Source organism: Hevea brasiliensis, chromosome 1 (genome assembly GCF_030052815.1).
Source record: "Hevea brasiliensis isolate MT/VB/25A 57/8 chromosome 1, ASM3005281v1, whole genome shotgun sequence".
In the NCBI taxonomy this organism is placed as follows: domain Eukaryota; kingdom Viridiplantae; phylum Streptophyta; class Magnoliopsida; order Malpighiales; family Euphorbiaceae; genus Hevea; species Hevea brasiliensis.
The window spans coordinates 18,378,169-18,450,257 of NC_079493.1; the positions used below are offsets into that span (position 1 = coordinate 18,378,169).

Below are 72,089 nucleotides of genomic sequence, written 5' to 3' on the forward strand. Positions count from 1 at the left end.
ATAATTATATTTAATATCAAAAAGCTTTTGGATACCTTAGTATCCTCTTAACTATTTTCCAATATTGATATCTTGAATCGGATATCTACTAACCAACCCAATGGCATAGTAAATATTAGGTCATAGCATACATTGGACTACCAATTGTATTAGCATAAGGGGCTTTCCTATTTGTTCCCTTTTCGTAATTCTCTTCTTCTTCTATTGCCTTAATCCACCATCGATCTTTAGCTGGGCTTTTAAGGGAAGTACTTATATTATAATCACCTCTCTCTTTAACTTGTGAAGTAATTATAAATGTTTCCCCTTTGATCTCAAAACAATGATGGGGAACATGTGTGCAGCTTGATCGTCGTGATTGAGATTGATAAATTGAATTGTCGATGTTTATGTTACTCTCACTGGGACAAGCAATATATGATGAATTCATTACATGTTGTATTTTGATGGCAATTGAAGCTTATTTCATTGTTAGTTGAAATACTCCCTCTAAGAAAAGTGTCACACCTTACCCCTCCATAAGATGTGACATGATCCCGTAGTATACCTAATAAATTACCATACTTCGCCTACCAATAATCTATAAAATATACTACAAGGAATTTTGGCAGAACAATTCCATTTAACAATCTGGTGTGGTGATAAAAATTTAAACTAAGTGTTTTCAAATCAATTATATGTCATAAATTTTATTTAGGAATAATTAAGCATTTTTAAAATTTTGTGGAAAATCCACGTAGTTACGGTTAAAATTATGTAAAAACAGTTCTTTATAACCTGTTGAAAAAAAATAAATTACAAAAATAAATCATGTCCAATTGGAACTCAATCAACTCATTCTCAATAGATCTCATCATAAAGAAAATAATTCATTATTTACAATACTCATGAAGATATTTAAACATTTGCATTCATTGAAATAACAAAATTGATATTACAAAAATTTACATGTAAATAAAATCTCAGAATACTATTACAATAATTTCAATCCTAAATTTTTATTACAAACTTTTCTATACAACTGCTTAAATGTAATTACATACAAATAGCTACATGATTACATCAAAATCTAATGTACAATGGTAGACCTATGATATACCCAAAAATAGTCCCAATACGTCTTCAAGTGATCTCACTCAGCTGCTCTATATTTTCTTTCACCTGCGACAGCATACAAAGCTATCACTGAGCGGTGAACTCAATGGTGCACAAACTAATAATTTAAAACTTAATACAAGTTATGTTTTGACAAATCATAACAAAAAGGCTTGAAATCTCTAAATTCTTCAAAATTCATGACATCCAAAAATTAATATTTTCAATCATGTAAATCATTCGTTTGAATGACATTTTAATCAAATAATAATAATTTATTGACATTTCTCTTAGACCATGAAAACAATATAATATTTTTCAATTACTAACAAATATTTATTTTGATCACGTTTTATCAAAGTATGTATAATTTTAAGAGTGTTGCCAACAATTCGCACTGTTGGACCCATGACACAAAATTTTCGATTGATGCCGTGTTGTACACCACGACAAAGCAAACTCTCTCAATAACCAAGGCTAAAGGGAGGAACAAAGACTAGCTAGTATATATGAGTACTTATCCAAACTCTTCCTCAACTGGCAAGCTAAAGAGGAAAGAACTCAACCCCAAACAAGTGGAGGAGATATCTCACCAGACAAGCTAATGAGAAACACAAAGCATATTGCCATGTCAACTGTAGTTTTAAAACATATTTAAAGAAATTTCATTCACAAAATCATTTATAAAATAAATAAACACATTCAATTATAGTAAATTCATGCACAAGGTTGGCAATACATCAAGTTCACAAAACACTTCTAAAGACATTCAAATATCAGCCCACCCCCTTGCTACAATAAAATCAAGGGTCAACATCCGCCTTTCCATAATACAATTTCATTTCTTAATTCACAACTTCCAAAACATTGTAAATAATTCTTTAGATGCATAAGAAAAATCATATTCGATTCATACAATTTCATTCAACAATTTAAAATTCTAAATGCATTAAAAATCATAATTATTCATATAAACTTATTCAAATCAATTTCAAAGTGAAAAACAGATAAAAATGGTTAGTTGTGCACAAACCTCCTTTATTTGTCTTGACTTAATCCAATATACCTCCTTCCTTTGAAGGCTCCTTTCTACTGAAACACATAATTAAAGTGTCTCAATACTCATCCTAGATGTTTCCAATAACTAATCCAATAATTGCACTATACATACTTAAGTTATTTATGAAGTTTCCTAAGGTTTGAGTTTTTTATATTTGATAATATTGTAGTTACTATTTGCATTACTATTTACTCAACATGTTGACTTTTTCATAATTAATAGGTATACCATTTCTAAACACATGGCCATACCATATTTTGGATCACAAATTTATTGGCATTTGTTGCCAATTGCAATTTAAGGCCAAGTAGAATTAATCCCAAAATTTCAGATTTGGTCACTAATGTTTATTGTTCTATTAGACCAATCTACAGTTGGATTTTGGCTAAACTTTATCCATCAAAGTTGTTCCTTAATGTGTCTACTTTAATTCTTTTTTTGAATCACTCTATTTGGAGTTTTTTAGCTCAAGTTATGGCATTTTTACCATAACTGACCAGATTAGTCCATTTCCAAATTTTTTGGGCAAATTTGGTTCTAGTAGTTTTGATGACTTAACTTTGGTTAGCAATTTGAATAGGCTATGGTCAGAATTTGGGTTTACATTCTTCATGAAAGTTTTTCTACTATGTCTAAGCTTTCTAATGGTTTAAAAATCAGGTCATTTGGACCTCTCTACACAAAGTTATTACTATTTGAATATATACTATTCATTTAGTCAATTCTATCCAGAATCAGGGCGGTAATTCTGGATTCAACCAAATTTTAGACCAACTTATGGTCAGTTTTTGGGCAAGGTTTTTTCATAAAAAATGTAGCATTATGACCCTAATTTCATCTCTAATTGGCCTCACACCAATTGGAGTAACACAATTCAACTTATGGCATTTTAACCTAGCTGGACTCATTAGTCCAGAATTCAACACTTCCACCATTACCAATTCTTTCAATTTCATTCATCAAATCACAATTATACACACACTAATTGACCAAAATTAAGCATCAAAACATCAATTGGTTAAAATCCTCAAAACCCTAATTTCCACCCAAAATCCTAATCTTCCAAAACCCTAATTTCATACACACATGCCAATTCACTACACTAATCAAACCTATAACTTCACCAATGCTAGATTTCATGTTCAATTAAACCCAAAACACACAAAACCCCAACTCATCATGGCTGGCCGAAATTTCTCTTCCTCACTTCATGTATGTTTTCATGATTCCCATATCAAAATCCCATAATTGGACTCAAATTCAAAGATTAAATATTTAAAATAGTTTAAAGTGCACTTACCTCAATTGATGAATTTCTAATCTTCAATTTCTTCAAGTTTCTCCCAATTCTTTTGCTCCCAAACTTCTTATCAAGGGCTAAATCAAGTTTTTGTTCAAGTAACTATGGGATTTGGGAAGAAAATTTAAGGTTTCTAGTGGCTAGGATGAACAACAATGGAAGAGGAATAGGTGAGAGATTGGCTGGCCATGGTGAAGAAGAAGAGTGGATTTTTCTTTTAAATTCCTCTTTTGTCTCATATTTATCATAATTATCCCATTATTTAATAATTAGAAATTAAAATTTTTAATGGTATCATGCTTACTTATGCATGATGTCATAAAACACTTCAATTTTAAAATTTTTTTTCTTTTCCTTTTTCTTTTCTTTCATACACCTCTTATCTTTTAATTTATTTTTCAACATTTTAATTTCATACATTTTAATGGACATTTAGGCCAAGAGTCACCTCTGAGGGTGAATTGACCATATTGCCCTTTATCGGTCTGATCAATTTTTCTAATAGCACTAGCTTGCTTCTTGAACTCTGATTCGATTATTTGAACTTGTTCTCTATTCTTTTCTGTGGTTTTCACATTACCATTAGTTTCACAATTATCCCTTGGCCTGGGGAGTCATAGGGTCCCACACGAATTTATGGTAGCAACTGAACTCGCAGTCACTTTCCGAGTTGGTCACCCATCGCCGGGACCTTTGGCTTATTTAACCGATTATGATTTGTTTTTCTTATTTTCATTTCACATTCATATGATTTATTTTAATTTTTATTTATGACTTTTCTAGGTGGCGTAGGTATGGTTCTAAACATCCCGATTGTCTAGACAGACACTAGTCACCAGAATAGTAGAATGTATAGGCTATTTAGTATGAGGGTGTTACAAAAAGAATCCATTTTGATTTGTATAGCAGAAGCGGTTTGGTCCGCAATTTCATAAGAGATAAATCTCAACTTCTTTTGCCTTATCAACGAAAGTCATCCTCTAAGAATGTGACATCTTGTGATTCATTCAGTTACCATGCTACTATCTTGTTCACCTATAAATATTTGTCTTTTTTACTATTTTGAGTATCTTACAAAGATATGTTTCCTTCCCCTTGAGCCAAATTTTCCATATTTATGAGAACTATGAACAAAAAAACACTATACCCTCAAGATTTCCAAACATTCTTCAAATCAGGTCTTATAGTAGCTCATGCTCATTTGGAGTTATAGGAACTCATATTAGGGGTACTTGATTAAGAAAAATGTGGTAATAAGCAATAAGTCACCCCAATAGATAATAAACAAATTAAGAGTCTCTTACTTCTTCAGGACATGGGATTTTCATATTGATATATAAATATAAACTAATATTAGACAATATCCAAGAAATCCTAATTCATATACATAAATATCCTATACAATATTTGATTATGTTAACACTTATTTCACATTAGTCACTATGTTTTCAATGTGCAATAAGGTTAATGTAATTAACTATTTAAGGAACCATAATCTTAAATTATGCAAACTCAAGATTAAGCAATAATATATTTAATATCTAATATTAAAATATTTAATAAGACACACACACACACACACGTGTCTTCTATGCATAGTTATTTTCATATAAATAACTTCGGAAAGACATCTACAATATATATATTCACATCAAATAAAGAATTTAATTCAATCTATAACCCAATTAGAGATATAAATTCTAAAGCAGAAGCTAAAATTAATTTTCAATGAAGTCAATTAAAACTAATTTTAATTGAATTCATCAAAATATTAATTTTAGTTGCCCCATATAATTTTAGAAAACTCATTTTCTAAAATTTAAAATGAATTAAACACTTTTAATTATGTTTCCTAATCATATTAGAAACATTAATTCCAAAACAACTTTAGAATTAATTAAATTAATTTTAGTGAGATCAAAAAACTCATTTTAATTGAATTCATCAAATTAATTTGATTTGCCCTATTGTTTGCCATTTTTAATCTTAATTAGAAAACAATTTTTCTAAAATTAAATATTGAATTAAACAATTTAAAGCAAATAAATTTATTTATCTTTTAATTAATTTCAGAAAACTAATTTCTAAAATTATTTTGAATTAAACAATTTAATTTAATAAAAGTTCTTTGTCAAATTTCCCTTTAATTAATTCTAGAAACTTATTTCTAAAATTAATATTAAATTAAACAGTTTTAATTCATGTCCCAATTGAACCAAAATAAAATTGCAAATTTATTTATTCTAAACAAAATAATTAACGTTAACAAAACAAAAATATGCAATTTATATTTTAGTCAAAATGGGAAAGATTAAGGACAATTAGGGCAAAAGAAATTTTAGTGGCAAACTTGTAATTTCAAGTAAAAAGAAATGGGCAAAAAGAAAATATGATGGCATTTTTATGATTTTCATTAAAATTCAAGACAAAAGAGGAGGTAAAACTTTAGGACATTGATCAAAAGGCATTTTCTTTTTTATACTGATTTACGAAAGATGAGTACCAAAAAAAAAATTTCCATGATACCCATTAACCATGATTTTTTTTTCCAAACTTGCAAAGGCCATAACTTTCTCATTGTTAATCAAAATGGAATATGCAATATACCATCTGAAAGAACTTCATTTAAAAATTTTAGAACTTGAACCACACAATTCCAAAACCTATATAAATTTAATCTAACATATAGAAGCATGTTAAAAACACATGAAAGACTAGGAAACAAATATTGGGCTTTGATACCAATGAAGCAAAATTGTAGACCCAATACATGGGTTTTAACCCATATTCATACAATCCTAAGATTTCTACCATATTTATTTTACTAATCAACTATATAATTGCATAAATAGCCTGAACCATATAAATTAGTCCACAGTTTAGGTGTATACCTTATAATTGCAGAATATTGATGCTCCATAAATTCAATTGAGAGTTTTCCAAAAGATAAAGAGCCAAGCCAAACTTGTACATACACAAATATATACTTATTTGTCCTTTTGTTAATGTGTTTTTCTTCTATATCTAATAAAGAAAAAAAAAACTGGGCTATTTATAAATAATGACATCTTTTGGCCAGTAGCTACAACACTTCATGTATATAACTATTAAAAAGAGTTGCATATCTTTATATTGTTACATCTTTTGATCAATGTATATGACTTTTGGATTTTGGTTAGTTTTAAGTCTAATGCATCTGAATTGACCCACTTAGGTGATCCGAACTATATTTCCAACACTTGTTATTTATACCAAACAGTGTAATTATTAGCAAACAAAAGTAAAATTGCTTTTACTATTAAATCCTAAGATTAAAATTATTATAACTAAGTCTAATTCCTTTATAATTTCTTATCATTAGTCCGATTCATTAGTCAACATTTTTTTTTTAGCAAAAGGCCTATTTAGACCCTTAAAGTTATGCTAAATAGTCATATAAGTCTTTAAAGTGTTTCAGGTCTAATTAAACTTTTTTACTTTTAAAAAGGATCAAATAAGTCATTCAAATTTTAAAAATAGATCAAATGAGCTCTTTTACTATTTTGTGGATAAATAAGCCCTTTAACTTTTAAAAATAAATAAACAAGATTGAACTATAATTTGTTTCTAATATAAATCCAGCCAAAGCCATGCACAAAGATCTTTTAGTGCACAAGGTTTTCATCAGTAATCCTGCGTATCTAATTTGCAACATCTTGGTGAAATCTACTACATTTTAAAGCAGATTAATAAGTTGTTATTTATAAAATGGTTTAAGAAGCTTATCTACAAAAGTTTCTTAAACCCTAGTGCACAAAGTTCTTATTAGCAATCTTGTGTATCTAATTTACAAAATCTCGATTGATATCTACTGCATTCTGAAACAGATTAATAAGTTATTTTTTACTAGATGGTTTAAGAAGTTTTTTTACAGAAATTATGACAATGATAATAAACCCACAAAGCTTATTGAATCATTCGAAAAAAACAAAATTGTCAATATGCTTCAGGACGCAACAGATACTTATTGGGATGTTGCAAATTAGATACGCATATTTGTTTATGAGGATCCCCTTGGCTAGATTTATATTATAGGCAAATTATAATTCAATCTTTGTTATCTATTTTTAAAAGTTAAAAGGCTTATTTATCCTCAAAATAGTAAAAGGATTTATGTGATCTATTATTAAAATTTGTAGGACTTATTTAATCTCTTTTGAAAGTTGAAGAGCTTAATTAGATTCCAAAACACTTTAAGAACTTATGACTATTGAGTCATATTTTAAGGGCTAATATAGACCTTTTGCCAAATTTATATTTTTCTTTTACATTTTATTCTTTAATTTGAAAAAAGAAATTGAAAAAAAATCAAATCATCTAAAATTATATAAAAGATAATAAATTTAAAATCAATAAAAAAAAAAAAATTCCACTCAGATTTCTTTCCTCAAACCATTAATCAAAACATTTCAGCCACATTTGTCTTCAATTATTTTTGAAACATTAAATTTACGCTTAAATTTTAGTTAGGCAATTTAAATTATTTAACAATAAAAACATTAATGAATTTGAAAGTTAAAATTCATTATATTCCTAAAGATATTTAAAAAAATTATCAAAATATTTTCTATTTGTCGTTTGAGAAAAAAAAATCCTAAAAATATATTTATTTATTTATGTATTTATTTATTCAATTGGCACCCACAAAGGCCTCAAAGAATTTATAGTTTTGGAGAATATCACTGAACTAGTTCATTAATAGAATATTTTTACCATAGTTTGATTATTTGAATTTCTTATATTTTAAATGATTTTACAAGATTCTTACCCTTTTGTACATGTAATTTATATGATTTGGATTTTTTAAGTATTTCAAATGAAATAAAATGAGTGAAAAGGAAAATTAAACATTATAGAATAACAACAATAAAGAATATAATAATAGTAGTAGCAAAAGAAGAAGACAAACCTAGTGTATAAAGTAAGATGGGCTGATTTTACAAGATTCTTTATTTTTATAGATGGCCAATTAACAAATATATTATGCACACAACCAATGTCTCACCATCCATTCCAAGTCCAGCTTGTGCTTGAATAAGTATATGCAATTGTTGCCAATTTTCCATTGCAAGTACTTCTCCACATTGTCCAGCCCGCAGAGCTCCTTAACAACAGGCAAGGTGGCAGGGACATTCAACTGGAATGTTGAGTTAGAACTGTCTACACAGCCCCATGAATCGAGCTGTTTCCGTGCTTCTCTAATAGCATTTCTTGTAGCACATTGAACTGAGGCTGCTAGGAGTAGTGGCGGCTCACTGGAAGCTGCACAAAGCATTTGTAAATGATTCAACAAATAAGTTCTTTATGTAACCAAACAGAACCTCATACAAATCCAACACTTCTTGCTAGGAGTTTTACAAGCATCTCACTATCTAAATGCCTAATTGCAACAAAAACTAGAATATAGTCTAATCTAGTACTAGAAATTTGATCCTCTTTAGCAATGAGCTTTAGCTTGGTGATAGTGGAGTCCTTTTCTGAATTGTGAAGTCTCGAATTTGAGTCCTAGTTAGAGCCGATTATACCAAAAAAGCTAATTATACCAAAAAAAACATGACATGATAAAAAAAAAAAATGAGAAATATCTACCATAACACTAACTTCCAGAACATGCATTGTTATATTTTCTGCCTTTTCTTGGAATAAAAAATTAAAAATTAACTCTACTGCCTAAACTTGTGTTAATAATGATTACACATCAACTCATGTCAGTTTCATGTACAAACTTGTGTGTAATCTGATTCATCTTTTATCAAGCTCATGTTGTAGCATAAGTTAGATGATCAGTGAACTTTAACAACAGTTCAGAAAAGAATAAACAGTGCTAGTAATCCTTTTTTTAGCCTTACATTCAATAAAAATCATCCTCCCTGCTTCTGTTCTAAGTAATCAGATAACTAATTCACAAGTTGAAATTTAGTATTTACATTCATACAACAAGCTCCAATAAAACATTGAACACTTGACTATGAGGAAAATTTTTAGTATAGCTTGCATCCATAGAGAAATAAGATTAATGGAAATTTATAGAACGATGAATTTTCTATATAATATCCATTAATCTAATAGTCACCAGATTCGCTCACCCCTCATGGGTACCGCCATTTGGATTACACATTCAAATTTTCAGAACGTTTGCATCACAAATTGCTAAGGAACATGATCTGAGATGCTAAAATTGGAGTTCTAAAGAAAAGAGGAAGAAAGAAGGAGAAGAAGAAATAGAAAGGTAAACAGACGAAAAAGCAGTAGACATTGATGAAGAAAGGAGCAGCCATGTGCAGGAGAAGAAGCAGCAGCAGAAGTAATGCAAGAAGAAGAAGGAATAGAAACCACGAGCTGATGCAAGAAGAAGAAGAAGAAATGAAAACCACAGCAGGTGGTAGAGACAAAATGGGGCTATTTTGATTTTCTCTTTTTCGGACTTCTGGGTCTTGAGGAGGTATTAATATATAATAAATAATTTTTACTAATTTATTATTGAAAAGGGAAGAGTTTTTAGAAAATATAAGTATTATTAATTATTATTATTATTAAATATTTTAAATATTTAAAATATATTATTTTAATAATAATAATAATATGATTTTTAAATTTTGAATAATATGTATTATATTGAAAAAATGTTATATTAATTAATTATTTATATTAAATTAATAATTCTAATTTTTTTTATAAACATACTATGCTAAGTAAAATTAAAAAATAAGTTATGACAGAAATATAATTTATGTACTAAATAAATATAATTTGTATACCAAAAATCAAATTGGTGTACCACGAACCAAATTAACATACCAGTTGAGACTACTCTCTACGTACTATATATTTCATTAAGTGGCATACCACAGACCACATACCCATACCCTGATTCAAAAATACGGCATTCTAGCTAACTACGGTTAGAACAATACAAGGGGAAACATATTAGTTTTCCATAACAATGCATTTATATTAGGAAATGACTTTGAGTCCACACCTATTTACGTTAGATATTGATGAGCTAATAAATTATATTCAAGATAATATCACTTAGTGCCTGTTATTTGCAGATGACATTTTCTTAGTGCATGAAACTAGTGAATAAGTTAAAAAAAAAATTAAAAATAAATAAATAATTGGAGTTGTGGAAAAGGATTCTTGGAGAGTAAGGGTTGTTTGTAGGTTAAGTAGAAGTGTGACGGAATATATGCATTGCAAGTTTAGCTCTTGTAGAAAGAATGTAGATGAGATTTGATTGGATGAGTTTTAGTATCAAAATGCAATCATTTCATATATTTATACTTTATCATTAAGAAGAAAGGAATAATAGATAAAGATGTAACTCATAGAATCAAAAAAATATGGATAAAATAGAGAAGTGCAATGGGTGTGCTATACGACCGCAAGATCCCCAAAAAATGAAAGTTGAATCTTATGGAATTGTGGTCAAGCCAACTATGTTGCATAAAAGTGAATATTGGGCATTTAAGGTACGACATACCTATAAGATGAGTGTAGTAGAAAATAAATATCTTGTACCATGATAATAAATAAGATTAAGAATGATCAAATTCTCCAAAGAGTGCATGTATAACACAATGAAGATAAAATGAGAAATAATCGATTAAAATGGTTTGATTATGTCTAATGTAGAGAATAGAATATAAAGTATGAAAGTGTGATAAGTTAATGGTACGAGTAACAAGATAAAGGAAATATCTAAAATAACATGAAAGAAAGTAATATTAAAATATTTACAATTTTTTAATATTGATACATAATTAGTTCCAAACAAAACTGAATTTTGAAAATAATAATATAGCTGATGCTAACTAATTTGAAATTAAAGCTTAGTTATCGCAGCTGTTTGCACTATTTTCATGAGTGTGATAACAATTTACCTTTTGAAGAGAGAAACGATTTTGATGATGTCCGCTATTAAGTATTTCGACATTGAACTGCTTTGGTATGGTGTCTAATGTAGGTATTTTGTACGTCCATGTGCCTTCTGCATTCGATAATCCATCTGAGTTGGTTGTGTATTCTTCAAGCATCTAAAACCCAATCCCTTGGACAAAAGCCCCTTCAATCTGCAAACACCAAGTCCTAGTTCTCAATATAAAAGACCATGAAGCAACCAAAACAACTCTCCCTCATGTTAAGAAACTTTCAGTACGGTCATAGACAGAATTGTTCCCTCAAATTGATAAAGAGAAATTTGAGTGATAGAAAAAAAATGAAATCTGAGCACGTTTAGAAAGAATTAAGAACAAAAGGGAAGACTATAGGCTTGAGAATTTGACTTTGATCTATAAATATATTTCAATCCAGCTAACCTGTCCTAAATCCACAGCAGGGTTGATACTCTGTCCACAGTCATATAAAATATCAGATCTCAGAATTGTTGTTTGCCCCGTCAGAAGGTCTACCTCCACCTGTATCATGAAAATTTCATTATCAAGTGCAAATTGGTCAGTTCTCAAAATTGTTATAGTGCTGGAGTTCATCACATCATCTTCAATAGTATGTTCCGAAGAACATTTTTAACTTGCAAGGTCTCCCAGCTCCCCAGCTTATATTAAGAAACAGTTCTACAATTTCAACCCAGGCACCAAAGGAAGAAGCTGTAGCATAAAAACTTGCCTCACTCACTGCAGCACCATAGTTTAAGTATTGCTTGGAAGCAGAGTCAGGGACAAAGTAAGAATTAGCAGATAAGTGCACAGCTTCCAAATATGCCTGCATTTTCATCAACTGTAAGTAGAGATGGCGAAGATCTCCCATATCTAGATAATAATACTCAACTCAACTCAACTCAACTAAAACTAATGTAAAAAGGTAAGGGCTTATAGCTAATCCTTGGTGTCCAATTGAGATTGGAAAATCTCTTGTGTCCTCCCCCCCTGCATGCGCAGTAGTTAAGTAGTTGCTCTTCATATATATCTTTCAATACTTGTATGATACTAATACTTACTCTCTTTTCAACACAACACATCTCACCACTCTTATCATACATCATCTCCCTTCTAAAAAAAAAAAAAAAAAAACCATCTCATCTCTCTATCATCTCTCTCTATCTCTCTCCAAGATTCTCTTATTTTTAAAAATAGATAAAAATCATATCTAGATAATAATATGAAATGAAAATTCAACTTTAGTATCCTGTTTCCTTAACAATCAGTCTTGTCTACAAAAACCATTCTTCTCACAAAAGGCACCATGCAAATGTAACAAATTACTTGAAATAAAAAATACAATAAAGGGATAGAAAGACTAAGATAAGTGACAGTTTATTAATAAAAAAATAAAAATAACAGCAACAAGCTTTCGACAACTTTTTCAAGTGATCTGGACTTCAGTTCAAAAGTGATAAAGTAACAAAGATGATGAGTATAATGTTCAAGAAGCAGACATCTACCTGATGAATTAGCATCTCCCATCTTATAGAATCCAATTGCACCAGTAACCTTTCCTTTAAAGGTATCAGTCTCTCTACCAAGACTTCACAGCAAAGTCTAACTGCTTCACAGCTAGACTCAGATGTAGTGCTCCCAGCAGTGTACCCTCCTTGAATTAAACTCAAGGTGTCTGTTTGTATAACTCGTACTTTATCCAAGAGGTCTCCTGCTCCATTACATTTGATTGAACTAAGAACAAATGCAGCTGTCTGTTTTACCTTTGTCCAGAGCCCCTGGTCCATTTCTATTCCTCCAAATTTAACAACAATAGACCCTTCATTTAGAATGCTTACTTTTCCAGGAGTCGGTCTCATTGTCACATACATGATAGGTATTCGAGAAATACCTCTTTTCTTCCACACACTATACCTATTAAACTCTTTTATTATTTCAATCCTTTGGTTAAAGCTTGAAGATGTGGCTAGCCTTTCCCATATTGAAGTTAAAGTGTATTCTAGAGGTTCTCCTACACTCACATCATAGAATAACTTAAGGCTATCATATGTGTGGAGATTTCTGGCTCTCACAGAATCTGCATCCATGGAAAGAAAAGATGCTACATGTTCAATCACTGCTTCTGCAATATATGATCCTTGCGCATCTCCTGGGGCCCGCATTGCTGATTTACTTGAGAGGTTTGTTTTGCGCACCTTTATATCAAAAGATAAAGCACCCCAATCATACTTTTTAAGTGCACTCACAATTCTTCTTGGCATTAATGGACTTGCGTCTTTGTATATGCCAGCATTAATTAATACATCAAGCTGTAACGCTGTAATTTTCCCATTAGATTTGAATCCTACACTGTAAGTTATTTTCATAGGATGCCTTCCTCCGGTCATTATCACATCAGTCTTGCGAGTGAGTGTTACATATTATAGGAGAAGAAGAAAGAGAAAATAAGTAGTAGTGAGAGAGTTGGGTGAGATTTTTTTTTTGGAAAAAAAGGTATTTAGTAATTGACTTTCTGTTGTTTGTTTTAGTTACATACTACTGTGTTTGTTGTAAGTTACACTACTCTTGTACAAAGGAAGTTTTTTTCTTTTCATTCATCATTCATTCAATAATCAATAATATATTTTCTCTCTTTTCTCTCTTTTTTTTTTCTCTCTCTTCTCTCTTCTCTTCTCCTCTTCTCACCCAATCTTCTAAAATTCTGCTTTAATCTCTATTTCAGAGATTAATTCAGATATGATCTTTAACACTGAGATAGGTCCTAACAGGGCACTGTAACTTGTGTGCTGCAAGTGCACATGCTGTAGCAACCCAAAGCATCACATCCCATTGTAAGCACTTGCAAAATGAATCAACAGATAGTAGGTGGATGGGACTAATAAATCACTCATTAAATAATGCAGAGCGCACATATGAGAAAAATAATGAGGTGCATCACAAGGTCCCTTAAACTAAAAGACATTTCTCAATAGAATTGACTTAAGTATCTGTTCCGCTTACCATGCCTTCAATCTGTCAATGCATTCTTCCCTACTACGTTAGACATTACAACAAACAGAAAAAATCTGATTAAAGCTCATTCCAGGATACCATAATATTTGGGTTCACATTCTACTCTCTCTCTCTCTCTCTCTCTCTCTCTCTCTCTCTCTCTCTCTCTCTCTCTATATATATATATATATATATATATATATATATATATTTCTTTTAGGAAGAAGAGGGGGATAGGAGAGGGGGACAAAAGTTCGTTGCCCAGATAATATACAGGCACCAACAGAGGAATCTACCATTGATTGCCACTAAAGGATTCAATGAAGGACAATGCAAAACAGAAACCATATCGAATGAAAGATGCTAGACAGATAGCTAAAACAATCTATAAACGTAAATTTAATCACACATACATATTCCTTAGAATCATATTCAAATTACATCATGATTAAACAATTTCACATCACATGTTATATATAACCTAACTTCCAGCAAACTCAAATTAGATTTAGCATACTTTTCTTCCAGATTACATGACAATTTTACCTTGGCCAAAGATCTATAAGCATTCCAATCATGTACCAACCAATAGCATGTAAAGTGAATGTTCAATTTGAAGAGCTGTATGGCTGAAACAACTTTTTGCATTTAATGGAAGTATGGAACTAAAAACGATATGTACGATCTATATCAGCAAAATATTAATACAAGGGCCAGCTGGTAAAACTTTGATTGCTATAAAACTAGGAAGGCACCCACAAGCTTAGCCTGATGGTAGGTGAATCTCTTAACTTGGGCAAAGACCCAGTTCAAGTCCTCCTCCCACTTCTTTGTGAAAAATTAAAAATAAAGAATAATTGTGAAGCACTGTAATGTTCACTTGACGTAATTAATACATATATACATCTATACTTGCATGAATACATATCTAGGAAACGGAGAAGTTGCTTTGAAGTCTTCTCAAAGTTATTGTAGACCTCAAAACAGGATTCTGAAAGCTAGTGTACTAACTTTTACACTAACAAAAATATACTAAACTAAACTAAGCTTCAATCCCAATCTAGTTGGGGTCAGCAATATGGATCTATCACCCTCAATACAAAATCCTTTCTACCAAGAGCTAAAAGCCTATCTTTACAACAAGTCAACAAGTCAATAGATCTATCCAAAAAAATAAAAATCTACCTTATAGAATTTACAAATGTTCAACTTAATGCTCCTAACAAAAAGGTTAAGATTAATATACAGTCTTAGACCCACTTCTAATGATCTTGGGAAAGATGATATACACACAATTCCACTCTTGTGCGATTTACTCAAGTGATTGCATATCTCTTTCAAACAAAAAAAGTAATTAAAATGTTGAAATATGGAGATATGTACAGAAAGATACTTACAGGCATGGCTTTTAGGCCCTTTCCACCAAAACCTCCTCCAACCCTTCTTGCAAGAACACACACATTGTGTACAGGAACTCCAAGACATTTTGCAATCGCAACATGTGCATACTCAGAGCATTGAGTTGAACTGTAAACCACCATGCAGTTGTCTTCATCAGGAGCAGCAAGAGCAGTCTGGTTCTCCATATAGAAATGATATTGCAACCCAAGTTTTCTCTTGATGGCATAATTCAGTAGAAGTTAGGCAGTGAGCAGAATTCTTACCATTGAAATATGATACTCGAAAGAAATTGAGCATTTTTAGGCTTGCAGTTATGCCTTCAAAATGAGAGGAATTAGTTCTTTTTTTTTGGCCTTCTGAAGGGAAAGTGGGAAAAAAAAAGTTTGGGGGACTTTCAGGTTGGAGAGGGGAGTTGCAAAATACCTCAGCAGAGAGAATCTTGTGATCAGCTTGAGCCATTCCCTTAGATAAATCACCAACTTTTTCCAGATAGACCATAGGCAGTACCTCAAAAATGCTAGACCTCTCAATAGCCTATTCTACTGTTAAAATGGGAGGTTCTAGATTTTCCAGATCATAATCTACCACTGCAAGATTTGATGCTATATCTGCATGTTTCTGTGTATCTGCAAGCTATTCATGAAATAATTTGATAAACCAGATTAGGGGAAACAGATGCCACATCATATGTAAATTTGCATAATGGTCATGGAAATAACGTTACAACCAACAGAAATATGGAGGATGACACTAAACATGAATGATGGCTGAGAATGTTACCGCTTACCACAAATGCAAGAGGCTCTCCAGCATACTGAGTAAGCTTCTCAGCAAACAATGGTTCAGGACCAAAAGCAAACACTAAACCAATGTTCTGCCCACCTATGGGAATGTCTTTGTAAGAAATAAGTGCAGTGACTCCATCTGGGAGTGATTCAGAATTAAATTTTATACCCTTTACCCTTGCAAAAGGCTTTGTGCCATAAATGAATGCTCCATGGAGACGATTTCCAGGGGAGGGAATGTCATCTACATAAACAGCCTCACCTATACAGGTGGTTTAATTAGTTAGTCGTTTGCTTATTGGAATCTCTCAGCTAAGAATCAACCGAAGTATTTCAAATTTAGGTAGACTAAACCAACATAATATATTAAGATGGAACTGAGAAGAAATATTTTAAGCAGTGACCATGCCAAAGTGGACACCACAGGGGAAAAATCCAAATTACATCTGAAGGAAAGCTTTCAAGAATTTAAAGTCTTTTGTTGTATACAATTATGCATGCACACATAGACAGAGATATGATACTTAAAGACGAAAGATAAGTCAACTTCAAGAACTAAATCTCAGTAAGACAAGTTAACATCCCCATCACATCCATGCAACCGGGAAATAGCACAGCACACAGGTAAAAGTAATATAAATGTAAATTTCACAGAAAAACATCTTATAACATTGATTTGAATACACAGGCAATTTCTTGTACTATGGAAAAAAAAAATAAATAAGAGAGAGAGAAAGAAAGAAAGAAAAGAATTCTCACCAGAAGCTTGAAGGGAGGCTCCGGATTTTGGAATGGGCTCACCAACAGGATGACACCCTCTGTTTAACTGGACCACCTGCTTGGATGATGATAGCAAAGTAGGAAATTGAACATCATCTGGGTTATCACATTTCTCTTTTAGTTTGACATCCTCAAACATTGAAATACCACTATATCCATCCCGCCAACCATTAGAAATGCTACTTGTTAGTGGTCCAAAAAAGTCAAAAGAAAACCAACAGCCAAGCTTGACCTATATGCATGATTTTGAGTCCCATCTTCAGGTACCACAGTAACTTTAAACTAATATAATAGCTTCATACAGAGCCGCAGTTGTTAACAATTTTCCAGTTAAAAATACCTCAACTTTCCTTGCTCTAATTGCCCGTTACGTTCCAACAGCACCAGAAGACAACTGACAACATTTTAACTCAATTCCTTTAGATGATTTTGAACAGGAAACTTCAGTCAAGAACGCAGCATTCAGGTGAGGCAAAGCATTACCAAGGGGCCGCGGTGCAGCTCGATAGGTTTCAAATAACAACTTTAGTATTTTTTTCAGGATATGTGTCCTTCACTGATTCACAATATGGGATTCTAACACTTATGAGTACACTTTTAGAATCCAAGGGAGGCCTTTCCAAAAAATCCTCCAAGGTAAGCCTTTCATGCGTGGTACCAGTTATTATATGAACAAATGAACTGACTGCAAGAAGTATTGTGGCAAAATCTCAAGGAAAATTTTTCCTTTGTGCCATCATCAAATTTCCCCCAATACTGCCTGCATTTCTAACAAATTTGGTAGCAATTTTCTCCATTATGGTTTGCAAGTGTTTTGAACGCCATCCTACTTTCTGAGATAAATTCAACTTTACTTTCCTCCTTCAAACCTTCAATGACTTTTGAAATAGTCACAGTTGCCCCAATTTCAATCCCCCTGATCCCTTCCAATCATTGACAGCTCAGGAATATATCTGAGATCAATGTATTTGTCATAGTGTTCTAGCTCCTTATGATAACCCATACATGTGTTACCAACCACTAGTTTCACCCGGACTCCATTGTTGGCATCAGTGGTTTTTAATAAGTTCTGAAGTTCCTCCAAGCTAGAAGGTTGGTTCCAAGAGCAACTTTCAGAATTGAAAAGCAAGGAAGATTTGGCTCCCTTTTTAAAACTGAGGGAAAGTGCATATCTTGTTATTATGATCATACGAAGGTAACCTACTTATCTTTACTTCCTGCTTCTCCCCCTTTTTCCAGAAAGAATTGAATCCCAAATCCTTCATATCGACATCAGCTGCAAAACTTTTGCATGCATCAGCGATGGGCCGATATCCAGTACAGCAACAAAGATTTCCTGCAATAGCTTTTCAGCTTCAATGGCTGTCAGCTTGGAAAATCCTGGAGAAAACTTTGGGCGATCAATCCTTTCAGCATTAACAAGGACCACAAAGAAGGAAATGCATATTCCAGGAGTGCAAAAGCCACATTGAGAAGCATGGAATCCAGTGAACCTTTGGTGAATTGAGTGGAACCCATCTTTGCTATTACCCAGGCCTTCAGTTGTTGTAATTGAACATCCATTTATACTGCAAAGCAGTGTGAGACATGAGCTTACCGTAAAATCCTCAACTTTTCCCAGCACTGGAACGTACTTTTAAAGCAGCACGACACAAGCAGCACAACCACCGAAATTCATAAATTAGAAGGCTGAACACATTAAGAAACAGCTTAATAGTTCAACAGTTCAACAAGTTCAATTATTCTGACATGAAGCAATAAGGCCTCGTTGATCCTATGCTTGGCTACCAAGAAAACTCACGGAAGGCGTACCAAGGGAAAAGAAATGAAGGATTCAAAATATAAAGTTTGCAGAATATGAAGATTTCATCACCACAAAGCTTAATAGTTCTTTTCTTTCTTTATTTTTAATTTTTTTTTCTATCTTTCAAGGAGAGGAGCAAATGGGTTCATGTACAGAAAGAACATAGCAGTAAACACCTCAAGTTTGCAACAAAAATATGAACAACAAAAGAATCAAAACAGAAATTCTAAGGTTTGAAGGGCAATGAACGAAATCTAAGATATATGCAAATATACCTGTGTTACTGTAGTATCATGAACTCTCAAAAACCTTTGCTTTCATCTCAAAAGAAATGACCCTAAAGCTTTGTAGAATGCTCAAAACAAAGTTTCAAGCTTTAGATGCATTAGAAAAGAGGCAACCTGAAATGGGTGGAAATAGCTAATATCAACAACACTTCAGCCTTTAATCCCACAGGTAATATCCAAACACTTTATTCACAGATTGGTGAGAAATAACAACATACAGATATTTAATTTGCTCAAAGCTCAAATAAACAGGTAATCTGGACTAGCCATTTTAGCCATGTGATTTAGGCCCAATTTCTCAAAGTTATTTCTAGCAAATTGTGCTTGTTTATTGCCAGGATTGTATACGGGCTTGCCCTACTGCAAGCATTTTAGTTAATAGGCTTGGAATATTATAAGTGTTCTAGACTGTGGCAATGTTATTCTTAGGTTGCCTGTTTTAATCATATGGGGAGATTGTAACTCCCCCGACCTTGAATCCCACATCAAGTATGAATCTTATACGGCGATTATAAACGAAAATAATTAAGATGGCGAACCAACCAGCAATTTTGGGTCGTGCTTAATTTCCAAAAGCTTCTCCGATTTCAATTTTCTAGAGTGGTTAATTTTTCAAAGTTTCTCCAATTTGAATTTTATAGGGGGATTTTAAGCAAGCAGGCTTTGAATTACAATTGTAAGAATAGTTTAGGAGATAAATATATGTTTTCCACAACAATGAGTTGACATAAAGAATCAACTTTAAGTCCATACCTGTTTACCTTAGTTATAAATGAACTAACTAATCACATTCTTGATAATGCCTCGTGGTGAATATTATTTGCACATGATATTATCTTAGTGAATGAAACCAATAAAAAAGTTAACCAAAAGTTAGAGTGAGGATAAGGACTCTAGAGAATAAAATTTTAGACCAAGTAAAAGTAAGATGTAATATATGCACCGGGAGTATATCTCTCATAGAAGGAATAGAGGTGAAGTTTGATTGGATGAAATTTTGGTACCAAAATGTAACTAATTTAAGTATTTAAGTTCTATCCTTAATAACAGGATAATAGATGAGAATATACTCACCAGATGAAAACATATGGATGAAAAGGAGAAATGAGATGAGAATACTATGCAATTGTAGGATTCCTGACAAAATGAAAAATAACTTTTATAGAATTATGGCCAAACCAGCTCCGTTGTATAAGAGTGAATGTTGAGCATCTAAGGTACAACATACCCACAAGATGAATGAGTAGAAATACAAATATTAAGATAAATGTCTCGTAACACAATAATAATGAATAAAATTATAAAAGACCAAATCTACTAAATAGTACATCTAGCACACATTCAGGATAAAATAAAAAAAGATCTGATTAAGATGATTTAGTGATATCCAACGTAAAGTATTGAATATCTCAATATGAAAATAAGTTATTGGTTGAAACGAATAAAAAGGAAAAGGGAGAAATATTGAGGTAAATAGTATCAAAAGATTTATAATTTTGAAATATTAGTGCGGAATTAGTTTCAAACATATCTAAATGGCATAACGCATAAAATGATTCATATAAATGACCCCAACTAACCCAAAGGTTTATTAAAAAAATTTAATATTGTTAAAAAAATTAATATAATTTTACATATTTAAATTAAATTGGCCCATAACTTTATGAAAATAAAATTAATATGGCCCTATCTATTTAAAATAAATTTCCCCCATAAATTTAAAAATTTTTATATTTTATTAGACTATTTATCTATTTAAATTTGTAGTATTTTGATTCAAAATATTAATTTTATGTTAACTATAAATTAGAATTTAAGTGGGCTAAATAAAAAGTTCGGTTAGAAATATAATTTATAATGTTTTATTCAAAATATTAATTTTATTTTGACTATAGATTAGAATTTGAGTGGGCCAAATAAAAAGTTCTAATGGGAGTATAGTTTATAATGTTTTAAAAATAATTCATTTAAAAAATATTTTTATACTAATTTTTAATGTAAAAGCTTATAAAAGAAATAAAAAAAATCTCTTCTCTTTTATATTAAATATCAACTTTAATCTATACATTTTTAAATTTCAACTATTAAAATCTTATGTCATATAAAATAATAATTATTTTTTATTTTTTTTAACCTTTTAAGAATCTTAAAATTTTTAAGTTTACAATTCTATGTATTATAAAACTCTGCTCATTATATTATATATCACTAAAAATTATTTTTTTATTAAATTTTCTGTTAAATTAAAAAAATTATTTTAAAAAATATATTAATATATATATTTAAATAATTATTCACTAAAAACTTATTTATAAAATTTAAAAATTTATTTTCAGAGCATGTTTTATATTTAAAATATAAAAATTTTGATAGTGATATTTAAAAAATTGCTACATGGCATATGTCTTTTTTTTTTTTTTTCTGTTTTGTTATCCTCTTATCAGTATATGTTAAATAATTTCGAGAAATAATAAAAAAAAATCTATTAATCAACATATTTAAAATAAAATTATAATGAAAATATAAAATAAAAAGTACATATTAAATTATTAAAATAAAATAACAAATAATTTAAAATAAAATAATAAATAATTTGTAAACAAAATTTATCTATTTTCGTAAATAAGTTCTATAAATACCAAAAAAAAAGAGTGAAATAGGGGATTTTTTTTGTTATACTAAATAATATAAATATTCATTTTCTATAATTGTATTAAATAATAAAATATTAATTTTGATCAAATTAGATAAAAATTAGTTAACTTGCTATAAATAAAATAAATTTATAAAACTAGCTATAATCGATAAAAATAAAAAAGTTTTGAATTTTTTTAATTATTAAAATTATGTCACAGCAGTAACAACATATAAAATAGTAATATTTTATTATGTTAGTAAGAATATAAAAGTTCATGTCATCTCATCAATAATATATTAAAAAAATAATATTTTTGTCACATTAACAGCCACATCAGCGCCTCCAAATTTTTAATTTTAACAAGGAAATAATAAATATATAACTTTCAAATTATGCTAAAATTGATAAAAAAAAATTGACTATAATTATAAAAATGGTAAAGTTTTTTTTTTATATAACATTTGACCTATAATTTACTTCCATTTTAAAGAGTAGTATATTTATTAATTTTCTAATATATTTATTGTATATTCTTAATAATAAATATATTATTAATAAAATGTAGGTGGAATATATGTTAAAAAAAGACTAAGCAAAATTTATTACTTTTACAATATTAAAATCTCATTTGATGATGAGGATAGATATTTAAAAAATTGCTTTTTGAAAAAAAAAAGGTATATTTTAGATGCTACTGAAAATAATTATTTTAGATTTTTTATAATTAAAAATGGCAAATTTAAATTTATATTAATTTTTAATATTTCCCTAAGGTAATGGTGGCAATTCTTCATGGGTATGATTATCGATCAAGCTCTCCCTCTTGTTTTCCTGTCATCGACCATCATCGGTGTCTATCTTGCCCTGTTAGTGGTTGCCTTGAAAAGTTACCAGTGAGGGAAGGACTACTAAAGGAATGGAAGAATAAATGGGGAAGGGGAACGGATTAGAAGGCAATTGATTCGCTAGTTCCTCCAACTATTTTAATTTTATTTTTAAGTGGGAATCATTATAATAATTAAAAATATTTATAATTTTTATTTAATATCACATTATCAAATTAATTGGATTTTTGAATCCAGCGTATGACAGCATATAGGTGCATCTTACACCCCTTTTTTTATAATTAATTGTTACAGCATCTTCAAAAATCACCATTTTTAATGTATTGTTATCTATATATGGATTGAAAATAGAAAATTTTCGTCTAAATTTCTATATTTATTATAGCGTAGTTTTTTTATATATTTTTTAATGTTAATTTATTAAGTAAAATGTATTTTATTATAAATAAAGCCAATTCAAAACATAATGCAGAGTGATTGAGATATAATTTAATCAATTAAAAATAATTAAAATTAGATATTAAAAAAACTCCAAGTACAAATAGCAAAAAATAGTGCTCATTAAACAATAATAATAATAATATTTTATTTTTTTGGAAATCGTTGGCCGTCATATATTAATTTGAAAGATTATCATGTGCAGTTTTTTTCTTTTTTTTACTTTTTTTTAAGAAAATAAGAGAGAAATTGCATAAAAGGGAAAATTATTAATTTGAAAAACTTAAATAATGAGAAATTTATTATATTTGTTTCATTCTTTCATGTAAAGATATAAATAAGAGATAATATAGGGTATAGGTATTAATATAAAAAGCAATTATAAATTGAATTTAAATATATTTTTATTTATAAAAATTTAATTATGGGTGTTTTAGCCTTTTTATAAATCATTTATTAAATTAACTATGACCTTAATAAATTATAATATTATTAGTATCCTTTCTGTGTACTTGTTTTTAGTGAATCATATACTCATAAAAATTCAATTATCTAATGAATTATATAATGTCGGCTTCATATCATTGTGAGAGAAGGAACATGTGCACCTGGAGCGCCTAATAAAACCTATTGACTTTTAACAAAATTAATGTATTAATTTTTAATGTTAGTTTAATAACTTATAGTCTTCAAATTTTATTTCTTATAATTATTTAATTTTTATATTTTGTTTTATTAATAAATTAATTTTTAAAATTTACAGATTATAGATCAATTTATTAATAAAAATAAAATATAATGATTTATCAAATTATTAATGAAAATAAAATTTAAAAATCAAATTATTATCCAAATTATACGAGAAATTAATTCGTAAATTTTGTTAAATTTAAGAGATTTTGTTGTAATTTTTACCCTTTCTTTAACTAACATAGTCCAATTGGACACTGTCAAGATTGTTTTCATTGTTCTAATTCATGTAACAATTTGTTAAAATACTCAACTCAACTCAACTAAGCCTTTATCCCAAAAATTTGGGGTCGGCTATATGGATTCGCTTTTTCCACTCTGAACGATTTTGGGTTAAATCCTCAGAAATGTGTAATGCTTCTAAGTCATGTTGTACTACTCTCCTCCAAGTCAATTTAGGTCTACCCCTTTTTTTTCTTTCTATCTTCTAACCTAATGTGCTCTACTTGTCTAACTGGAGCCTCCGTATGTCTACGCTTCACATGATCAAACCATCTCAATCTCCCTTCTCTCAACTTATCTTCAATTGGCACTACTCCTACCTTTTCTCTAATACTTTCATTATGGACTTTATCTAGTCTAGTATGGCCACTCATCCACCTTAACATTCTCATCTCTGCAACTCTTATCTTAGATGCATACGACTTTTTCAGTGCCCAATACTCACTACCATATAACATAGCCGGTCGTATGGCTGTACGGTAAAATTTTCCTTTTAATTTGTTGGGAATCTTACGATCACATAAAACTCCCGTGGCACGTCTCCACTTCAACCATCCGGCTTTAATCCTATGACTAACATCCTCCTCACATCCCCCATCTACTTGAAGGACTGAGCCTAGATATTTAAAGTGATTACTTTGGAACAGTACCACTCCATTCAAACTAACTCCTTCCCTATCACCAGTTTGGCCTTCACTGAACTTGCAATGCATGTATTCTGTCTTCATTCTACTTAACTTAAAACCCTTTGACTCTAGAGTACTTCTCCAAAGTTCTAGCTTCCTATTGACTCCTTCTTGTGTCTCATCTATCAGAACAATATCATCCGCAAACATCATGCACCAAGGAATACTCTCTTGTATATGTTTCGTCAGTTCATCTAAAACTAATGTAAAAAGGTAAGGGCTTATGGCTGATCCTTGGTGTAATCCAATTGAGATCGGAAAATCTCTTGTGTCCCTCCCACTGTGCGCACAATAGTAGTTGCTCCTTCATACATATCTTTCAATACTTGTATGTACCTAATAGATACCCTCTTTTGTTCTAACACATTCCATAAGACCTCTCTTGGAATACTATCATAAGCCTTCTCCAAATCAATAAAAACCATGTGTAGATCTTTCTTCCCATCTCTATATTTCTCCATCAAGCTTCTAATGAGAAAGATCGCTTCCATAGTTGAACGACCGGGCATGAAAGCAAATTGATTGAGAGAGATAGAAGTATCATGACGTAGTTGATGCTCCACAACTCTCTCCCACAACTTCATAGTATGGCTCATGAGTTTAATCCCCCTATAGTTTGAGCAACTCTGTATGTCTCCCTTATTTTTAAAAATAGGTACTAAAATACTCTTCCTCCATTCATCAGGCATTTTCTTTGAGTTTAGAATCTTATTAAATAATTTAGTTAACCATGCCACTCCCATATCTCCCAAATACTTCCACACTTCAATTGGTATTTCATCGGGTCCACAAGCTTTACCCACTTTCATTCTCTTAAGTGCTTCCTTTACTTCTAAAGATCTAATCCTTCTAGTATAATTTACATTCTTTTCTATTGTTCTATAATCTATATTCACGCTATTTCCATTTTGACTATTATTAAAGAGATCATTAAAATAATTTCTCCATCTTTCTTTAATGTCCTCATCTTTCGCCAACACTTTTCCTTCTTTATCCTTAATGCACCTAACTTGATTGAGATCTTGACATTTCCTTTCTCTACTCCTAGCTAATCTATAAATATCCTTCTCCCCTTCTTTAGTTCCAAGTTTCTCATATAACTTTTCAAAGGCCTGTGCTCTTGCTTGATTAACTGCCTTTTTTGCCTCTTTATTTGCTATCTTGTACTGTTCATATGCCTCATTATTATCACATTTAGGTAATTTCTTATACCATTCCCTTTTTCTCTTCACTGCCTTTTGTACTTCCTCATTCCACCACCATCTCTCTTTTGACGGTGGTCCATGTCCTTTAGACTCTCCAAGTACTTTTCTAGCTACTTCTCTAATCTTTGATGCCATCTGTATCCACATATCATTGGCCTCCATATCTAGCTTCCATACTTCGGACTCGAGAAGCTCATTTTTGAACTTCACTTGCTTTACTCCTTTGAACTCCCACCACTTTGTTCGAGCTACACTATTTCTTCTGACCTTACTTGAATTGTTCCTAAACTTGACATCCAAGACCACCAACCTATGTTGACTTGTTAAAGCCTCTCCTGGAATGACCTTGCAATCCTTGCATAGAGCTCTATTTGTCTTCCTGGTTAAGAGAAAGTCGATTTGGCTTCTATGTTGCCCACTTTTGAAAGTCACTAAATGTGACTCTCTTTTTATAAAGTAGGTATTTGCTAGTATTAGGTCGTATGCCATAGCAAAATCCAGGATGCTTTTTCCCTCCTCATTTCGACTGCCAAAACCAAAACCTCCATGAACATTCTCATAACCTTGCCTCTCACTTCCTACATGTCCATTCAAATCTCCACCAATGAAAACATTCTCTTCATTCGGTATGCTTTGCATTAAATCATCCATATCTTCCCAAAACCTTTGTTTACTCTCACTGTCTAGTCCTATTTGTGGGGCATAAGCACTAACTATATTTATTGTTTCTCCTTCTAGTACTAGCTTTACTAGTATAATTCTATCTCCTACTCTTTTCACAGCTATTACTGCGTCTTTCAATGTTCTATCTATGATTATACCCACTCCGTTCTTATTTCTCTCCTTTCCGGTAAACCACATTTTGTACCCTGAATTACCCACTTCCTTACTTTTCTCTCCTACCCATTTAGTCTCCTGAATGCAAGCAATATTCACCCTTCTCCTTTCCAAGGTATCCACAAGCTCCATTAATTTTCCTGTAAGTGATCCAATATTCCAAGTACCAACCCTGATCCTCCTCCTATCCTGCTCCTTCCTAATTGGTCTCCTTCTATGATATCTTCTATTGTTTTCTATGTCTATCTTGTGTTTTGTTCCACTATTTGTTCTACTATCTGTCCTATGGACTAACTTCTTTACCCACACCCGTCCATAATGTGGGAACCCTTGCTCACTTAACACTACACCCGGGCGCCGGCATGGCGCGTCGCTTTCGGTGAACGCCCTACACCCTTGCATATTTATCACTACACCCGGGCTCCGATGTAGCGCGTCGTTAGTAGAGGACGCCCCAACGTTTATATCATTTGAATCCATATCATAGGGTGTGACGAAATTTTTACGCTGGTTGTCACCTACCGCAACCCTCCTCCTTTATCCGGGCTTGGGACCGGCTAAGCACAAACTACTTAGGCGGAGTTTAACAATTTGTTAAAATACAAAAACAAAATGCATTAATTTGTGGTTTGTTTGTTATTCCTTATGAATAATGCAAGGGTGAGCGATGCGTTTTTATTTTTATTTTTATAATTAACTTTGATTAATCGGTTGCTAATAGCTAAGAGTTGATAATTGATTGTACTTGATATATCTAAGTATTTAGTAAAATTATGTTTATTTGTTAATATAAATATATAAAATGACTAATAAGAATATATATCATATTATTTAGGTCTAATGGTCAAGTTTGGCTAAAACTTTACGTGAATTATCAATTTTAGCCAAATTTTTTTTTTGTCAATTTTGGCTTATTTTCGTAAATTAGACTTAATTGTGATAAGGGGAGAGAATTGCTTCAAGAGACGCACATATGACAGCAAGTCAACAAAAAATAATAATATTTAAATATGGGGTCACAGTAGTTAACTATAAGTGTACTTTGGTTAACTTCTTGAAAAAAAATGAAAGCATCTTGAGTAAAACCAAAATGCAACCGTTCAATTTTTAAAACCTCTAAATATTAGTACAACTAATTTATAGAACTTTCACTTCATTTCAATATTTTTTTTTCTAGAACTTTAGCTTGCTCAATTCTTCAAGCATAAACAGATTTTCAAGTTTAGTCTTTGCTAACTGTTTATTAGTTATTTTTGCCCTCTCTAATATTTTTTCAACTGCATATAAAATTCTCTCTTAATTTGCATCTTTTCCCCCAAATACAACCTTCTCATGAGACAACACGTCTGGGTCAATCAATTAGAAAAATCCACAACTAGACTCATCCTATGGTAACAAAAGAAGAAGATTCAATTAATTTTAGCTCAAACTAGACTAAAAATCACTATAATTGTACTACATTGTCATGCATTTACCTTCTAATTAAGATATCTCCAAAATCTTTTTCTAGGATTACCTTTTGTCGAAGAAATAGAGAATTGCATGTACAACATGTTGGCAAAGATTTTGGCTACTACTTCCACTTGAATTAATTGAAATCTCTCCCTTACATTGCTTGTAAATGTTGAGGGTCTTGAATTTTTATCATGCTTGATCGCAAAACTAAATTAACTATCCCTTGTGCAAGAATCCTAGGAGTAAGAAGATTACGATTAACAAAAGAAGAAGATTTAATTAATTTCAGCTCAAACTAGACTAAAATTCACGATAATTGTACTATATGCATTTATCTTTTAATTAGGACATCTCCAAAATCTTCTTTGTGGATTGCCTTTTATCAAAAAAACATAGAGAATTGTGGGTACATCATGTTGGCAAGGATTCAACTACTACTCCCATTTGAATTGACTAAAATTTCTCCCTTTATATTGCTGGCATATGTTAAGGGTCTTGAATTTCTACAATGCCTAATCACAGAAGCCATAGCATCTCTAAACTTAATTAGCTATCATCTGTGCAAGAACCCTAGGAACAAGAAGATTTTGATCTCTATTTAAAAAAAAGAAAATGAACAATTGCATTTTGGTTTTGCCCAAAACGTAGTCGTTTTTTTAAAAAATTAACCATGGTTAACTATTATGGATCCCACATTTAAATATTATTATTTTTTTGCTGATTTGGGTACCACATGTGCCTCTCCAAAAGCAATTCTCTCCCCTAACCACAATTGAGTCTAATTTGCAAAAATAGGTCAAATTTGATGAAAAAAAAGTTTTTGTCAAAATTGACAATTCACGTAAAGTTTCGACTAAAATTGTCCATTAACCCTGTTATTTATTTTATTGTTGAAATAAATATAATTATTAATTTTTTTATACTCTCTCTCTCTCTCTCTCTCTCTCTCTCTCTCTCTCTCTCTCTCTCTCTCTCTCTCTCTCTCTATATATATATATATATATATATATATATATATATATATAATTTTCTATCATATAACTTGTTTTATTATGATTAAAAATATTTTTATGTTTATTATTTTTTATAATTTTTAAAAATATATTAATATAAAAAATTAATTTAAAAACAACAATTTTGTAATTAATAAATTTTAAAAGTTTAATATATTCTAAATAAAAAAGTAAAATCAAATTAATTATTTCATAATTTGAAAAAACTTCAAAAATAGAGTCGATAGAATCGTACAACTGATAAATAATTTATTAGCCAATGTTTACTACACATGTAAGTCAATTGTTTAAATATCTTCTAGCTGTCGTCTAAATTCAACAATTGAACCAAATATCTCCTAAGAGGTTATGGTTCCATTAAGAAAAGCTGGTTTGAATGGAAAAGCAGGTAGTTTACATGTTCAGTTAAATTTTGAAGCCACGTCTCAGTCCCGTGAAACCAATGTTTTAAAAAAGTAGCATAAATCATGCTTTTTTGAGAACCAGGTTTGAGACAGGACTGTAATTCTTACATTAGTACAAAAATACCCTTAATTATTTAATATATTTACATTTACACTAATATATATAAAACTAAGTTATCTCTCCTCCACAATAATCAATTCATCATTTGCTACGTTGAAGGAAAGAGAGGAACAAGCAGAAGCAAGCAAAGGAAAGAAAAAGAAAAAATAAAATGATTGTTGTTGAGAAGATAGTAGCTAAGTAATTCCTTCAATTGAGAAATGATAACTGTTAACACTACAAGAGATCGGAGAAATGATAGAGAATCGCTTATCATTTTCAAATGAAGCATGTTTGGTGGATAGTATTTGGCTATTTGCAATTAAATTGCTTGTAATTTAATTTGGCATAAAAATTAATTATATTATACTTTTTAATTAAGTAAATTGAGAATTATTTTAATAAATATTTTATAAATATATTTATTAATTGTTATTGATATTTTTTTTAACTAGTTTTTTAAATATGCTGCGCACGTTATTTTTATCCATTAATCTTGATTTAATTTATTTTTATATAATTTTTTATTATTTTTTGTATATATTAGAATATCAAAATTATTATTTCAATATAATTACTAATAAAATCAAACAAATAAAATATAAATAAGTAATAATTAAATTTAAATAATAAAAATATTAGAATAATAATTACATTTTCATAAATGTCTTTTTTTACTTCTATCTTTAGTTTTATATATTGATTTGACATGAATTATTTTTAGTGAGCAGCGAAAATTAAAATAAATTTATAGTTAAAATTATGACAAGAAAAAAAATCAACAATTAAAATTACACTACGTTAACTGATTTAACTCAATTTTAACTATAAATTAAAAAAAAAAAACTTTTAAAACCATGCTAAAATTATTTAAAAAAAATTAGCTATAATTATGAAGATTTGAAAAAAAAAATTTAATATAAGATTTGAAAAAAATAATAATATTAAGCCTTTAAATTACATATTATCATTTATTATTAATAAAATTATTTATGAGTTAAAATTTTTATCTATATAAGTATTTTTTTTTAAATAAGAATTATAACAAAACTAAGATTTTAATATGTTAATATTATTTATTGTAAATTAAAAAATTATAAAATCATTTAAACATTTCATAAATTCTTCCATTCATATTTTTATATTTATTAATTAATTATTAAAAAAGAATAAAATACTATAAATAAAAAGTTAGGTTAATGATTGAATGAATTTTTATTATTTATTAATATATATATATATATATATAATTCTATATAAAGAAAATTAAAAATTAAAAAAATTAAAGTATTTAAAAATATATATATGTGGTAAATATATTGATGAAAAGTTATATTATATAATTTAAAAATACATTGTTATAATTATATATCATATATTCATTTTATTCTTTAATATAACTCTAAATACTTATATATTTACATAGTTAAATAAAGTTAAAAGAAAAAAAAAAACTTTTATGTCAATTAATCATAAACCTTTCCAAATGTTTTAAATTTTAATAATAAATTTAATTAAAAATAATTAAATTATCAATGGGTAAAAATAATTTAAAATTTTTCATTTATTATCAAGTTTCTCTACTCTTTTCAGTTTTATTAATATATTCAATAATTTTAATATTTTTATTAATTTTAACAAATTTTATATTGATAAAAATAATAAATAAATAATATATGTAATATTATTATCTAAAATTTTAATTTTCTTTCCCTCTTTCTTTCTACTTTTACTTTTAATTCATATCTTTTCTATCATTTTTTTTAAATTTAAGATAAAAAAAAGAAAAAAAAATATTTAAAAATAAAATATGAAAAAATAATGAAATAAAAGTAATTATAATTATAATTTTTAAAACGATACATAAATTATTTAAATAATATTTTATATAAATTTAAGAATAATAGCTAAAATTAATATAAAAAATTGGCTAATATTAATAATACATGTAAATATTTAAATTGCCTTTGTCAATTGAGTAATTCAATTTAAAAAAATATATATATATATATATATGATAAATACATTGATGAAAAGTTAAATTATATAATTTAAAAATATATTATTATAATTATATACCATATATTCATTTTATTATTTAATATAACTCTAAATACTTATATATTTACATAATTAAATAAGGTTAAAAGAAGAAAAAAAACTTTTATGCCAATTAATCATAAACCTTTCTAAATGTTTTTAATTTTAATAATAAATTTAATTAAAAATAATTAACTCATACTGGTAAAAATAATCATTTATTATTAAGTTTATCTACTCTTTTTAGTTTTATTAATATATTCAATAATTTTAGGATTTTTATTAATTTTAACAAATTTCTTGTTGATAAAAAATAATAAATAAATAATATATTTAATATTATTATTTGAATTTTTAATTTTTTTCCCTCTTTCTTTCTATTTTTACTTTTAATTCATATCTTTTTTTATCATTTTATTTAAATTTTAGGTAAAAAAAAGAAAAAAAAATATTTAAAAATAAAGTATGAAATAATAATATAATAAAAATAAATATAATTATAATTTTTAAAATGACAGATAAATTAATTAAAATAATATTTTATATAAATTTCAGAATAATAGCTAAAATTAAGATAAAAAATTGGCTAATATTAATAATACATGTAAATATTTAAATTACCTTTGTCAATTAAGTAATCCAATTAGATTAATTGTTAAAATTAAATCTAATATCAAAATTTGAAATTAAATTGATAAAATTAAAAAGTTTGACTAAAATTGAAGAAATATATAAAGGTTTTGATTTTTTTTAATCATTTTACCATTAAATAATAATATAAAATTTACATAAATGGATAAATATTTAAAATAAATAAGTATTTAAATTTGATATTATGATTTTTTATTATATTTTAATATAAAATTAAAATTTATTTTATTTTAAACATTTAATTATCCAAAATAAAGATTAAATAATTTTTATGAATTGAACTTTTTTAAAATTTTTAATATTTATAAATTATAATATTTTATTGATGAAATAATAAAATTAATTTAAAAATAGGACTAATTAATTAAAAAATTCAAAGCACTTTTTAATTTTATTTAAATTTTATTTGATTTTATTAAAATTATAAAATTAGTGTTAGTTTTATTCTATTTAACTAAATTAGTTTAATTTTATTATATTTACTTAAATTAGTCAAAATTGAAATGCAATTATAGGAATTTCATTAAAGTTTTTAATACAAATTATTTTTTAATTTATTATATTGAATAATAATTTTAGAATATAAATTATTTATTTTTATTCTTATTAAAAATGAAATAAATAAAATTTGTTAATATATAAAAATAAATTTTAAGTTTCATTAAATTTATATTTTATCAATAATAAATAATAATAAAATATAAATTTATTACCAATAATGTGGTTCATCAACTTGAATTTGATTAAAAATTTAAATTCTTAATTTTAATATGTAGTTAACGCTAATTTTTATTTAATTATGTTTATTTATTTTACTTATTAATGTTATTAAAATAAATTAAAAATTTTCTAATAAATTAATAATACTTATAGGTTTATAATTATGAAATTATTATATTTCGAATTATAATATATTTTTAGTATAATTAGAATTATTATTAAATTAATATTAAAATTTTAATTTATATTAATTATTATAATATTAAAAATAAAATTTTAAGTATTTAGTAATAAATATTTTATCGCTAAAAATTATTAGTAATAATATTAAATGTTGTAAATTTAGCGTTTTTAAGGATTCAGCGACAAATTATCTATCTCTAATCTTTTAGCGATAATAATGTTTAGAGGTACGAATAGTTAAAATTATTAATAATGCATACATTTGTCTCTAATTAGTATTAGCGACTAATTTACATGAATTAGCAAACGAATTATTTATTTGTTGTTATATTTATATTTTTTTAATTTTTATAAATAATAAATAGATAAATAATATTTTTTTATTTTTTATTTTTATTTTTAATTTATTAATTTCATAATTTAGTTAACTATTTTTATAAAATTTTATATTTAATTGAAGTTAAGTATAAGTAAATTAAAAATTTTAAATTTATATAAACTTTAAAATTAAACATTTTAAATTTATATAAATTTTAAAATTAATTTTAATAATAAAAATATAATTATAATTAATTAATAAATTAATATTATTTTTTTATACATTAATTTCTTATTTTAAGTAAATTAAGAATTTTAAATTTATATGAATTCTATGATTAGACATTTTAAATTTATATAAAAATTTAAATTAATTTCTATAATAAAAATATAATTACAATTAATTTTAAGAATGAAGAACAATTTAAATAAAATCAATATTCCACTCTTCATATAAATGACTATATATATATATTGTCATTTTCTCCATAATAGTATTTTAAACAGCAATTTTAACAAAAACACAAAATGAACCAAACAAGTCAATTGGTTTTCACATAAGCAATTTTATATTCAACAGTTTTAAAACAACAACAATAAAATATAAAAATAATATTAAATAGGTTCTAAAATTCAAATTTAAAACTTTATATTTATGAAATCTAATACAGAGATAAATTTAAAATAAGGTAGAAAATGAAAAAATAATTCCGCAATCTAGACCCAACTTATTCCCTAATCTCCAACACATCATAAAAAAATGGTATAAATATAAATATAATTAGATTAAATCTTTTTATGAAATCCCAAAAGAAAAGAAAAAAATAAATGACATGAAATAAATAATGACTGACAAGTTGAAATTTAACGGAGTAATTACATTTACGGTTCTAAGAATTTTTCATTTTTCCTTTTTTTTTTTTTATAAATGTAATAATACAATTTTTTAAATTACTCATTCCATAGTCAAACAATAAAAATACTTTATTTCTTTTTCATTTCAATCCTAAATCTTTAAAAATATTACAGCCAAGTCCTAAATCTATTTCAAAAATTAATAATACACCATAATCATATAAAAAGATAAAAGATTTCGAATCAACAATAAACCGTAAAAACTTTTCCATAAAATTTTCTTAATCCACAACTCAAATATTTAAGTAAACTAGAAGCTGGTCTGGCCAACTTACCAGTACGATTTTTGCATATACAAACATTGTCTCTTCATCCATTAATAAAGTATTTAATTGCTGCCCAATTTACACTGCAAGTACCTCTCCACAACGTCCAGCCCACAAAGCTCCTTCACAATAGGCATGGTGGCAGGAACCCCCACCTGGAATGTTGAATTAGAGCCATCTAAGCAGCCCCATGAATGAAGCTGTTTTCTTGCTTCTCTAATAGCAGCTTTTGTAGCACAGTGGACTGAGGCTGCTAGGAGCAGTGGTGGCTCACCAGATGCTGCACAAAAGCAGATATGATTCAACAACTAATATCTTTCAAAAATCGACACACCAACTCATACTTTGGAGTCATATAAGCATTGATTCGTTGAATTACTGTAAATACCCAAATGCAAATAGGACTAGAATTTATAGTCTAAGATGATTTTCTATCCAGATCTATTCCAAGCGTAATTCAGATTTTAGCAGTAACTCAAACACATATCATTTTTAAGCATCACTTGCCACTCATTAAAGCATTTTGTAGCCTGCTATTATAACAATAATTCACAATACCATTTTTCTGGAAGATCTCCAAAATGGGGCTTGACAATAAAATGTGATACTGTAATCTGTAAAATATTTTAGAGACCTTTCAGAAAATGTATTCTTATATTTTTATTTTCCCTTCTCTTGGAATGGGACAACTGAAAAAGAAAAAAAAATCTGCCGGCTAATTTTATGTTGCAAATGATTACACGAACTCACTTAAGCACAAAAATATCAGTTTCATGCAGATAGCATGCTGTGCCATATGCTCATTTTGTTATTCATCACAATAGTTCCTTTTAAAAATAATGTCATTTGGTTCATCTGTAATCAAGCTCACATCACAGCATAAGTTAGATAATGAGTGGAGGCGTACATTTATTTGCCTCTTAATTATATTCGATAATGATAAGCGAAGATAAAATCTAGCAATTCTACTCAATCTTTTATCCTTATTGTCAATAAACAATTATCCCTCTTGCTTCTTTTCTGAGTAATCAGATCAGGAATTCACAAATGAAAATTGATAGATGTGCATCCAACAGGCTTCAAAAAAATATTGAACACTTGATGATGAGGAAAAATTTCAGTTTTGCATGCATGGAGAAATTATCATAGACTAAAGATCTACCTTTGGAAGAAAGAACACGTTTTGGGTTAAGTCTACTGTTAAGTAATGCGACATTGAACTGCTTTGGTATGGTGTCAATTGTAGGGATCTTGTACGTCCACGTGCCTTCTGTGTCTACTAATCCATCTGAGTTTGTTGTATATTCTTCAAGCATGAAAAAACCAATTCCTTGGACAAAAGCTCCTTCAATCTGCAAACACAAAGTCCTGCTTCTCAATAAAAAATACCATGAAGCTACCACACATAGACTCCCTCCCATGTTAAGTCCATTAATGCCATAGAGAGCATTGTGCCCCTCAATTTGACAAAGAGAGATGAATTTTAAACACAACAAAATCTAACTACATTTGAAAAAGGCTGCAGTTTAGGAAATTACACTTAAGGGAAGAGCTAACCTGTCCTAAATCCACAGCAGGGTTGAGAGATTGTCCACAATCATATAAAATATCTGATCTCAAAATAGTTGTTTGCCCTGTCAGAAGGTCTACTTCCACCTGTCTCACCAGAGTTTCATATCAAGTGCAAAATGATTAGCTCTGAAAATTGTTAACAGTACTGGATTTAATCAAATCATCATCAATAACATATATCATGATGAAGGTTTGAACATGCAAGCTTGCTTTTTTTGCTTTTTGCCACATTTCAAAACCAAAAAGCAAAAGGTAATGTTTAGTTAGATAACAAAAAGCAAATTTAAAAAGAGAAAAATATATGCACCATAAAAGTAAAAAAGTTAATTTGTAAATGTAATTGCCTTTATCTTCTACCATTTAAAGTAAAATTCATATATTTATCTAAAAACAATAAAAAAAATTATAAAAAGTACCCAAACAGACACAAGTATTACAGTTGCCAGTGAGGCAGTCATTCACTGCAGTACCACAGAAAGAACAAGAAGAAAGCATTGAATAAAAACTTGCCTCACTCACTGCAGCACCATAGTTTAAGTAGTGTTTTGAAGCAAAGTTAGGAATGAAGAAAGAATTCACTGATAAGTTCACAGCTTCCAAATATGCCTGCATTATGTTGAGTGCAAAAGTGAGATGGCAAAAATCTTCCATATCTAACAACAAAATATAATGAAAATCAAATCCAGTACCCTCTCTCCATAACAATCAGTCTACAAAAAACCATTCTTCTTTCAAAAGCCACTATTCAAACTTAAAAATTAACAAATCCAAAAAATCAATAAAGGGATGGAATGATAAGGTACATTAATGGTTGAAAGCAATATGCAGTGGATGACATTTTCAAGTGACTGAGATTTCAGAAAAATGGGAAAGTAAAGAAAAAGATGATCAGTAGAATGTTCCAAAAACACAGATAGCTACCTTTTGAACAAGCATCTCCCATCTTATTGAATCTGTTTGCGTCTGCAGCCTTTCCTTTAGAGGCATCAATCTCTCAACCAGTACTTCACAGCAAAGTCTGACTGCTTCACAGCTTGACTCCGATGTGGTGCTCCCACCAGTGATTCCTCCTTGAATTAAACTCAAAGTATCAGCTTGTATGACTCGTATTTTATCCAAGAAGTCTGCATCTCCATCACAATTGATTGAACTGAGAGTAAATGCAGTCATCTGTTTTACCTTTGTCCAAAGCCCCTGACCCAGTTCTATTCCTCCAACTTCAACAACAATAGACCCATCGTTTAGAATGCTTACTTTTCCAGGAGTTGGTCTCATTGACACATCATACACACAAGGTATTCGAGAAATACCTCTTTTCTTCCAAATATTATACCTATTGAACTCTTTTATCATTTCAGTCCTTTGGCTAAAGCTTGCAGATGTGGCTAGCTTATCCCATATTGAAGTTAAAGTATATTCTAGAGGATCACCTGCACTACCATCATAGAATAACTTAAGGCTATTATATGTGTGAAAATTTATGGCTCTCACAGAATCTGCATCCATGGAAAGAAAAGAGGCTACTTGTTCAATTACGGCTTCTGCAATATATGATCCTTGCAGGTCTCCAGGCCCCCGCATTGCTGATTTGCTTGAAAGGTTTGTTTTGCATAACTTTATATCAAAAGACAAAGCACCCCAATCATACTTTTTAAGTGCACCCACAATGGCTTCTGGCATCAATGGACTCATGTCAGGAGATATGCCAGCATTAATTAATATATCAAGATGCAAGGCAGTAATTTTCCCATCAGATTTGAATCCTACGCTGTAAGTTATCTTCATAGGATGCCTTCCACCTGCCATTATCATATCAGTCTTACGGTTCATGTATATCCTAACAGGGCGCTGATACTTGTGTGCTGCAAGTGCACATGCCGTAGCAACCTAAAACATCATATTCTATAGTTAGTATTTGCAACAAATATTAAAGCTAGGTGGAACTAGAACATCACTCATTAAATAATGCAGAAAGCACACATCAATTATAATATGATGCATAATATTTTTGTGCACTGTTCCCTACTGTGATACATTACAACAAAGGAGATGATTTTTTATGAAAGTCGCTCCAGGATAGCATAATAATTGGGTTCAAATGTTAACGTATAGGTTTTCATTTTTCACCTCTAATTTTCTTTTATGAAGAAGAGGGGATAGGGTATGTATTAACCCAATCAAGGAGTCTAACATTGATGGCACTAAAATTTCGTCCCAGGACCATGCAAAACAACTACATGACAGATGCCTTACAAGTTTTTACAGAGTCATGTCCACATTACATCAAGTGTAAACAACTTTAACATCAGCTATTTTATACAATCAACTTTCAGCCAACTCACATCATATTTATTGCCCTCCCCATGAAGATAATATACACGTGAATTTTAAATTGGCTGAACATTTATCAAGCATTCCAATTATGTTAAAGCAAGTGAGGCAGTCTTTTCTTCCAGTGTCAAAGCAAGCACCGCATGCTGTTTAATATCAGCATTAAAAAAATATTTTGGCTGGAAAAAGAATATGGGGGGCCAGGCCACTTCATATAACCCTCTATAGCAACACCAGTGCCTGGAAAGAGCTCAAAGCTTGTGCAGGAAGTAAGTAGATCTATCCACAGAAAACTTGAATTTAACTTTAAAGCATTTCAAAATGTTTAATTTAAGACCACAAATTTTGGCAAGACTAGTAACAAAAACAGAAAGCTAAATTCCAGTGATAGTTCCACTTATACAGGTCTTTGGAAAGATGATTTACACACAATTCCACTATTGTCAAATTTACATTAAGTGATTGTATACTTCTTTTATAATAAAGAACGTAATCAAAATGTTGAAATATGGAGAAGTGTATGAAAAGATACTCACCGGCATGGATTTCATGGCCTTTCCACCAAAACCTCCTCCAACCCTTCTTGTAAGCACACGCACATTGTGTTCAGGAACACCAAGACATTTTGCAATCACAACCTGTGCATACTCAGGACATTGAATTGAACTGTGAACCACCATGCAGTTGTCCTCATCAGGAACAGCAAGAGCAGTCTGATTCTCCATATAGAAAAAATATTGTGACCCAAGTTTTATCTGAATGGCATAATTCAGTAGAAAGTAGGCAATGAGTATAATTCCCAGTACTGAAAAATACTAGAAAGTAATTAATTGCGCAATTTTAGGCTCATAGTTGTGCCTTCAAAATGAGAGGATTCTTTTCTTAGGCCTTCTTGAGGGAAGGAGGGGGAGGGGCAAGAGGGAATAAAAAAATACCTCAGTAGAGAGAATCTTGTGATCAGCATCAGCCATTCCCTTAGAGAAATCACCAACTTGTTTGGGATAGATCATAGGGGGTATCTCGAAAAGGCTAGACCTCTCGATAGCCTCTTCTACAGTTAAAATGGGCGGTTCTAGATTTTCCAGGTCATAATCTACCACCGCAAGCTTTGCTGCTATATCTGCATGTTTCTGTGTATCCGCAAGCTATTTAAGAAAATCATTTGACAGATTAGATTAGGCAAAATAGACACCATGATCCAATCAAATGCAAATTTGCATAATGCCCATGGTAACAACAATATATCCAATAGAAATGTGGTGGATATTGCTAAACACCAGTAATGGATGAGGATGTTACCACGAATGCAACTGGTTCTCCAGCATACTGAGTAAGCTCCTCAGCAAACAATTGTTCAGGACCAAAAGAAAACACTGAACCAATGTTCTGCCCACCTTTTGGAATATCCTTGAAAGAAATAAGTGCAGTTACACCATCTGGGAGTGATTTAGAATTAAATTCTATACCCTTTACCCTAGCAAAAGGCTTTGTGCTATAAATGAATGCTCCATACAGACAATTTCCGGGGGATGGAATGTCATCCACATAAACAGCCTCACCTACACATGTTGTTATATGAGTAAGTCAGTTGCTTCACTATGAATCAACAAAATATCTCAAATTGAGGTACATGTACATCAAACCAACACAACTTAGCTATGAACAAAGACCACTTGGGATTAAGTTGTCCAATTTACTTCTAAAGGACAACTTGTACAAATTTAAATTGTTTGGTTGCATGCTAGAACACAATCACACTTAGAGAAAGAGACCATATTACCGCCAATAATAAGTATGGTACTTGATGCAAGATTGTCTTCTGGAGATTTTACGACTGCCAATTCAGGAAGAAATTCAGGAAGTTTGAGTTGGTTTGGGATTACTAATTAGTATTTGTTTAGTATTTTTCTTAATTTGAGATTCCAAATCCTATTATTAGTAATATTAACAATTCCACTACAAATAACTACGTCTTCTATGTATTTTGGTAGACTTTTATTATTGACATTGTGAGAAATGATTTTACGAACTAATACAAATATTGAGAATTGTTTCTCATCCCCTTTGAGTGAAATAAATGTAAATTACTAAATTTCATAAACATAGCAACTCATAATGATGACTTGATATACTGAAAATCAATAATTTTAGAACTAACCTGAAGCTTGAAGGGTAGATCCAGATTTGGTAATTGGCTCGCCAATGGGACAATTCTTTTTGTTTAATTGGATCTCCTGTTTGGATGATGACAGCATAGTGGTGTATTTAACATGATCCAGATTGCCATACTTCTCTGATTTGAAATCCTCCAACATTGAAATACCATTATATCCCTTGATTCCTTTTAGCCAACCATAAGAACTGCCACCTGCTAACTGGCTGAGAAAATCAAAAAGAAAACCAACAGCCATGCTTGACCTATATGCAGGATTTGAAGTTCCATCCTCAGGTACCACAGCAGCTTTAACTAATTTAATAGCTTCATATAGAACAACATTGGTTAACAATTTTCCTGTTAAAAATTCCTCAACTTTCCTAGCTCTAATAGCATGTTTGGTTCCAAAAGCACCAAAAGCCAACTGACAGCTATTCATCATAATTCCACTAGATGATTTTGAGCAGGAAACTTCAGCCAAGAAAGCAGCATTCAGATAAGGCAAAGCATTTCCAAGGGGCCGTGGTGCAGCTCGATAGGTTTCAAATAACAGCTCACTATCTGTTTCAAGATACACAGCCTCAATTGATTCACAATTTGGGATTCTAACACTTATGAGTACACTTTTGGAATCCAAGGGAGGCCTTTCCAAAAACTCCTCCAAGGTAAGCTTTTCATGAATGGAACCAGTTATTATATGAACAAATGAACCGGCTGCAAGAAGTATTGTGGCGATATCTGAAGGAAAATGTTTTCCTTGTGCCATCACCAAATTTCCCCCAATACTGCCAATATTTCTAATAAATTTGGCAGCGATTTTCTCCATATGGTCTGCAATTTTTTTGAACACCAGCTCACTTGCAGATATAAATTCATCTTTGTTTTCTTCCCTCAAAGCTTCAATAGCCTTGGAAATAGTAACAGCTGCCCCAATTTCAATCCCAGTGTGATCCCTCCTAATCATTGAGAGTTCAGGAATATAACTGAGATCAATGTATCTGTCATAGTGTTCTACTTCCTTATAATAACCCATGCCCGTGTTACCAACCACCAGTTTCATCCGGACTCCATTGTTGGCATCATAGCATTTTAATAAGCTTTGAAGCTCCAAAAAACTAGAAGGTTGGTGCCAAGAACATCTTTTAGAATCTATAAGCATAGAAGCTTTGACTTCCCTTTTCAAAAATGCAGGGAAAGTGCAAATCTCATGATTATGATTGTACAAAGGTAACCCACTTATATTTGCTTCCTGTCTCTCCCCCTTTTTCCAGAAAGAATTAAATCCCAAATCCTCCATATCGACATCAGACGCAAAACTTTTGCATGCATCAGCAATGGGTCGATATCCGGTACAGCGACAAAGATTTCCTGCAATAGCTTTTTCAGCTTCAGTGACTGTCAGCTTGGAATATCCTGGAGAGGGTTCAGGTCGATCAGTCTTTTCAGCACTAACAAGGGCCCCGAATAGGGACATGCACATTCCAGGAGTACAAAAGCCACATTGAGAAGCATGGAATCCAGAGAACCTTTTGTGAATTGAATGGAACCCAACTTTGCTATTACCCAGGCCTTCAGTTGTTGTAATTGAACATCCATTTATACTGCAAAGAAGTGTGAGACATGAACTCGCTGTAAAATCCTCAACTTGGTCAAGCAATGGATCGTACTTGGAGAGCAAAACAGTACAAGCACCACAACCACCTAAAATCATAAATTAGAATTTAAAACACGTATTAAAAGAAAAAACCTAATGCACAGCATTTTCGACAGTCCGACATAAACCAATAAAGGCATCATTATGATATAATTGGGCCACAAAGAAAATTCAAGGAAGGAAAACCAAAAGAAAAGAAATGATGCATCTAAACACATATTAAAAGAAGCAACCTCTCGCCTTAGTGTCATCTTTCGCCTCAATAACATTGACACCAAATAACTAGGGGTGAAAAAAGAAGATAGAAAAAATCAAACCACATATTTGAAATAATAATTTAAAAAAACAACAACAACAAAAACAAAGAAGTGGTTAACGGAACTGCTTTTTTATTTAAAAAAAAAAATCAATTTCAGTTTTGTCATTTGAAAACCATATTGAACTGAACTGAACTAAACTCTATTGAATAAATGTACAAAATCAGTTCAGTTCTGATTTAGTTCAATTAACTGGTAAAAGTCTTATTCTATATATTTTTAACTTTACAGTTTATTTACGTTATATAAATTTTATTCAGAACTCTATTCTACTTTTGTCTCCCCATTTTTTTTTAAGAGCCATGCTGTTTCAAATTCATCAGTGACTGCTTGCATTTATAGTTTTTATTTTAGGTAAACTCTAATTATTTATTAAGCAAGATATAAAAAATAAAAAAAAATTAGTTAGGCTTACTTGACAATATTTGGACTTAAAATTGAATTAACGAAAATCAAACAAAAGAATTAATTTGATTTCACCCAGATTATTAAAAAAAAAAAAAAGAAAAAGATTGAGCTGTCAACCGTTTGACCAGATAACCAGTTTGACCAGTTTGATTTTGGAATTTGGATGCACAATTTGAGTACCCTACAAAAGACGCATTAGTCATAATACCCCAGCATATAATACCATTTTGGAGGAAAGAGCAGAAGTAAAGAATAAAATACCCCAAAAATATAGCTACTCTAATAGCTTGGACTAGCTATTTTAAATCATGTATATTGGCTTTAACTTTTAAATTTATCTAGGCCAATTGGGATTTGGCTATTATTAGGGTTGCAGTCAGGTGGACTTGGGCTATTGCAAGGCTCTTGCTGTTGGTAATGGAGTTGTGGGCCTTGGCTATTACAAAGGTTGCAGTTTGTTATGGAAAGTCAATCACTATGTTATGGAAAGTCAATCACTATATTATTTCTCTGTATATTTTGTATTCTGTATTCCTATTTAGGATTTCTTCCTAATTAGTAGAACACAATTATAGGAATCAATTGTATATATATACCCATGTACAGATTAATTGAAATCAATGAGAATCATCTCTTTCTACATAGTATCAGAGCAGGTCATCAATCTAGGGTGACTATTTGTTCTCACTACCCAGCTCAGGAGAGACCTTGGCCGCCGATCGGCCGTTTCAATCCCGATCAACATCGCCGGCGTCGTCTCAACCCCCTCATTCCACCACCGTGTCTTTGTTGCCGATCCAAGATAACCATTAAAGGACTTCTGAGGTTTGGCTCTCAGATCCTATTTTGGTATTTGCTTGATTTGTGATTTTGGGTTATTTTGCTGTTATAAGCACTTTGGATTAGCGTTTCGGTTAGTTTTCTTTGTCTCAACAAATGGCATACAATAAGAATGTTATTTCTGATGTGATTCCGGTGATGACTAAGATCACGGAACACAAACTTAATGGTTCGAATTACCTGGAGTATTTGCGTTGCATTGATAAGGATGATCACCTTACTAAAGATCCACCCACTGATGATACACGACAAACTTGGCTAAGGGAGGATGCTCGGTTGTTTTTGCAGCTTCGGAACTCGATTCATAGTGAGGTAATTAGTTTAATTAATCACTGTGAATTTGTTAAGGAATTGATGGATTACTTAGATTTTCTGTATTCTGGTAAAGGGAATATCTCCCGTATTTATGATGTTTGTAAGGCATTCTACCGTGCTGAGAAAAAGGATAAGTCTCTCACGACTTATTTTATGGATTTTAAATGGGTATATGAAGAACTTAATGTATTGTTGCCTTTTAGTCCTGATGTGAAAGTTCAGCAAGCCCAACGGGAGCAACTGGCTGTTATGAGTTTTCTTGCAGGCCTTCCTTCAAAGTATGAGACTGCTAAATCTCAGATCCTCTCCAGTTCTGAGATTTCCTCTTTATATGAAACGTTCACACGGGTCCTTCGTACAGAGAGTACTCAATCTTCACAGCCTACCAGTAGTGCTCTTATTAGCCGTAATCCAAATGGACAACAGGGTAATAGAAGAGGAAGTAGAAGAGGAAGTAGAGGAGGAATTACAGGCAACAGAAGTAATCAGCGTAATGGAGAGGCTAGTTCTAATCAGGACTCAAGAGGAGTCATTTGTTATTATTGCCATGAGCCTGGCCATACAAAATATAATTGTCCGCAACTTCAGAGAAAAAATCAGCGATCACAGATGGCAAATATGGCAGCAGAGAATTCTACAGTATTTTCCTCTAAGAAAACTATTTTGGTATCTGCAGAGGATTTTGCACAATTTTCCCAGTATCAGGCATCTCTAAAGCCTACCAGTTCCCTTGTAACTGCGATCGCTGAGTCAGGTAAATCCACTACATGCCTTGTGTCTTCTTCATCCAAATGGGTTATTGATTCTGGTGCGACAGATCACATGAAAGGTAATTCTAGTCTTCTATCTGCTTTTCAGTCTAATCTCACTTCCTCTACTGTTACTTTAGCTGATGGTTCTACTTCTTGTGTCATGGGTTCTGGAACTGCGAACCCGACTTCGTCAATTTCTTTGTCTTTTGTTTTGTGTCTACCAAAATTCTCTTTTAATCTACTTTCTGTTAGTAAACTTACTCGTACCTTAAATTGTTCTGTTTCCTTTTTTCCTGACCAGTGTTTGTTTCAGGATCTTACGACTAAACAGATTATTGGTAGAGGACGCGAGTCAGGTGGTCTCTACATTCTGGAAAATCATGTACCGCGGTCGCTTGTTTGCTCCAGTACCTTAACACCTCTTGAAGCTCATTGTAGATTGGGTCATCCTTCTTTGTCTACCATGAAGAAGCTGTGTCCTCAATTTCAGTCTCTATCAGTACTAGAATGTGAGTCGTGTCAGTTTACAAAACATCATCGTTTGCCTTCTGTGTCTAGAGTCAATAAACGGGCTTCATCTCCTTTTGAGTTAGTTCATTCTGATGTTTGGGGTCCTTGTTCTGTTACATCTAAAACTGGATTTCGTTATTTTGTTATTTTTGTTGATGATGACTCTCGTGTTACCTGGTTATATTTAATGAAGAATCGTTCTGAGTTGTTTTCTATCTTTTGTGCCATTTGTAATGAAATCAAAACTCAATTTAATATTTCTGTGCGCATATTAAGAAGTGACAATGCCAAAGAATACTTTTCAGCACAATTTCAGCCTTATATGACACAAAATGACATTCTTCATCAGTCTTCCTGTGTGGATACCCCATCCCAAGATGGAGTGGCCGAAAGAAAAAATCGTCATCTTCTTGAGGTAACTCGTGCTCTTCTTTTTCAGATGAAAGTACCTAAACACTTTTGGGCGGATGCAGTTTCTACGGCATGTTTTTTTATCAATCGTATGCCGTCTTCTGTCCTTAATGGGGATATTCCTTATACTACTTTGTTTCCTACAAAATCTTTGTTCCCTATTGAACCCCGTATTTTTTGTTGTACCTGTTTTGTGCGTGATGTTCGTCCACAGGTTACTAAATTGGATCCAAAATCTCTCAAATATGTCTTCCTTGGGTACTCCCGGCTCCAAAAAGGATACCGTTGTTTCTCTCCTACTCTTAATCGTTATCTTGTTTCTGCAGATGTCACATTTTTTGAGTCAACTCCATTTTTTCCTCCATCATCTGTGTATGAGAGTCAGGGGGAGGAGGATGATCTCTTAATATATACTGTCCAACCAATGTCTAGTCCTCTCCCACAGCCTGTTCCTTCTGTCTCTAGACCTACTCGACCTCCCGTTGTTCATGTTTATTCCAGGAGATTGGAGATTCCTGACTCAGATCCTCCACCAGCTACTTTGTTGGGAGATCCTGTACCTCATACTGATCATGATTTTGATCTAGACTTACCCATTGCTCTTCGTAAAGGTAAACGTTCATGTACTTACCCTATCTCTTCTTTTGTTTCTTATAATCAATTGTCTTCTTGTTCTCGATGTTTTGTTACTTCTTTAGACTCTGTTCCTATCCCTAATACTATTGATGAGGTACTGTCTCATCCTGGCTGGTGTGATGCTATGAAAAAGGAAATGGAGGCTTTAGATGCTAATGGTACATGGGAACTATTGCCTTTGCCCACTGGTAAGAAAGCTATTGGTTGCAAATGGATATATACAGTAACGGTAAATCCTGATGGTTCTGTGGCTAGGTTAAAAGCACGCCTTGTAGCAAAAGGATATGCTCAGACATATGGGGTTGATTACTCTGATACTTTTTCTCCTGTAGCTAAACTTACTTCTATTCGCTTGTTTATCTCTTTAGCAGCTACATATAATTGGCCCCTGCATCAATTGGATATCAAGAATGCTTTCTTTCATGGTGATCTTCAGGAGGAGGTGTATATGGAGCAACCACCTGGGTTTGTTGCTCAGGGGGAGTTGGGTAAAGTTTGTAGGCTTCGGAAGTCTCTTTATGGCTTGAAACAAAGTCCTAGGGCATGGTTTGGGAGATTCAGTGAAGTAGTACAGGAATTTGGTATGCAAAATAGTAAGTGTGATCACTCAGTATTTTATAGGCAATCTGAGACTGGTCTAATTCTCTTGGTAATCTATGTGGATGACATTGTCATCACTGGGAGTGACTCTGCAGGTATTTCATCTCTTAAAACCTTCCTCCAAACTCAGTTTCAGACCAAAGACTTGGGATTGTTAAAATATTTCTTGGGTATCGAAGTTATGAGAAGTAAGAAGGGTATTTTCTTATCTCAAAGAAAATATGTCCTCGATCTATTGACAGAGATAGGAAAATTAGGTGCTAAGCCTTGTAGCGCACCAATGACTCCAACTTTACAATTGTTAGCAGGGGATAGTGAGTTGTTTGAAGATCCAGAGAGATACAGGAAATTGGTAGGAAAATTGAACTACCTTACAGTCACTCGTCCTAACATTGCTTATGCCGTTAGTGTGGTAAGTCAGTTTATGTCTTCCCCAACTGTTGCTCATTGGGAATCCTTGGAACAAATCTTGTGTTATCTGAAGGGCGCTCCAGGAAGAGGTTTGCTATATGGTAATCATGGGCATTTGAATATTGAATGTTTTTCAGATGCCGACTGGGCTGGATCTAAGGTTGACAGGAGGTCAACTACTGGATATTGAGTTTTTATTGGAGGAAATTTGGTGTCTTAGAGAAGCAAGAAGCAGAGTGTAGTTTCTCGATCTAGTGCTGAATCTGAATACAGAGCCATGGCATAATCAGTATGTGAGGTAATGTGGATACTTCAATTACTAGATGAGACAGGTTTTAAGACCTCCCTGCCTGCGAAATTGTAGTGTGATAATCAAGCTGCTCTTCATATTGCTTCTAATCCGGTGTTTCATGAGCGGACCAAACATATTGAGATTGATTGTCACTTTATTCGTGAAAAGATTCAACAACAGATCATCTCAACAAGACACATCAAAATTATAGAGCAGTTAGGAGATATTTTCACAAAAGCTCTGAATGGAGCTAGGATTGACTACATTTGTAACAAGTTGGGCATGATTAACATCTATGCTCCAACTTGAGGGGGAGTGTTATGGAAAGTCAATCACTATGTTATGGAAAGTCAATCACTATATTATTTCTCTGTATATTTTGTATTCTGTATTCCTATTTAGGATTTCTTATTTAGGATTTCTTACTAATTAGTAGAACACAATTATAGGAATCAATTGTATATATATACACATGTACAGATTAATTGAAATCAATGAGAATCATCTCTTTCTACACAGTTGTCAACAACTATCATTCTTAGGTCACATTTGACTGCAGTGGAAAAATAAAACTCCAAGTTTTAGCTACTAAAAGAGTTTGTATGGTGCCCTATTATTAGGGTTGTAGTTGCCTAGTTGATGGGTTTGAGTTATTACAAGGGTTGTAGTTAGTTTGTAGGTGGGCTTAGTTTAATACACGAGTTGTCGTTGGTGGCAACCATCATACTCCTTAGGTCATTGGTTTGAATCTTACAGAGAAATTCTAACATAGTTGGTTCAAATCCTATGGGTAGATTATAACACCTGAAACTTGAATTCCACATTTTTGGTCATTGCCAATTCTCCTACAGGGGCTTGAATAGCACATCAGTAGAAAGTAAAAGGAAGTAACTTCAGCTAATGAAAATAATGAATTGGTTAGGATCTAATTTCTTAAAGTTAAGCAAATTATATTATCCTGAGCAGAACAAAATGAATCAATGCATTTGAGAATCTTCTCAATTACATATACAGATACTCAACAAGGCAAATCCATTTCCTCTATCAACAGCCATAACTGGACCCAAATCATCAAACTCTAAAAGTACATATGATGCAACATTTGAGAAGAAACTCCAGAATTAAACATTTGAGAAGAAACTTATTAACCAATCAAAGGGATAGTTGATTTAAAAAATTCTACAATTCCATATGCCCAAAAATAGCATTTCTATTGTTTGGACACTTTGCTAAAATAGAGGAGAAATGAAATTTCCTTCCTGATAAAATTACTTAATTGCCATGAATTTATGATTTTGTTATTATATGATGTTAAGGGTGTATAAGTATTTTTAATATAAATGGCACCTAATTCTCTTCATTTCTCTCCATTTCACTCCAAATTGGAGAGAAATATTTTGGGTTCATGAAGGGAAATTGGGAAATATAATTTTCCTTCATTTCTCTTCATTTCTTCTCATTTCTTTCCTCTATTTGCTATCCAAACAAAGGAAATATGATAAATCACATTTTTTCTTTCTTTTCTCTTCTCTCCATTTCCCTCAATCCAAACAAAGGGGCTGGTGGTAGTGCTTATCAATTATTAGACAAGAAAACATCCTAAAAATATCAAACTGTAAACAAAAATAAAAAAGAACCAAATAAACTATAAATTGTTGGGACAGACAGAGTCATCAACCCATCAAAGTAAAAGCAACCCAAATTGAATATTCAGATAATAGTTCAGAAAGAGAGTACCTTCACCACAACCAAGCTTTACACTCTTGAAAGGGGTCTGAGTTCGCAGGAACTCAAGCAAAGTCATAGAAGGGTCCACAGTGAATAGCTCAAACCTCTGTCCATTAACAGCAAAAACCAGATGACCCTTCTTACCCGTTTCACTTTCCTCTTCCATTTCGTTTTGTGTTTCTGGGAGTATCCACCCAAACCCAAAACCTCCAATGAGGTCATCCCCTTCCTGAAAAGTATATAAGCAGACAAAAACGAAAATGTCAGTTTTCCAAAGATCATTCAAATGGGTTAACGTTAAATCAGGATTACATCATTGCATTTGTAATGCCGACCTAGGTCTACAGAAAGATTCAAATGAATAATAAATAAATAAATAAAATGAAATTTCAATGGATGATAATCTTATGCGTCTAGGGAGTTGTTAGCTAAATAGATACATTGATTTTGACTTGCTGAGCCTCTCTTCTTCGTTTTCCTTAGAAGGCAACGCCGACAGGTGGAAGTTAACAGTACGTTTGGAAGGAGACAGTTAGACCTGGCTGAGCCGGTTCAAACTGTGAATCAGATAAGGATCAGTCTGGATCAAATTCGGAATCGGACCAGATTAACAATTCTGTTCACAAAGCGATTAGGAATCGACATACAGGGCCGGTTATGATTCTTCTTTCTTTAAATGGAACTAGAGCTACTGGTTTAAATGACAGTTTGAAATTGACAATTTAAAATTTTTTTAAATAAAAATTATATGCTAAATTTTTAAATTTAAATAAAAAATTAACAAGTTTAATTTTTTAATTATAGAATTCAATTTCTTAAATTCTTAATTTAAGTATAAAAATTAAAAAGTTTAATTTTTTGATTTTCTTTATTTTTGAATTAAATTGAATTTAAATTTTAATTTTTTAAAATTAAAGTTGCCAATAAGTAGAATAGTATAATTCAATTTTAATCAAATTATATTTAGTTTGTATTGATTTTTTTTTACATTAGATATTATAAATAATTTAAAATTTTATTATAATTTTATAATGCTTAACGGCAAATCAAAATTAAATAAAAATTATATCCAATTATTTCAAAGAAAAATCATTTTCAACTAAAACTGTCTTATGAAAACCAACACCAATTTTTATTTTATTTTATTTTTTTTAATCCTTTCTTGCTTGCTGTTTTTGAGGAACGAAAGTTTTTCGGCCACCATTGTTTTGATTGGTTACTGAAAAAGTGAATAGGAAACAAATAGTTTATAAATTTTATTTTTACTAATTTTATATATATATATATATATATATATATATATATATATATATATATATAATTTTAAAAAAATAAATTATTATTTAAATATCACAAGATCAAAATTATTTTTCTTTATTTGTTATTATAGCTATTAATTAAAATTAATATTTTATAAAAAAAATTATCATTACACTAATTTTTTTTTAATAATGTCTAATTATAATTAATAACTTTTTTAAATTAGATATATTTATTTAATAGATTTTACAACATAATTATTTTTTATATGTACTGTTTGATAATTTTTTAATAAATTGATTTAAATTTTTATATAAACCTTATAGTCATTTTAAACAAATATCAATCGTATAGGTTATTTGAATAATATATCAAAATCAGTATATAAATTCTAGTAATAACTCAATGCATAAAACCAAGAAAAAAAAAATGAAAGTTAATTAACAATTAAGATTCAAATATTTTTATGTATAGATAATTTATTCATGAAATATTTTTGTACTCATTGATGTAAGAACTTTTTTTTTTCTTAAAATTTTATTGAACTATTTATAGATATATTAATTGAGAGTTTTTCTTTTTTTATCTTAGGATTTATTATTTTAAATATTATTTATGGTATTAGAATTCAGGAGTATTAACATAAAAATTATAGTCAAATTAAAACTAAGATTCAAGAAAAATTAAATAATTAATTCTAATTCATTAATTTTTAAAGCACATAAAATTAATTTTTTTATTAATTAAAATTTAATAATATAAGTTTTTAAATATTAAGAACAACCGGAAAATAAATTAATAGAACTGAAACTCAATATTTAAGGTTTATTAATTTTATTATAATAAATTAAATAATTTTTAACAAATTAATAATACTTATAGGATTAAAATTAAAATTATAAATTTATAAAATTTTAAAATTAAAAATTATTAATATTAAAGAAATTTATAATTTTAATTTATATTAATTATAATAATATTATAATTAAATTTTCTTTTTATGAATTTAGTTTTTCGTATATTTTCCGTTGCTAAACGAATTTGTCATCTCTTAAATGTTTAAGCGGTAAATTTGATTGTATTATCGGTCGCCAGAAGTTATTAGCTATGTATTTGTTATCACAAAATTATATTATTAGCTACAAATTTATATATATGTCACTAAAAATATTATTTTTAATAATGTTTTATAAGTAATATAAATAATTAAGGGTATTTATGACTAAATTCCTATTATTTTTTCATACATAATATAATATTATCCTAACATATTAATTTTTAATTAAAGTTAATTTATTTTTTTTAATTTTTTATATGTTTGATTTGGTAATCTAAATAAAATTGGACTATAATTCCATATCATGTTACATGAAGTTATTATTTTTTTATGAATAAAATTATATAATTTGAAAAATTTTGTTGAAATATATATTTTTATTTTAATATTAAAACTATAATCATTTAAAAAAATAAAAAATAAAACTATAATTAAACATCATTGTAATTTTTTTTATTTTCTATTATTAATTTTATTTTGAATTTTTCATTTTAATTTTTAATCTTATAATTTTAAACAATAATATCAAACACCCCTTAATTGCTAATAGATGAAACTTTCTTTTATTATTAAGACTATAGTGTAAAATCTCACAAATGCACGGATCGTTAATAAGTAATAAAATGACGAGCGAGTATCGTTCTCACAAGTGCCGTGTTGAGTACTAAACTACAAAGCAATTCTAACTATATAGATGGTTAAATTATAGAGAAATAATAATTGAATCTATATTAAACGAAATAAAATTAAAGCAATTAACTAAATTTGAATATCAATTAATAAAAGTATTCTAGAGCTAGTTATTCACATTTAAATCAATTATAGATCTAATTCAATTCATTCAATAACAAAAAATTATCACTTTAAAGGAAATTAATAATAAGTTATCTTAAATTCTCTATCAATGTGCTCAAGTTATATTTTAATTAATCTAAATCCCACTTTCATGGCAATTAAATTAATTAAAACCCATCAAGTTCTTGTGATTAACTATTAAATCCTCATTGAATTCAAGCCTATCTCTAAATTAAGAATCCTAAGTTCAAAATCTTGTTTACTCCGATATTAATTTTCACCTTGCAATCTTTTAATTAATATCTAGAATCAATACGAAGTGGAGCTCAACACAAAGCATACACTAAAACCTCAAGAAATTGAATTAAAGAATAAATACCCAATTTATTAAATAAAATCAAATCAGATCTATAACTGAATTAAAAGTACTACATCCTTAATCCTAAAATAAAGAAAACTACTCACTCATGGTGAGTTTTACAATCAAGTTTGTAAAATAAAAAAGGAAATACATGAAAAGAAAATAAAACACCAGATGGAGAATTGTAGCCTTGGACTTTCGAAATTTCAGCTGAAAATCTCTTTTAACAATCATGCCGATCTGATCTCTTATCACTTTTTTTAATGGTAATGTGCTCTCTTGAAAGTAAAAAGGTTGAGCCCTGAAAAACTCTAACTTGTAGTATTTATATTTGGTAAAAAAAAAAAAAACCCTCATTTTAGAGTCTTAATTGACTTAAAAATGCTTTGGGAGTGCCTGAGGAATGCTGAGAGTCGAGTTGAAAATTGATGTGTTGAGTCACTACATCAGGCATGTAATATCTTTAATTTACATTGGTTAGGCCTGTGTAGTTTGCTATCTCAAATACTTTCAACTTCTTATGCACAAGGAGAATTACACGGGTCATGCAAACTGCATGGGCTGAATTGGACGGGTCATGCAATTTAAAGGTTTACAGTGATTGTTCCACATGGGCTGTGTAGCTAATTGCATGTTCCATTAATTTTCTTTGTCTTCAAAACTTGATTTTAGGCATTTGACTCTCTTTCAATTGTACTTTTGCTTTCTCAGACTTCTCAAACACACATGAAATGATACGAAAATCAGAAAATTACAATGGATTAAGAGATTTATAAAATATGAGTAAGATTACTTAAAAACTAAACAACTAAACCGTCTAAAAAAGAAGGAAGATGTGATAAATGTCATCTTAAATGCCTATATAATGCGAATGCATCAAATACCCCAAAACTTGAACCTTTGCTTGTCCCCAATGTCAAACCTGACCCCTCTGTAAGACATAACATGATCTCGTAGTATACCTAATGAATTACCAACTCCGTTTACCGATAACCCATTAAATACACTACAATTATAAACCTATTATTTATGTATGTGTGGATATATGGGATGGGTATTTATCTTGGGTGAGGGTGCTGAGCTCCCATTTGATTAAATTGCTATGTTGATAATTGTAAGGGTGAGCTGAGCTCTCCAAATTGATATATTTTGTGATTATAGGTCGGGTGAGCTAAAAACTCCCCATTGGATAATTTATGGCTGGACTCTGTCTATTTGTCTTCTTGAAATTGGACTACAGTAATAGGCCTTAGGTTTGGGCTTAGAATAGTTAGGCTTACTACGGGTTTTGGGTGCCTTATGCCAACCCCAAGTCCTAGTTTCGGTTTGGCCTATAATTTGGGTCATGACAAAATTGGTATCAGAGTTTAGGCTCTAGATTCATAGGAAAGTGTATACCTAAAGTTATCACATGCGGAGTACAGAATCCTGTTTCATCTTCTTCTGTAATTCCTTATTTCTAGACTATGCATTATTTCTTGGGTAGTATAAGAGTGCTTTGGTTTAGTGTATCAATTTTCGTGGAGTACATGGTGATGTAAACTAGGGCTAGCAGACATGTTGAGGTCTGCCATGGGAATACGTACTCTAAGAAGTTATGTGTTTTTATCAATATGGGGCTAGGTGGTGTGCCTATCTAGCACAATGCATGAGTACATAAAGGTGAGTTATGGCAGTATAGTTACCCTAAATAGGGGTGAGAGTAACGCTACTAGCAGTATGCATAGTCCAGTCAGAGTAAGTTTATGATATTAGTGGGTTTAAGAGATATAAGAGATTAGAAAACCTAATCTGTTGGGACGTACCATAGTAACTATATAATGTTCTCGATGTTTGTGCTATAAGCTACAGATTATAGTCTTGAAATGAGATTATTGTATAGAGTCGCATGCTTCCCCGTGGTGCACCATGATGAGGGTGGTCACAGATCGCCTTTGTTTTGGTACAGTTATGCCAGAACAGAGTTCTATTATGTAAAAGAGTTTAGAAACCCTTAAGCTAGAATATCAAAGGTCACAGTTGGGCAGTAACTAGAGTCAGTGGCTCAGTTACCTTAGCATGAACTAGAGTTATATCAGGAGTTGCCATAAGGCTAGAGGTTTTAGTATAATCACAAAGTAAAGGTAACACCTATAGAGTTAGACCATTTGGTTTCTAATATAGGGTCTTAGACAGTTTTAGCATTATAATGGACATTCTGCCTAAAGTTTAGTAAAAATAGTATATTCTTTGTGTGATAGCAATGCACAAAGTATGACTTTACTTCCTTAGAAGAAGACTGGATGCTATGAATGATGTTCATAGCCATGAAATAACGCTTTAAGGGGTTTGCAGTATGATAAGAGAGAAGATAGCTTGACATGGTTGTGGCAAGATGGCAGATGCAATATCTCTTTTGCAGTCAGTTATGATATAGGGTATAGTTTTATCCTTTCATGAGGGATAGAAGGTTACTACTGATGATGGTGACCTATAGAATAGTGTTCCAAATGAGATTGTGGAGTGTGGTAAAGAGTTGTTGGTTTAGGTACCTTAGAGAGGGTAAACTTCCACTATAGAAATCATAAGTAATCAAATCACGATGGACATCAAGCCTTTGAATTAAATGACAGGTTTGGATACCTAACATCTTAAGTTTTGGCTTCTAAGTGGAGGAGAAAATAATAATAATAATAATAATAATAATAATAATAATAATAATAATAATAATAATAATAATAATAATAATAATAATAATAATAATAATAATAATAATAATAGAATCCCTGCAAATCTCCTTCTTTAGGTAATAGGAGGTAATATGCAGTCTAAAGGGCAGAAACAGGGATTACATAGTGAATGCATGGCCACTATTCTCTGAGTTCTTCCTTAGCTTCTTATTACACAAGACAAAAGTATACTTTAAGTAAAGGAAAGGATAAGGACAAAGCAGGACAAAACTTAGAGCAGATCGTAATTGATGCAGTGTTAGGGGCCTAAACCTGGAGTAGGATCTGGATTAGACCTTGTATGTTTTCTGTCCCTAAGGTAAAACAAGAGGCAATGGGATAAGAACCCTTTGGACTATTAATAGTATGAGAAAAGTTAAGTGAGATTTGCAACTAAAGTAGGTAGTAGCTAGAGGGTGTATAATAGTAACTTGAATTGTCTTTTCAGACTAAGAAGCAAAGTCAGTAGATAGTAAGTTGAACAAAAGTCAACTTAATGGATTCAAACATGCATGATAAGAGAAAAGGAATGAGTGATAATGGCATAGAGGTTGATGTTGGAAATCATAATGGTGAGACCTAGAGTCTGTAATTGGAGTTTAGGTAGGTATTTTCAGTGTGACCAAAAGAATAATTATGTAACAAAACAGGAATAATAGTATGATAATATGTAGCGAAACACTAGTAAAGTTCAGGATAGGACAAGATAGGTATAGATGTAATTAAAAGTTATTAAGAAGTACATGGATTAGAGGAGTGATTATTGGTAAGATTGGAGTAGATCTGAAAGAATCTATTAGTGCTTTATCTTCCAGAATATAACCAAGTATAAGGAGCATTAGACAAATAATAATAAGTATAGAGGACAAATAGAGAATAAAAAGAGATTGTAAATTCCAAGATGATATGTCAGATAGGGCAACAGTACAACAGCAGATAGGTACAGCTGGTATCTTATAATAAAGCACAATAATTGCAAAGAAATTATGAAATTAAAAAGGAAGATGAAGGAGTATAAGCTAAACATTATAAATTATAGGAGAAGATTTCTTCTTTTTTCTAAATTAGCTCATGTTTTGGTTCTAGGAGATTTTGTTAAGAAGGGAGGCTGTGTCAAGATGACCCAATTAATTGAGAATTTGATGGGCACTAGTACATACACAATCTCCTGAGGCAAAAATAATGGTAAGTGCATACATAATATCAAGAATGAAAGAGGATCAAGAGATGTGGCTATATCAAAAAGAATGAATACTTAAAGTGTCTTGTCTGGGATTGTAGTACAACACTCATTTCTGACTACCATGATAGTTCAGGTGGAAATTATAGGTTCAAGGATACCTATCTAACCATGAAGAGTAATTCCTATAAAGGATAGTAGGGAAAGATAATGTTTTGATGGTCATGTTAAGAAGGGGATACAGGAAGAATCATCCATGGTGAATGGCCTATGTTCCATAAAATGAGTAGTAGGTTAGTACTATAGTATAATACTATATGGTGGATGTGCTGGTGGAAACCAATCACAGAGTTAAAATTTTGAAAGTAATGGAGTTATCAATCAAGTTAGAATTAAGAAATAATAAAAGGTGTATTTTCATATTCTTGGAGTGGAAGAGTTTAGTTTTGATGATGATAGGAGTGTAGCTTCATACAATCTAGTTTCAACCATAAGTGCCAAAAAGATGTTAAGGTGTGGCTGTCAAGGTTATGTGGCACTAATGAGGGACACATCTGTTGAAGGTACTTGTGTGAAAAATGTACCTGTTGTTAGGAAATTTATAAACATTTTTCCTGAGGAGCTTCCTAGGATGCCACCTGATAGGGAGATTGAATTCTGCATAGATACTGTGCTGGGTACAAACCCTATTTTTATACCACCCTACAGGATGACACCAGCAAAATTAAAAGAATTGAAAGAACAGCTGCATGAGCTTTTGGACAAGGGTTTTATCTGGCCAAGCACATCACCTTGAGGTTCTCCTATTTTGTTTGTAAGGAAAAAGGATGGGTCATATGATACCCCTTACCCGTCTACAGTGTAGCCGAGTAAAGCATGCCACATTCGGTGCTGGAGCACCCTATCTTATCCTATCCTGTCCATTGTTAATTTTAAATTTCATAGAAAATGTGGTATATTTTTTTTTATCACAAATTATTTATGTGGAAATCCGGGCAGAGTCTCCTCTGTTTTATTAGTATCTGACGGCTTCTACTATTCACCTGTTAAAAACAATTTCATATCTATCTCACATTTACATATACATCATGTACTCATATAATTTGCTCATATCCATTTCAAGTAAATATACTTCATTCCATTCATATGAAATTCATCTACAATAATTTACAATTTATTTACAATAGCAAAAATGAATTACATATCTCAAAAAGATTTGCATCATTTACTTATATATAATAAACAAAATACAAAACTAAATATACATGGGCCCTACCAAAACTACTCTGCTGAGGTGACTAGCAGACACTGTCAAATCTGATCAAATCTCTGTTAGGGCACTACTGCTGTGGCTGTGTCTAGTCTCCAATACCTATACGATGGAAAACCAATGCGCTAAGTGAATTGCTTAGTAGTGCATAACTTCAAAAGAAAAATAACTAAATAATTAAAATAATAATTCTAGGCTAATTTCATAAATTCTAAGTCTTTACATATTTATTTGACTTTGGGATCAATTTATTTATCAGGATCTTATCTGTACATTTATTTCATTTTTAGTCTTTTTAAAATTATATCAGTGTCCAAGTAACTTATAACAGACTATAAAGGCTGGATACACAAGAGTATACTGATTAGATAACCATATGTCTACACTGTATACAACTGTCATGTCAGGCACAAGGCCAGCGGGCAAGCTTTCAAAGCTAGTAATGAAATTAGGCTCAATGGCCAGCGGGCAGGCATATAACCTGTAGAACAATCATATCAGACATATTTTATCAGTCAATAATTATTCATGTAGGTAGTACTGCTATCTGTAGCCCTAATTGGTATATCAATCGATCTAAACTATATACATAAGCCTAGGTTTACTTTGAGAAATTAAGCATTATTAATTACTTATTAGAGATTTCATGTCAAGTTATAGTGGGAAAGTGGGTCCCATATACCTATTTCATGTAATTCAGTGTTTAGCAATATATTAGGGTTAAAACCCTACCATAAAATAGTTTATCTTGTGAACCTTTCTTTAGGTTCAGTTTTAATGTCTTAACTTTACCTATCAATTTGATCACTTTATGGCCACTGTTTGGCCATACTTCCTTCATGGAAGTTGTTCCTCTATGTCTTGTCTTGTTTTCCATGTCATTTGGATTTCTGAAACTTAAGTTATGGTCAAATAACCATAACTAGTTAATTTCCTAATTTTGGATCCTTAGATAGGCAGATTTTGGAGTTATACTTTACCAATTTAATTGGATATGTTGCAGTCACTTTTAGGCTTAGTATTCTTTATAGAGTTTGTTGCCCTATGTCTTATGGTCACTCAAAATTTTGGATTGCAATTTTTTAAGTTTTTTAGAATTACTTATAGCCAAATCATTAGCCTAGACTCAAGTACCCTATGCCAACAGGATTCCAGTTTAGGTTAATGACTTTGACTCAACTTTTAGGATTCTTATAATCATAATATGAGGAAAGTGTCTAAAACAAGGTTGGAGTCCTATTTCTCAGGTTTTCAGAAAAATATAGCTCATCCCAATTAGAGTTTCCTAGTGGGAGATATGACTAAAAGACCATTCTGGGGTCAAGTGATCACTTAGGCAATTTCCAAAATTTGCATACTAACTTGACCTAGCCAATTGACCTAGTTCCCTTGCTTTTTGGGTTTTGGTCAAAATATCAATATTGTAGATTGATGTCTTGTGGACATTTTGCTACTAGTTTCATTACATTTGGATTTCTGTGGACCAAGTTATGGCCTCTTTACCAGAACTGGTCAAATAAGCCTATATCTAGCAATTTCTGGGCAATATGGTTCTGGGCAGTTTTGTGACCTAACTTGGGCCAACAATTTGGATTGGTTTAAGGAATTTCTAGGCTTTGTGGTCTTCATGAAAGTTGTAGTCCTATATCTAATCTTTCCAATGGTATAAAATTCAGGTCATTTGGACCTGTCTAGTGGGAGTTATGGCCAAATGAATGTGTATTGTTCATTTAGTCAATTTTTTGGGTTCATCATTTGGTCATCCGGATTGGTACAACAATTTGGTCAAGTTCTGGACAGAATTTGGGCACGGTTTCTTCATAAAAAGGTGGAGCATTTTAGGTCTAGTTTCATCTCCAATTGGCCTCATACCAATTGGAGCAACACAAATTCAATTATGGCTCAAAATATTCACTGGATTTTTCAAGTCTCAACCTGCATGGAAAAGTACACTTCCAAATTTCATTTCCTCCAACTCCCAAACTACAAATTGACATTCATGGCATTTCTAACATCATCAATTCATCTCAACACAATCAAATTCCAGTAATTACACAAAGTCTCCAATAGTTAAGTTAAAACCCTAACTCCAATTTGTCAACCATAATATACACATGCAATCAATTTCTCACACATATCACTTCATCTACACATCCATTAACATCACTAAACACCATTTACATGCATGAAAACATTAAACTCCCATATTTTCAAAGCTGCCAAAATCTAGGGTTCTAAATTACTAATCATTTTCTTCCAATTTTATGTCATACTCACTCATTTCAACCTCAATTTAAGATTTAACAAGGAGAAGAAAACTTGCACTAACCTTGAATGGAAAATTCTTTAAGTTGCTAAAACTTCACCAATCCTTTCTTTCTTGGCTGCTTATAGTCTTCCCAAGGTGTGGTGACTAATTTTTGTGAAGAAACTTGTGACACCCCTTACCTGTGCACAGTATATCCGAGTAAGCAATGTCACACGGTGTATCGGCACACTCTATTTTACCTTAATCAATTTTTGTCATAGTTTTGAATATAATTTATGAAATATAATTTATTTAAGCCATTTATCAAAATTATAATTTATTTGAGGTTCCGAAAATTTTATAGAAAATCCGGCAGAGTACCGGCTAAAAAATAGAGAAAACAGTTCTTCGGAACCTGTGAAAAACACTTCCAAAATCATTTCCATACAATCCCAACTCCATTTTATCAACAAAGCCTCAATATGATTTTCAACAACCTTTCCATTACTCAAACATTCATTCTCATGATGCTCATATACAAGCAATAAATAAATACTCAAATTTTACATTCATAACCACAATTTTCATTATTTACATGAACATCAAAATACATTACATAAGTTTAATTACATATGAGAAAATAAAAATTAGTTACAAAATACCAAAATGAAACCTAGTGTCCTACCAATGCACTGTGGATGGTGAGGTGACACGGACACTTTGCAGAGCTGCAGGATGGACTCACCCAGTCTGCGGTCTACTAGGCTCTCGATCAGTATCTCCAGAACCTACGTGTGGCAAAAGCAACGCGCTAAGCAATAATGCTTAGTGGTGCAATAATAAAATAAAAGGAAATAGTAGAAAATAAATATGTATTGAATGTATCGATGTTTTACTGGTTTTGTACTTGTTATAATCATTTATTTCGTTAACTTTATCCACTTTCATTCTTTTGGTTGCCCAAGTAACCTATCTTTGACGATCGGATCGATAAATGGGTACCGCACTGGGTATCAAGTACCTCGGGCGTCACACCATCGGTCACATATGTATCTCCGGTGTGTATGAGCATTAACAATCTGTAAATAATATTAGGCGCGAGGCCAAGTCTCAACACAATATCAAAATGGCTAAAAGCCATAAGATCACAGAATGGCATAATGCCATGTGCAGTACTGCTAACTGAACTCTATTGGCATGCCAAACTATCCAAAACAATCTTGTTAGGTATACTAGGGCATTTGATACTTTTGAATTCTTCAATTTTTGAATTTCAAGTTTTGGTGTCACTATTCACTTCATTAGTCAACAAAAATGTTGACTTTTGGATAAAAAAATAGGTGCATTGGTTTTAACACTCCCAATGTACCACATTTTGCGTTTAAAACTTGTTGGAATTAATCACCAATACCATTTCTAAGCTTAGCACTAAGGGAGCAGAATTTTTAGTTTTTGTACCTCAACTTTACTGTTCCATTAGTGACTATTACAGTGGGAATTTGAGGAAATGGTAAACATGAAAATTGTTCCTTATTTTGTCTAGTTGAATTTTTTTTTTTTTGAATCACTCCATTTGGAGTTTTGTAGCTCCAGATATGGTCCAAAAACCACAGCTGGCCGGATTGCAAAACTGCAGAATTGACCATATCTACAGCTGATGAGCAGTGGATCGCCACTGCCTTGTTGGATAGGTTCTGGTCATAATTTGGGGTAAGTTTCTTCATGAAAGTTGTTTTTCTATATCTTATCTTGTTGTTGTAAAAATTTCAGGTCAATTGGACCATCCTACATTGAGTTATGGCCAAATGAACAGTTTGGTCATTCTGCAGAATCTGATTTCAGGGTATCCGAATTGGGGCCAATTTTTGGTCCACTTGCTTTGGTCTTTTGGGCATGGTTTCTTCAGCAAAATTGTGCCATTATATGTCTAGTTTCATGTCCAATTAGCCAATTACCAATTGAACCTACACAGCCAAAGATATGGCAGTCCAAATAGGCTGGACTCACAGCCTCCCTGCTGCCCTCACTAGGCAGCAATACCATTTCAGTTTGTAACACTCTAGTTCACTTCAAATTATGGTCAACTTACCTCAAATGGTCACTAATTGACCATTAGAATGTTCACTTATCATTTCATAAGCCAAGTCCAAATTTCACTCTCAAAACCCTAATTCCCATTATGATTCACACCACACACCTTAGTTAACACTTTCATTCCTTATATATATATATATATATATATATATATATATATATATATATATACACTTTAAACGCCCTCTCTAATCCACTCTAAGCCCATCTAAACCATCAAAGTCATAACCCTCACTAGGCAGCCGAATTCCATGGTATACATACACATGAGTTCTAGTCCATTTAATTCACAATTTCATATTAATTTCAAGTCCTTAACATGGAATAAAAGAAGTATATGCATAAATAAGCACTAACCTCTTGTAGGGCAGAATTTTCCAAGCTTAAACTTCACTTTCTTTCCTTTACTAGGCTGCCTAAGGGTTATTCAAGGTGCAAGGATGAATTTTAATGAAAGGAGTAGGAGGATTTATGGTGAAACAAAGAGAGAAATGGAGTTTGTGGAAGTGTTAATGGAGGTTTGGTCTAGGGCATGGATTTCGGCTGGTTTGGGGAAGAAGAAGGCAGCTGGTATTTTTAATTCCTTTGGTCTTATTTTGTCTCTTTTTATTAGTTAATTAGATGGTTGTTTAATTGTGATTGGAGGGAGCTTTTAAATGACATCATAATATGTCATAAATGAGCCTTTTATCTCATTTTCAATTCTTTACTTCTCTACTTATTTTCAATTTAATTTTTAGCAATATTTATTCACATTTTATGTCATAATAATTATTTACTCAACTGGACAAGTCGGCCAAAAATCGTCTCTAAAGGCGAAATGACCAAAATGCCCTCCGTTTGGCTTAACGGGTCAAAATTGTCTGTACCGATTGAAAAATTTTTCTAAATATTTTCTTGGCATTCTAATGCCATAGGAACCTCAATGACCCTTCTCTGAAGTCCCAAAAATTATTTTATGAATTTTTCCTCGGGTCTAGGGCTCCTAGTTGCGAGAACCGCAACTTCCCTTTGGGTTACCCATCGCTTGGGCACCGGCTCATTTGACTTGGTTGTATTTTATTTCTAAAATTTTTACTAAATTTTTCTTATTAATGTTTGAGTTAATTATGGTCCCTCACTTTAATTTAAATATTTTTTCGGACGTTCTAGCTGTCCGGACCGACACTGGTCACCGGAACAGTAGAATGAATGGAGTTGCTACCGGGAGGGTGTTACAAAACTTGTGAGGTTTATGGTGAGAATGGGAGGGATTTAGAGCTTGGAAGAGAAAATTCCATGGAGGAAGAATGGAAGAAGAATTTGGCCATGAGAGAGAGCTTAGGAAGAAGATGAAGTTAGTGGATTAGATTTTGTCATCTCATCTTATGCTATTTATACTCCACTAAGATTTAATTTATTAATTTCAATCCTTAAAGTTTTAATAATTCTCATAATTCCCCCTTATGTTTCCTTTAATTACATTACATATAGTTTCATGTTTTCATGGAATTTTCAAAATTTAAATATCACTAATTTTAACAGACATTTAGGTCAAAAGTCGACTCTAGGTGCCAAATGACCAAAATGCCTCTCTTCGGGTTATAGTCAAACTTTTTCGGTAATACTGACTAAATCCCCTATCCGACGGTTCATTTAATTTTATATTGTCTATTTCATTTTTATTTTTATCTGTACCAATTAACTAAATTTTCTTTGACATTTTCAATGTCATTTATACCTCAGTAAACCTTTAATTACATCCCAGAAATTATTTTCTAGCATTCCTCGTGGGTCTGAGGTCGTCAACTGTCTACGCAGTGACTTTCCGGTACGGTCACCCATCGCCGTGGTTTCGGCTCCTTTAACCTAGTTACATTTTATTTCTTTTATTTTCCCTTAATTTTTCTTGGTATTTATTTTATCAATTAATGTCTCCTCACCCTAGTTTAAGTGTAGTTCCAAGCATTCTGACTGTCCGAACAGACGTTAGTCATCGAAATAGTAGAACGTACGGACTACCTACAGTGAGGGCGTTACAGATCATTGAGGTTGTGCATTAACTATAGACAAGCTGAACAAGTTGATAATTAAGAATTGATGACTTATTTGACCAGCTACAAGGAGCAAGATGCTTCTCTAAGAGAGACCTAAGATTGGGCTATCATTAGCTGAGAATAAGGAGTGAGAATGTGCCAAAAATAGCATTCAAGACTAAGTGTGGTCATTATGAGTTCTTGATGATGTCGTTTAGACTCACTAATGCACCAACGACATTTATGGATTTAATGAACAAAGTGTTTAGACCATTCCTAGATTGCTTTGTCATTGTTTTCATAGATGATATTTTGGTATATTTCTGGACTGAAGAAGAACATGCTTGGCATTTAAGGATGTTGTTGCAGACTTTGAGGGAGCATCAACTGTATGCTAAGTTTTCGAAGTTTGAGTTCTGGTTGGAGAGTATTTCATTCTTGGGACATGTGGTCTCTAGTGAAAGTATTTAAGTGGATCCCATGAAGATTGAAGCAGTAACTGATTGGCTTAGAATTACTATAGTCACTGGAGTGTGAAGTTTTCTAGGCCTAGCAGGTTATTATAGATGCATTGTACATATCTTCTCCAGGATAGTAGCTCCTTTGACACGGTTGACTCGAAAGAATGTCCTATTTTTCGGGTTAGATGAGTGTGAGGAAAGCTTCCAGAAGCTTCAGGACTGCTTAATTTCAGCTCCTGTGTTAACTTTGCCTGTGAGTGGAGAAGGGTATACGGTATACTGTGACGTTTTTAAAGTGGAATTAGGGTGTGTTTTGATGTAGCATGGTAAAGTGGTGGCTTATACTTCAAGAAAGTTAAAGAGGCATGAGCAAAACTACCCTACTCATAATTTGGAGATAGCGGCTATAGTCTTTGCACTAAAGATCTAGATGCAATATCTATATGGCAAAACATGTGAGATATACACCGCCTATAAAAGCTTGAAGTACATCTTCAAGCAAAGGGATTTAAATTTGAGGTAGAGGAGATAGATGAAGCATTTGAAGGACTATGATTACACTATCCAGTACCACCTAGGTAAAGCAAATGTGGTGGTAGATGCCTTGAGTAGGAAGTCTTCTGATAGCTTAGCACATATAACAACAGAGAGAAGACCATTGATATAGGAGTTGCATGAACTGATGGATCATGGTTTGATGTTAGATATAACTACTTCGGGTGCACTTTTGGCACAATTTAGAGTATGATTGGATCTGCAGGACAGAATTTGAGTTTTCCAGCATAGGGACCCATAACTAATGCGGATTATGGAAAGGGTACAGTAAGAAGAAGATTGTGAATTTGATTTTGATGGAGATGGTACCCTTATGCAAGGCTCCAAGGTATGTGTGCCAGATATGGACAACCTAAGAAATGAGATTATGTAAGAGACACACTATATGCCTTACAGTGTTCACCCAGGATCTACAAAAATGTGCCATAATGTGAAAGACAGGTACTGGTGGAATGATATGAAGAGAGATATAGCAGACTTTGTATCATTAGAGGCCATCAGGAAAGCTGTAGGAGATTCCCATTCCAGAGTGGAAGTGGAAAATGATCACCATGGACTTTGTAACTGGGTTGCCTCATACTACCCAAAGGTATGATTCCATATGGGTAATTATGGACCGTTTGACCAAGTCAGCTCACTTTTTGGCTGTACAGACCATATATTCTGTGCTTAGTGTGCAAGGTTGTAAATCTGTGAGATAGATTGCATGGGATTCCTGCTTTCATAATATCTGACAAAGGACTCCAGTTCACTTCTCAGTTCTGGAGGAAACTTCATGAAGCACTTGATACACAGCTGAATTTTAGTACGGCTTTTCACCCACAGACAGATGGATAGTCTGAAAGGACAATTTATACATTGGAGGATATGTTTCGCATGTATGTTATGGATTTTGGAGGTAAATGGGATGATTAGCTACCATTAGTGGAGTTTGCTTATAATAGCAACTATCATTCTAGTATTTGAAAGACACCCTATGAGGCATTATATGGCAGGAAGTGTAGGTCCCCTCTATGTTGGACAGAACTTGGAGAGGCAAAAGTACATGATTTAGATCTGGTGCAGTGCACTTCAGAGATGGTTCCTTTGAGCAGGGAATGTTTAAAGACAGCTTTCAGCAAGCAGAAGAGTTATGCAAATCCGAGGAGGAAAGGTGTAGAATTTGCAGTGGATGACTATGTGTTCAAAGGTCTCTCCTATGAAAGGGGTTATAAGATTTGAAAAGAAAGGCAAGTTAGCACCCCATTACATAGGACCTTTTGAGATCACGAATAGAGTGAAAGCAGTTGCCTATCAGTTGGATTTACCACCAAATCTTTCTCATGTCCACCCAGTATTTTATATTTCCATGCTCAAGATTTAACCTTTGAGGAGTAGCCAGTAGCCATAGTGGACTATCAAATGAGATAGCTTCGATCAAAGCAGATCCCTATAGTTAAAGTCTTATGGAGGAGCCAATCTATGGAGGAATGCACCTGGGAGTTAAAGTGGGATATGTGTAGTAAGTACCCGTACTTGTTTAATACGTAATTCTGTGTTTTTATTCTGCCTTGTGTAAAATTCAAGGATGAATTTTTTGTAAGGAGGAAAGAATGTAATACCCCAATTTTTTAAATAATTATTTTATATTGATACTAATGAATTCATTAATATAATTGTTAAAGTGATTAGAATCAGTCTTCTTCTTCTTCTGCCCAGCCGCTGAAGTGATATCTAGTGGATTTGTGAGTAGATATTGATTTTATTTATAATTTTAATATTATTATACATACAAGACATACTCATGTATTCACTTATAATTATATGTATATAGCTATTATAGACACACTTTATGTTGCATTATTATTTGATGAAATTGATGTGGGTATCACCTTAGGGTAATTTAGAGTTTTGTGCGTGTGTCGACATGCATGAGGTGTGGTACTGGATATGGGTAGGACAGACAGATCGACTTAAGCTAGTCTCATTTAGGGTTCGATCCTTTTTGTGATAAGTCGAGATGAGTACGGCTTTCAATTGATCTTGCTGACCCCCGCATTTGAATTATTAAGAGAAAGTATGGCTCGAGTTGATCTCACTGGTGGATGTTGAAATTAAGAGAGTTGTGTAGGGCATTAGCTCCCATATATATATATATATATATTTGATTGATGCGGGTGTGTGAGGGCTCCAAATCATTCTTTGTGCGAATATTGTTTAAAATTGATTGAATGTGTTGATATATGCTTCATTTCATCGTTAGTGATGCATTAGCCCTAAATAGTTATAGAAATTATATTTAGAATCAATATCTTACTCTATGAGTCAAACACTCACTCCTGTTCACCCCATTTTTCCAGGTTAGAGGAGGATCTCCTTCTTGTGATTAACCCGTTTCCTTCCTCGTAGGTCTCTTAGCAGTAATATTAGTATTTCATAGTATTACTTCAAATTCTAAAACTCCACATGTGCTAGAAGTAGTTTATTTGGCTTGGGATTGTAATAGTTTATTTATTTTGAAATTGTAAACCTGTTATTTATGTATGTGTGGATATATGGGATGGGTATTTATCTTGGATGAGGGAGCTAAGCTCCCATTTGATTAAATTGCTATGTTGATGATTGTGAGAGTGAGATGAGCTTCCCAAATTGATATATTTTGTGATTACAAGTCGGGTGAGTTAAAAACTCCCTGTTGAATAATCCAATTTATGGTTAGACTCTGTCTGTTTGTCTTTTTGAAATTGGATAATAGTAATGGGCTTTAGGTTTGGGCTTGGAATAGTTAGGCTTACTATGAGCTTTGGAGGCCTTATGACGACCCAAGTTCTGATGTCAGTCCGGTCCCTAATTTGGGTTATGACACATTGTATGTACCAATATCTATCAAAGTGCAAATTACCAACCCAAAGCATATGTGCATCCATCAGTTACAGGAAATTGCTTTACTTAAATAAACACATTAACATTTAGCAATTTCTGGTGGCTCTATATGAATGTAATGAATTTAGCTTCCCAAGTCCCATAGGCAGACCTCTCATCCCTATCTCCACTAATATAGCACACACTTTCAATAGATCAAAGGATCTTTTCATAAGGTTGTAATAAGGTTAAAGAGCAAAAATATATCAATCAAAGAAAAGGATAAAAAGTAAAGTATGAAAGCAATTATTCTATAAAAGATCAAGATACACTAAAAATGTATATATATATATATTTCTTTTCATGGAGAAAAGAAATTTACAAATTGACTCTCAATGCTAGTATACTTCATGCTAATTGAATAAAGACTTTATTCATAATTATTTGAATTTGATATACTTGTCCCTCTTTGGTGCCCACTCCCAAACTCATTCCTTGGACATTTAGGTGGATTAATTCTTTATAATTTATTTATGTATATCTTCCTTCATTTTTTTTCTCTTTTTTTTTTTTAGTATACCTCTCACTTTTATGAACAACCTCTCTCATATGGGTAAGTTAAGTGTTTGGGCTAAGGGCTAGATAATAATGTGGATTAATAAAGAAAATATACAGGTAAAAACATAGGTTTAAGTTGGCTATAAAGTATATATTTTAACCAAGGATGGCTAAGGCTATAATAAGGCTAAAATCAAAGAATACCTAAATCATATCTTCATTAAGTGTATGCTAGGATTTTACCTTGATAGGTTTAAAAGACCTGCTCTAGGACTGGTGAGACATTTAGAAAATCACATCCATGCACATATACTTGCTCTAAGAACTCACAATTTCATTATAATGGAATGATGTATACATGCTTAGGAAAAGTAATCTACACAAAACTAAATATCAATCCCATTATGAACATTCTTCCCTATATACTTTTCTAAGCAATCAGCACATCAAACATTTCAAGGTTACTTCAATTATCCATCAAAACAATCCTCATAATATCAAAAGAATTGAAAAATGCAAAAATTTTATAACTAACCTAAAATGCAAATGCAAAAATGAAAAATCTAAAATGCAATTTCTATTGTACCACCAAACTCAAAATTGACACTATCCTCAATGTGAAAGTTATCTCAATCAAAGGAATTGAATAATTTCAAAAGCATGTGGAACAAATGAAAAGCACAATTCGCAAGCCTCTTAGCAAAAGAGATATAGTTATTATGTTTTTAACAGTGTTTAAAAGTAGTACCAATATCCAAAATAGGCTATAGTGTGTGACAATGTAAAGCAAAGTATCCATTAACAAATGGACTTAGTTACTTCTTCAAAACATAACTATTAGGTCAGCTAGAGGCATAGTCTAAAAAGCATCTGATGGTGAGGATAGTCCACCATCATAATCAGCAAGAAGAGTGTCTAGCTTGGCATATGCTTGTTATGGGCTATCCTCCAAAGTTTGGAAATGCTGCATGAATGCTGCCTCCATCCTATCTAAGTGAGCCAAAACTAGATCAGCATTGGTTGGTAGAGGAGGGACTAGAATTGGAGGTGGGGCATGGGCTGGTGAAGTAGTTATGAATGGATCTGCTTCTGTCTGTCTGTTGCTGCGCTACTCCTCATCTTGTGCATGCTCTTTTGCTTGTGCAAGTCCTAGTTGGTCCAGGCGATGGAGGATTAGAATCAGTGAAATCAACAACTAATGAAAGTCCATTTTGAGTTGTTGTGGTGGGCCTATTACTGGACGAGAGATTTCTTATAATGATGGGAGCACTGGGTCTGATATGGTGTGTGTCATGTAGTGGAGATAAGCCAATGATGGGTTGTGGTGGACCAAGAGAACATGGACTATGAAGAACCAAATTGGATGACTATACATGGTGTATTGTTTAGGGAATATGCACTAGTGGCAACGGCCTAATATGCTAGCAGTGATGGTGCGAGATCGAGGATATGATTGTACCGAATTAAATGCTAAATTTGTTGATTTAGAACTAATAACAGTCCCACTTTTGAACAAGTACACTTGTTCATAAAAAATAACATGACATGAGATGAAGATTTTATTGGTAGAATGATCTAAAGAGTGATAGCCTTTATGAAATTTATTGCATCCCAAGAAAACATACTTAGAGGAATGAGGTTCTAACTTATGTTTTCGCATATGGCCCAAGCCATGGATAACAAAGTGTACCAAAAACACGAAGATTATTTTAGGTAGGGATGTTTTTGAATAAAATTTCAAAAGGAGTTTTGGGTTTGGTATTCTCAAATGGTACCCAATTAATTGTGTATACTATAGTTTGGAAAGCATAGGTCCAATATTTGAAAGGAATTGAGGCGTGATAAAGTAAGGCCCTACTTGTTCAGGTGTGTAAGGACACGAAACTCATTGAGTAATACCATTTTCCCTGAGATAATTGGTCAAGGCTTGAAGTTCCTCACCCCAATCAACCTAGAAATTTTTAATAGGAAATCCAAAGTATTTTTCAACTAAATTGTAGAAGGTCTTAAACATGCTGAGAGCATATGATTTCTTTTTAAGAAAATAAATCCAACTGTATTTACTATAATGATAAAAAAAACAACACATAGTAATTGAATCCATCAATAGAAGCAACAAGTGATGAACCCCAAACATCAAAACAAACTAGTTTAAGTGGTTTATTGACAGAAGAATAAGAATCATAAAATGACAATTTGTGCATTTTATTGATATTGCATGCATGACATGGAATAACGACATTTTTATTTCTATTAAAAAGAAGACTCTAAGGAGACAAAAAGGAGTAAACTATGCATTCATTAGCATGTCCATGACGTGCATGCCAAGTCTGAATTTCCACCAAATTCACTTCGGGAGAGAATTGAGACAACTAAAGTGGAAGAGTATATAGGCCACCTTTACTTAGGCCTTTGTACAAAACTTACTTTGTGTGGATATCCTTAATCACAAAGACATCAAGGAAAAACTTAATAGACACTTTATTTTGTGTTGTAAAGGCATGAATCAAAAGTAAATTTCTATGGATATTAGGTGAGCAAAGAATATTGTCAAGTACCAAAGAACTATTATGTTACACTTTACCCCTTCGTAAGGCATAACATGATCCTGTAATATACTCAATGAATCAC

General features: G+C 31.4%; 1 protein-coding gene and 1 pseudogene across 2 annotated transcripts; both read right to left on the minus strand.

Annotated features, from left to right (window-relative positions):
* Positions 1 to 8,321: 8,321 nt before the first annotated feature.
* Positions 8,322 to 19,614, minus strand: LOC110672006 (indole-3-acetaldehyde oxidase-like; annotated as a pseudogene).
* A 15,419-nt stretch (positions 19,615 to 35,033) lies between these two features.
* Positions 35,034 to 50,636, minus strand: LOC110641460 (indole-3-acetaldehyde oxidase). Of its 2 annotated transcripts, XM_058144417.1 has the most exons (11): positions 50,496 to 50,636; positions 50,065 to 50,284; positions 41,185 to 42,882; positions 40,326 to 40,585; positions 39,962 to 40,171; positions 39,563 to 39,781; positions 37,617 to 38,582; positions 37,206 to 37,301; positions 36,681 to 36,779; positions 36,286 to 36,475; positions 35,034 to 35,403 (listed from the first exon to the last, which is right to left on the minus strand). In XM_058144417.1, the coding sequence occupies exons 2-11, from the start codon at positions 50,219 to 50,221 to the stop codon at positions 35,186 to 35,188; spliced, it is 4,113 nt and encodes a 1,370-aa protein (XP_058000400.1). In that variant the 5' UTR covers positions 50,222 to 50,284; positions 50,496 to 50,636; the 3' UTR covers positions 35,034 to 35,185. The 2 variants fall into 2 exon arrangements, with proteins under 2 accessions (XP_058000400.1, XP_058000404.1); XM_058144421.1 differs by lacking the exon at positions 50,496 to 50,636 and having other exon boundaries at positions 41,185 to 42,782; positions 50,065 to 50,211.
* Positions 50,637 to 72,089: the final 21,453 nt, after the last annotated feature.

Excerpts from the sequence above, each read along its gene's own strand:
- LOC110641460 (XM_058144417.1), bottom strand. The coding sequence starts at position 50,221 with ATGGAAGAGGAAAGTGAAACGGGTAAGAAGGGTCATCTGGTTTTTGCT. Across the intron at positions 39,782-39,961 it reads ACAAGATTCTCTCTACTGAG|ATAAAACTTGGGTCACAATA; the intron begins GTATTTTTTTAT and ends TATGCCATTCAG. Across the intron at positions 37,302-37,616 it reads GGGAGATGCTTGTTCAAAAG|GCATATTTGGAAGCTGTGAA; the intron begins GTAGCTATCTGT and ends AACATAATGCAG.